The following is a 72,089-nucleotide window of genomic DNA, read 5'->3' as shown; positions in this document are numbered from 1 at the left end:
GTTTCTGGGTGTGAACTGACCGTTTTCAGGGAGTGTTTGCAAAAGCGCAGGCATGCCAGAAAAAATGCAGGCGTGGCTGGGCGTTCGCTGGGCGTGTGTATGACATCAAATCCGGACAGGAATAGGCTGAAGTGATCGCAAGCGCTGAGTAGGCTCAGAGCTACTCAAACTGCACAAACTGGTTTTGTAGAGCGCGGCTGCACATGCGTTCGCACTTCAGCTAAGCCACTCCCAAGTGGGGGCGGCGGCATAGCGTTTGCACAGCTGCTAAAAACTGCTAGCGAGCGATCAACTCGGAATGACCCCCATAGTCAAATTCGCAAGTAAATATAGTCAATATCGGTGGTTCTGGGCTCCGAGGAGTTCAAGGGAAATCACATAGTCACTGGTCCCCAGTGGTCTGGGTAGGCTGCACCCTGGTGAATGTTGGTGCTGCACACTGCCAGTGCTCATCGGAGGTGCCTGCCCGCTACCGAGGGACGCCTCAGCAATGTGCCCATTGGCTCAGCATAGATAGAGGCGCATGGTAAGCTGGCAAGAGCAGGGCCCTCCTTCCTCATGTGTCTTTTCTTACTTACACTATCTTATACTCCTTACTCCCTGTGATGACCCCTGACCCCGGGTTTTCTATACCTGTCCTATATTGTCTTGAACTTTAAGTGCTGTTTTCTTGTTTGCTCAATTGATTATGTACTGTGTAATGGGCGCTGCAGATCCCTTGTGGTGCCATATAAATAAAGAACAATAATAATGGTGCAAAAGTGACCCTCCTACCACTTTCAGTATCTTACACACCCCTACATTACTGCGTCTCCGCCCGTTGTCCACAGGAATAATTTTGGCCTATAAAATAGAGTATTGTTTTGCATCGCTCCGTGCTGCTCTAGGAACATCGCCCAACTCCTCTCCCAAACATCTGTTGCAAGTATTCTGGGGGTGATTCCGAGTTGTTCGCTCGCTAGCTGCTTTTAGCAGCATTGCACACGCTAAGCCGCCGCCTACTGGGAGTGTATTTTAGCTTAGCAGAATTGCGAACAAAGGATTTGCTAATTTTCTCGTAACGATTACCCCGCAGTTTCTGAGTAGCTCCAGACTTACTCAGCCATTGCGACCAGCTCAGTCCTTTTCGTTCCTGGTTTGACGTCACAAACACACCCAGCGTTCGCCCAGACACTCCCCCGTTTCTCCAGCCACTCCCGCGTTTTTCCCTGGCACGCCTGCATTTTTCCGCAAACGCCGTGAAAACGCTGAGTATCCGCCCAGAAACACCCACTTCCTGTCAATCACACGCCGATCACTTCAACGATAAAAATTCTTCGTTCTGCCATGAGTAAATCTACTAAGTTTTGAGCTAAAATACTTAGCGCATGCGCACTGCGCACTGCGTACCATGCGCATGCGCATTTTCGCATTAATCGCTCCATTGCGAAAATCGGCAACGAGTGAACTACTCGGAATGACCCCCTCTGTTCTACTTATCAAGGCACGTGGCGGGTCTTAAGGTGCCTACACACTAGGATCATATTGGCACATCGTTCACGATATCGTCCATTGTGGGTTATTCAGCAAGGATCGCACATTCTGCTTTTTATCAGGATTTGCAATCCTTTCAATGGCATGCTGGGGGCCTTCCATCGCAGGTCAAGGCGCCCAGCACGCAGCCCACCACCCACTCACTGCGATCACGCTGAAATTGCGATCGTGCTGCAATTACAGCGTGATCGCTGAAATTGTAGATGCCTCCTGCCGGCGCAGCCTGGCTGCGACGGCAGGAGATCTGCCACCATTTTTTAGTTTGAGGAGGCTGCGTGTGCGCCACCATGCCCCATTAGTTAAGTGCCGCCTCGAAAACGCCGGTGACACTCCCCCATGCGCGCCGCCATTAGTTAAGCGCCGCCCCCGCAATGCTCCGTTTCTGCCTAGAAAATTTAGCATTGCCGCCCGGTGAATTCCTCTGCCCTGTCAATCAGGCAGAGGCGTTCGTAATTACTGCGGGTCACCCGCATTAAATGCGGGCGCATGAGGATGGGACCTGCGTATGCGGGTCCTGTCGCTGTATTTGCGGTCGCATCGTGCTTGTGATGCGACCTTAATTAGCCCCATTGTGTATATACTATCCTGCGCGTCCTCAGCGACATCCTCCGTAAGACCTGCACGCAAGTCCGACGTGCGATATCACCAGCGAGGGCCAAACACGTCGTTTGTACAACTCCGAATTGCCCGTAATTGGTCATAGTCACATACACTCAGCTCAGATGTTACGGCAGTGCAAACATAGGGGGTCATTCCGAGTTGTTCGCTAGCAGATTTCGGTCGCAGCGCAGTGATCAGGCAAAAAAAGGCACTTCTGCGCATGCGTATGCGGCGCAATGCGCACGCGCGTCGTACTATTACAACGAACGATGTAGTATCACACAAGGTCTAGCGAAGCTTTTCAGCCGCACTGCTGGCCGCAGAGGAAGAGGGCGTTTCTGGGTGTCAACTGACCGCTTTCAGGGAGTGTGCGGAAAAACGCAGGCGTGCCATGGAAAACGCAGGCGTGGCTGGGCGAAACGCAGGGCGTGTTCGTGACGTCAAAACAGGAACTGAATAGTCTGAAGTGATCGCAAGCGCTGAGTAGGTCTGGAGCTACTCTGAAACTGCACAAAATTATTTTGTAGCCGCTCTGCGATCCTTTTTTCGTTCGCACTTCCCAGTGGGCGGCGGCTTAGCGTTTGCACGGCTGCTAAAAACTGCTAGCGAGCGAACAACTCGGAATAAAACCCATAATGCAATGTGCATCCACAAAAGTATTTTGTGGAACCCCTGAATCGTCTGCAGTCACATGAAGACTGGTCATTGAGAGTTAAAACTCTGCAGATCAAACCAGGAGAAATGAATTAGTGCTGAACTCTCTGCGTCTCTGTAGTAGTGCGGTGCTCACTGCCCCACAGATGTCCTTGTCTCCGTTCCCAGCTAATGAACACAGTGACTGACGTCTCAATAATGCAGGGACCCTGCTCCTGTCCACAAATTAAATCCCTCTTAGATGGGACATTTGCACAGATTTGGTTTTCCAGCAGAAATTGATAAATTGGATCTGCCCTGATAATGAGTGTTTTCCTCCGGTGCTGCGGCCGAGACAGCAAATCGCTTAGGCTGACAAACTTCAGGCGGTGATTCCATCTACGCATAAACACTTTATTTTCCTGCAGCCTCTGTTTTATTACGTTTTAAAGTTACGTGTTGAGAATGCCTAACGTAAGCTCATTAGAGTGGCAGAAAAGTTCTGTTATAAAAAAAAGGGCACCCCGCCAAATTTGTGTGTCCCCTAAATGCACAGACCTGGAAATGGAAACCTGTCTGCACCTGCATGTCATGGCTTTGCTAATATTACGTTACATGCACGTATTGGAAAGAGTAAAAAGTCACATCAAGTCCAACCTACTCCTACTATAGGACCAACTGACCTGCTATAGGACCAACCCACTTCTGCTATAGGACCAACTCACTTCTGCTATAGAACCAACCCACTTCTGCTATGGGACCAACCCACTTCTGCTATGGGACCAACCGTATAAAACCAACCCAGTTCTGCTATAGGACAACCTCTTCTGCTATGGGACCAACTCATTCCTGCAATAAGACCAACCCACTTCTGCTATGGGACCAACTGTATAATACCAACCCACTTCTGCTATAATACCAACCCACTTCTACTATAGGACCAACCCACTTCTGCTATAGGACCAATCCACTTCTACAATAATACCAACCCACTTCTGCTATAATACCAACCCAGTTCTGCTATAATACCAACCCACTTCTGCTATAGGACCAACCCACTTCTGCTATAGAACCAACCCACTTCTGCTATAATACCAACCCAGTTCTGCTATAAGACTATCCCAGTTCCACTATCGGACCAAGCCATTTCTATTATAGAATGAACCCCACTTCTACTATGGTAGAGGACCAACCTGCTTCTACTAAGAAAGCCAACCCACTTCTACTAAGGAGGCCAACCTACTCTACTGTGGGAGCAACCCACTTCTACTATGGGACCAACCTACTCAACTATGGGAGCAACCCACTTCTACTATGGGAGCAACCTACTGTACTATGGGACCAACCTATTCTACTATGGGAGCAACCCACTTCTACTATGGGAGCAACCCACTTCTACTATGGGTCCAACCTACTCTACTATGGGAGCAACCCACTTCTACTATGGGAGCAACCCACTTCTACTATGGGACTAACCTACTCTACTATGGGACCAACCTACTCTACTATGGGACCAACCTACTCTACTATGGGAGAAACCCACTTCTACTATGGGAGCAACCCACTTCTACTATGGGAGCAACTCACTTCTACTATGGGAGCAACCCACTTCTACTATGGGACCAACTTACTCTACTATGGGACCAACCTACTCTACTATGGGACCAACCCACTACTACTATGGGACCAACCTACTCTACTATGGGACCAACCTACTCTACTATGTGAGCAACCCACTTCTACTACTACTCTACTATGGGAGCAACCCACTTCTACTATGGGAGCAACCCACTTCTACTATGGGACTAACCTACTCTACTATGGGACCAACCTACTCTACTATGGGACCAACCTACTCTACTATGGGAGAAACCCACTTCTACTATGGGAGCAACCCACTTCTACTATGGGAGCAACTCACTTCTACTATGGGAGCAACCCACTTCTACTATGGGACCAACTTACTCTACTATGGGACCAACCTACTCTACTATGGGACCAACCCACTACTACTATGGGACCAACCTACTCTACTATGGGACCAACCTACTCTACTATGTGAGCAACCCACTTCTACTACTACTCTACTATGGGAGCAACCCACTTCTACTATGGGAGCAACCTACTCTACTATGGGACCAACCCACTTCTACTATGGGACCAACCTACTCTACTATGGGACCAACCTACTCTACTATGGGACCAACCCACTTCTACTACTACTCTACTATGGGAGCAACCCACTTCTACTATGGGAACAACCTACTCTACTATGGGTGCAACCTACTCTACTATGGGAGCAACCTACTCTACTATGGGTGCAACCTACTCTACTATGGGAACAACCTACTCTACTATGGGTGCAACCTACTCTACTATGGGAGCAACCCACTTCTACCATGGGAGCAACCCACTTCTACTATAGGCGCAACCTATTTCTACTATGGGATCAACCTACTCTACTATGAGAGCAACCCACTTCTACTTCTACTGTGGGAGCAACCTACTCTACTATGGGAGCAACCTACTCTAGAATAGGACCAACCCACTTCTATAAGACCAATCTCCTGCTTTTGGATGAGCCTACTTCTACTATAAGGCCAACTTCTGCTTTATAATGAACCTACTTCTACTATGGGACCCACCTACTACTGTTTTAGGACCATCCTACTTCTACTTCTACAATCCAACTTATTTCAGCTTTTCGGCCTAATTCAGACCTGATCGCTCGCTAGCTATATTTTGCAGCGCTGCGATCAGATAGTCGCCGCCTATAGGGGAGTGTATGTTCGCTTTGCAAGTGTGTGATCACATGTGCAGCCGAGCGGTACAAAAAAAGTTTTGTGCTGTTTCTGAGTTGCCCACAACTTACTCAGCCGCTGCGATCACTTCAGCCTGTCCGGGGCCGGAATTGACGTCAGACACTTGCTCTGCAAATGCCTGGACACGCCTGCGTTTTTCTAAACACTCCCAGAAAACGGTCACTTGCCACCCACAAACGCCTTCTTCCTGTCAATCTCCTTGCGATCGGCTGTGCAAATGGATTCTTCGTTAAATCCATCACTCCGCAATGATCCGCTTTGTACCCGTAAAACGCGCCTGCGCATTGCGGTGAATACGCATGCACAGTTCTGACCTGATCGCAGCGCAGTGAAAAAATCTAGCATGCGATCAGGTCTGAATTAGGCCCAGTGTCCATTATTGCGTGATAGGACTTTCCATTTGCCCATTACAGTAAAGGGTCACTATGATAACACAGCCATAACCCCACTTACGGCTTCCCTATTAGCTTTCAGTTCCACTGTTCAGGAGTGAACTCGCCCAGGCTTGTGCTCAGGGCCGTCTTAACAGCAGTGTAGGCCCCTGGGCACAGCAGTACACTGAGTTCCCTACCCATCCTCCAGCGGTAGGGGTGGGGGGTGCTGTCAGTGGCAGCTTTGATGTCCCACGGGTGGTAGGGGGTGTTTTATCTTCCGCTCAGCATGTAGGACCTGGAGCAGTAATTTCTGCTAATTACTCCTTTACTGCACAGATGGGGCTAAACTGTAGAAGGGGGCATTGGGATGAATGAAGGGGCCCCGCTACATGACTTCCAGGGTGGTAGGGGGTGTTTAATACATAGGGGAGGGGTGGATAGTGGAGTGGGCTTATTATTTATAATTTTCCGGTGGGAGGACAGCTTGCTTAACTGCAGATATATCAAGTTCCTGAAAATATATTTTTTAGCCTTGAATGGGATACAAAACTAGAGAGTCCGACCTTTCAGAAGGTTCTGAGGACTTGGAGATCAGAGTTCAGGAGCCAGAGCAATTCACCAACGAAAATCTAAAACTGCATATTAGGCGTGTGGAGCTGGAGCAGGGACCTGCTGCTGGAATGCTGATATCTCTGGTTCTGGGCATAGTAGAGACAAGCTGCCAGTGTCCATCGAAAGGGGAGAGTCCCAGCTTTTGGAGTATACCCTTAAAAAAACTCTTAAGACAGACAGAACCCGAGATATCTGGCTGTGAAGAGTAATTAACAGGCTTGGATGGGGACCACTGCTTTCAAGTCAGATATCTCCGGTTTCCCAGGGCCGATTTTAACAAATCTGGTACCCCTGGAAAGAGGGGACCCTCAGCTATCAGCCTTATACTCCTGGGGCCCTTGAGCAAGAGCCCATTGAGCCCATACGAAAAGACGGCTCTGCTTGTGCTCATCTGCAGATGCTGCTTCTTAACTAAAACAAAACACAGCCTTGTAGACAGAACTCCCTAGGTGTGACCAGTTTGTGCCACACGGGACCATTGGGGAAAGGACTTTCTCTTACGTCCTAGAGGATGCTGGGGACTCCGTAAGGACCATGGGGTATAGACGGGCTCCGCAGGAGACATGGGCACTTTAAGACCTTTAATGGGCGTGAACTGGCTCCTCCCTCTATGCCCCTCCTCCAGACTTCAGCTAGATTCTGTGCCCAGAGGAGACTGGTCACACACTAGGGGAGCTCTACCGAGTTTCTCTAGAAAATAGACTTTGTTAGGTTTTTTATGTTCAGGGAGAACTGCTGGCAGCAGACTCCCTGCTTCGTGGGACTGAGGGGAGAGAAGTAGACCCACTTTCCTGGACTGATAGGCTCTGCTTCTTAGGCTACTGGACACCATTAGCTCCAGAGGGTCTGAACACTGGTGTCGTCTAGCTGTTTGTTCCCGGAGCCGCGCCGCCGTCCTCCTCACAGAGCCGGAAGATAGAAGCCGGGTGAGTATAGGAAGAAAGAAGACTTCACAGGCGGCATAAGACATCAGAGCTTCGGAAGGTACCGCGCAGCGGTCGCGCTGCACGCCATTGCTCCCACACACACATGAGGCACTGCAAGGGTGCAGGGCGCAGGGGGGGCGCCCTGGCCAGCAAAGATTACCTTATAAAAACGACTGGCAAGCTATATACACTGCATTGCAGGGTATTTAAAACCCCCGCCAGTATAAATATTAGCAGGACCGAAGCCCGCCGTCGAGGGGGCAGGGCTTCGTCCCTCAGCTCTAACCAGCGCCATTTTCTCCACAGCTTGGCTGCAGAGACGCTCCTCCCGGACCCTGCCCTGATATCTATAAGTAACAGGGTGCAAAACGAGGGGGGCACAATATTTGGTGCCGATTTAATATATATATATTTTATATATAAAAACGCGCTATACAGGTCTGGGGTATTGTTATATTTCAGACTGTGGCGGCGTTGGGTGTGAGCTGGCAAACTTCCTCTCTGTCTCTCCAAAGGACCTCCTTGTGGGTCTGTCCCCTATAATTCAGTGTGTGTGGGGGTGTCAGTACGTGTATGTCGACATGTCTGAGGCGGAAGGCTATTCGAGGGAGGAAGAGGAGCAAAATGTGATAGTGACTGCGTCTGCACTGCTGATTGGGTAGACATGTGTTTTGAATGCAAGTGTGGCGTTATTGCATAAAAGATTGGACAAAGCTGAGTCTTAGAACCAAGCATGGAGTCAATCCATGGATATTGCTGTGTCTCAGAACCCATCATGGTCACAGAAACGTCCCTTTACCCAGATAGCAGACACTGATACCGACACGGATTCCGACTCCAGTGTCGACTATGATGAGGCGAGATTACACCCACGGGTGGCCAAGAGTATTCAGTACATGATTGTAGCAATAAGGGATGTATTACATATCACAGAGGACCCTTCTATCCCTGACACAAGGGTCTGTGTGTTTAAAGAGAAGAAACGTGAGGTAACGTTTCCCCCATCTCATGAACTGAACGCTCTATTTGAAAAGGCTTGGGAAACTCCAGACAAGAGGCTGCAGGTTCCCAAGAGAATTATTATGGCGTATCCTTTCCCCTCACAGGACAGGTTACGGTGGGAATCCTCTCCCTCGGTGGATAAAGCCTTGACGCGGTGTCACGGCGCCGCGGTCTTCATACTTACCTCTCCGGGCGCGCTGGGTCTCCGTGCGGCCGTCCTCGCTGGCGGGTCCCCGGCGTCCGGCGCTCCGTCTAGCAGGCCTCCACGTCCGACGTCCTCGGGAGCTGCGGGTGACGTTATCGGCCCATCCTCCAATCAGGCCCTGGCGGGAAGTTTAAATTCAGACGCCGGGCAGTGCTCCGGCGCCTGAGTATCATCGTTCAAACTGTACCTGTGATCTCTAGTGCTCCGTGCCTCCAGCACATCCGTGCCTCCAAGCACTTCCGTGCCTCCAAGCACCTCCGTGCCTCCAGCACATCCGTGCCTCCAGGCACCTCCGTGCCCCCAAGCACCTCCGTGCCTCCAAGCACTTCCGTGCCTCCAGCACCTCCGTGCCTCCAAGCACCTCCGTGCCTCCAACACCTCCGTGCCTCCAAGCACCTCCGTGCCTCCAGCACCTCCGTGCCTCCCAGCACCTTCGTGATTTACCAGCACCTGTCAAATTCTCTCTTTCAGGAGACCTTCAGCGTCCGCACGTGCCTCCTGTCCGCCGATCAGATCCTGCATGAGGAAGACTTACATCCGGCCATCTCTGCTGCGGCCCAGTTGCGGTTCCACTTCCCGGTCATCGGAAGAAACCCCGAGTCCACAACCTCCTCAAACCAGGTCAGTGATAGTATACTCAGGCCCCATGGACCCGGGGAATCGGAACACGGACTCAAGTGCCATCCAGGACCTGGCTTCCCGTGTACAAAGTCAGGAAGCGGCACAAGGTCAGGTGATGCAGTACCTCCAGGAGTTGTCCGGACGTCTGGATCAGATTCAGGCGTCTCTAGCCTCAGTAATTCCGGCACCAGTTCCGGTAGCTGCACCACTTGCCACCTCCAGCAATGTCCAACCATCGGCCGGTGCCACTCCGCGCCTTCAGCTGCCTACGCCATCCCGTTACAATGGGAATCCTAAGAATTGTCGTGGTTTCGTAAACCAATGCGAGGTACATTTCGAGCTACTAGCTCACAACTTTCCTACAGACCGGTCCAAGGTAGCATATATTATTTCTCTGCTGCAAGGATCTGCCTTGGACTGGGTGTCTCCATTATGGGAACGTTCTGATTCACTGGTTTCCAATTACTCCGAATTCATCACGTCTTTTCGACTAATTTTTGACGAGCCCGGCAGGATGACCTCGGCCTCTTCTGACTTACTCCGCATCTGTCAAGGCTCCCGATTCGTGGGTCAGTATGTGGTTCATTTCCAAACCATTGCCTCTGAACTTCGTTGGAATAATGAGGCTCTGAGAGCTGCTTTCTGGAACGGTCTTTCTGATCGCCTGAAGGACGAGTTGGTCACTCGAGAGCTTCCGGGTTCTTTAGAGGAATTGATCTCCCTCTGTGTCAAGGTAGATCTCCGGATGCAGGAACATGGAGGAGAACGTAGTCGATCGGATCGTTCTAGGTTCCGGCTTCCTCCTGCAAGGCAAGCGGTGGGTCCAAGTCCAGACGAACCCATGCAGATTAACCGATCCCGATTGTCCCCGGAGGAGCGGCAACGTCGTCATGAGGGTAAGCTCTGCCTGTACTGCGGAGCTGCGGGTCACTTCATCAAGTCCTGCAAATCCCGTCCGGGAAACGAGAAGGCCTAGCTTGTTCCGGAGGAGTCAAGTTGGGGGTTACGACCAAATCTTCTCCCACTTCGGACTGTTTGCTTCCTGTAACGTTAATCACCAAGGCCACTTCCAAGTCTTTTGAAGCCCTGTTGGACTCTGGAGCTGCGGGGAATTTCGTTTCTTCCCTCTGTGTTCAAAGCCTGAATTTGGAAGTACGGTCCATCGAACGGCCTATTTCCTTGACAGCCATCAATGGTACTAGGATATCCAAGGGTATCATAACAGAACGCACGGTTCCAGTTAAACTACAGGTCGGGGCTCTACATCAAGAATACTTGGAGTTCCTGGTGATCCCGGAAATGCATCACGATCTGGTTCTCGGAATACCTTGGCTCAAAAGTCACAATCCCCATATCGATTGGAAGACCGCACAGATTCGGTCTTGGGGTTCTTTTTGTCACGTTAACTGTCTCACCCCTGTTTGTCCGCTTCATGTTTCTTCTAAGGCGGAGGAGGAACCTATTCCAGAGGCATACCAAGAATTTAGAGATGTGTTTTCGGAAACAAGCAGCCGACCAGTTACCACCCCATAGAGCTTGGGACTGCCCCATTGACCTTATCCCTGGAAAAATGCCGCCTCGGGGTCGCATTTATCCTCTGTCTCTCCCAGAGACACAGGCTATGTCTGACTATATCAAAACCAATCTTCACAAGGGATTCATCCGCCCCTCTACTTCCCCGGCTGGAGCGGGCTTTTTCTTCGTGAAAAAAAAGGACGGAGGGTTAAGACCATGTATCGACTACCGCGGCTTAAATGATATTACCATCAAAAATAAATACCCCTTGCCTCTAATCACAGAGTTATTTGATAGAGTTCGTGGTGCCCATGTTTTTTCCAAGCTCGATTTGATGGGGGCCTATAACCTTATACACATCAGAGAGGGAGATGAATGGAAGACCGCCTTCAATACCCGGGATGGGCATTATGAGTACCTGGTGATGCCGTTCGGTCTTAGCAATGCTCCTGCTGTCTTCCAGGGATTCGTCAACGAAATATTCCGAGACATGTTATACCTAAGTGTCGTGGTGTATTTGGATGACATCCTGATTTTTTCAAAAGACCTTGCTGAACACAGATTACAAGTCAAAGAGGTACTCCGCCGTCTACGTGAGAATCATCTCTATGCCAAGATGTCCAAGTGTACATTTGAAGTAACATCAATACCGTTCCTCGGTTATATTATCTCGGGGAAGGAGCTTCGCATGGATCCGGAGAAACTCTCTGCCATTCGGGACTGGGCACAGCCACTCTCCTTGAAAGCAATACAAAGGTTCTGTTATGCACACCAGTGCCTGCAGGAAAGTACTGGTGTCAGAACTGTTATGCACTCCAGTGTCTGCAGGAATGTACTGGTGTTTGAACTGTTATGCAAAACAAATGGACTCACAGACAAACTGGGGAATATGACATAACGTACACAGAAGGTAATAGGGTAACAAAATACACACAAAGTGAACAGAGAAGCCCAGAGGCTAAGGAACTGGGTATCTCCCTTGTATTAGAACTGCACAGATGGAAAAAGCAAGATGTTGTGTTTTAATACGTAGAGAACCCGAAATGCTGTTGCTAAGGGCAACAGCAAAACCCTAAAGGGTTACCAACGGGTGTGGCAGTAAACTCCTTGGTCAGAGATGGAATGATAGACACAAGGAGAGTCTCCACAATCCTATTTCTCACTTGCAGTGCACAGGTTTTAGCTTACTGCCACTAAACTGACCCCTGACACCTAGCACAGTGAGACAGGATTAGACAGGCAAGTCTTAGAATACAGCCGCAAACTTGCTAAGTTCACAGAGTAGTAACAGAACCCCAGCAAGCTAAACGACTGACTCCAGTCTTACTGCTAGGTCTGGATTGGCAGAGTGTAATACCAAATCCCCAGGCCTATTTGCAGTAAGCAACAAACAAATACAAAGCTACACAGTACTGGCTAACTTTCATGAACTGACTAACCAACAAAGATTCAGCAGCATCTGCTTACCCTGAAAAGAGGCCTTATAAAGCAGGTGCTGTCCACGCCCCACTCAGACCTCACAGACTGTGAGCACAAAAACCAGCACCGGATCCCCTGCCGTGTACAGAGCCTATAACCACTGCACAGCAAAAGACCCGAACCGGAGTATCAGCTGCGCTCAGGTTACTCCACTAGCACTTGTCTCCCGGTTGCCATGACGACGTGGCAGCACAGGGCAGGAGACCCTAACAGTACCCCCCCTCTGACGAGGGGTCAAAGAACCCCTACCACCGGGTTTATCGGGGAACTGCGAGAAGAAAGAGCGTATCAGTCTGGGGGCATGAAGATCACAACTGCGCACCCACGACCGCTCCTCCGGGCCATACCCCTTCCAGTGCACCAAAAATGACAGCCGACCCCGAACCACCTTGGAGTCAAGAATCCTTTCAACAACAAACTCCCTCTGGCCACGTATCAGAAGAGGGGAAGGTCTTCCACTGGAAGAAGGATTACTAATCGCCCGTTTTAAAAGGGAACAATGAAATGTTTTATTGATACCCAAAGAACGGGGCAGATCTAACTGAAATGCCACCGGATTGATAACCCTGGTGATCTTATAAGGGCCGATGAACCGGGGCCCTAACTTATGAGATGGCTGTCTCAACTTCAAATTCTTGGTAGACAACCAGACGAAGTCTCCTAATTTGAAGCTGCAGGGTCTTTTCCGCTTATCAAAAACCCTTTTGGTCACTAATGACACAGACACAAGGGCTTTCTTCACTTTCCGCCAAATACCTCTAAGGACCGAAACCACAGAGGAACCACCAGGCGTGGAGTCCAGGGGGTCAAAAGAATTGGCCTTAGGATGATGCCCATACACACAAAGGAAGGGAGAGATCCCTGTAGCAGAGTGAGCCGCGTTGTTATAGGCAAACTCCGCCATGGACAGATGAGCAACCCAGTCAGTCTGACACTTGGAGACATAACACCTGAGGACCTGCTCCAAGGACTGGTTCACCCTTTCAGTCTGCCCATTAGACTGCGGATGGTAGCCTGACGACAAGCTGACAGAAATCTGGAGATCGGAACAAAATGCCCTCCAGAATTTGGCCACAAACTGGGATCCGCGGTCAGAGACCACATCAAGTGGCAACCCGTGGAGACGCACAACATGCAGCATAAATAATTCAGACAGGCGTCTGGCTGATGGCAGCCCAACCAGTGGAACGAAGTGCGCCATCTTCGAAAACCTGTCAACGACAACCCAGATGGCTGTCATCCCCGAGGATTTGGGCAAGTCTACCACAAAATCCATTGAAATGTGGGTCCATGGCTTAGAAGGGATAGAGAGTGGATGTAATGGGCCAACAGGAACCCCTCTAGGAGTCTTATTTCGGGCACAGATGTCACATGCCCGAACCCACTGATCCACATCCTTAGCCACCGAGGGCCACCACACCGCCCTAGATAGCAACTCCCGAGTTCTGGCAATACCCGGGTGACCTGCCGACTTCTTGGCATGGAATTCCAGGAACACTCGCTGTCTTAACCTAGGAGGCACAAACAAAAGACCTACCGGAAGGTCTGGAGGAGCCTGCTCCTGTGCTCTAAGGACTAATGATAAGAGGTCCTGGGTAATGCCCACTTTAATACATGATGGGGAAACAATGGGCAACGGCTCCTCGGTGGTCTCCTGGATTGGAGCAAAACTCCGCGAGAGCGCATCAGCCTTGATGTTTTTTGACCCAGGGCGATATGTTATCAAAAAATTAAAGCGAGCAAAAAACAAAGCCCATCGTGCCTGCCTGGCATTGAGACGCTTCGCTGACTCTAAATATGCCAGATTCTTATGGTCAGTGAGAATTGAGACCACAAACTTAGCCCCCTCAAGCCAGTGTCTCCACTCCTCGAGTGCATCCTTAATAGCCAACAATTCCCGGTTACCCACGTCATAATTCATCTCGGCAGGCGAAAATTTACGGGAAAAGTAAGCACACGGATGAAGGCGATTATCAGACACTCCCATCTGAGAAAGCACTGCCCCAATACCCATCTCAGAGGCATCCACCTCCACCACAAAAGGACGCTCTGGATCTGGGTGTCGCAGCACCTTGGCCGATACAAATGCCCTTTTGAGACGGGCAAAAGCCGCTTTAGCCTCACAAGACCAGTGAGCAACATCCGCCCCTTTCTTAGTGAGTGCCACCAAGGGCGCCACTATAGACGAAAATCCAGCGATAAATCGTCTATAAAAATTCGCAAAGCCCAGGAAACGCTGAAGCGCCTTCAAACTAGTGGGCTGCACCCAATCCAGGACTGCCTGTACCTTGGAACCCTCCATTTGGAAACCTTCTGGGGAGATAATATATCCTAGAAATGCGATTTGCTGAACTTCAAATTCGCACTTCTCCAGCTTCGCCCCAAGCCGGTGGTCTCTGAGTTTCTGGAGGACTAAGCGTACATGCTTCCGATGTTCCTCCAGGGAATGGGAGAAGATTAGGATGTCATCTAAGTATACAACTAAGAATCTATCCAAATATTCCCTGAGCACATCATTCATGAAATCCTGGAAGACTGCCGGGGCATTACAGAGCCCAAAAGGCATCACCAAATATTCATAATGCCCTGAGTGGGTATTAAAGGCAGTCTTCCATTCATCCCCCTCTCTTATTCGGATTAGATTGTACGCACCGCGTAGGTCAATCTTAGAAAAAATGGTGGCAGTACGAAGCTGGTCAAACAAGACCGAAATGAGAGGCAGTGGGTATGAGTTTTTAATCGTGATACGGTTCAATTCCCTGAAGTCGATGCAGGGTCGCAACGAACCGTCCTTTTTACCCACGAAGAAGAACCCCGACCCAACTGGAGACTGTGAAGGTCTGATAAATCCCTTAGCCAAGTTCTCCCAAAAGTACAGACAGTCACATAAAAGGACAATTTTTCAGAGTGTGTGGCTCCAATAAACAAAGAAATCTGGCTAGTGCAAGAGGTAATTTTACCTTGGGATAATGGTTCCCCGTTTAACCCACAAATCTCAATTTCCGATGCCAAGGGTACTAAGGGAACAGAGTGTTTCAGGGCGAATTGGCGGTCCATAAAAACCCCGTCGGCCCCACTGTCCACAAAGGCCTCAGTCTTGACAGTTTGACCGAGGATCTTCAAGGTCACCGGAATGATAAAAGTCTTCTTGGGAAATTCTGACTTCTGGCCTGACAGGATATTTCCCATCACCCTCAGGCCCTGAAGTTTTCCGGCTTTTCTGGGCATGATACTACCACATGACCTTTATTCCCACAGTACAAACACAACCCCTGCTGTCTCCTCCGCGTCTTCTCACGCGAGGAGAGGCGGGTAGCCCCAATCTGCATAGGCTCCTCAGAAAATTCCTCAGAGTCTGAGGTTCCCTTGGGAAGGAAGGAAATCTCAGTCTCCCTTTCAAGCCTACGCTCTCTCAGCCGTCTATCCACCCGGATGGATAACTGCATGAGCTGATCCAAGCTATCAGGCAAGGGATATTGTACCAGTTGGTCCTTTATCTGGTTAGAAAGACCTCTTCGGTACTGGTGTCTCAGGGCTGGGTCATTCCACTGGGTATCATGGGCCAACCTCCGAAACTCCGTACAGTAAACCTCAACTGGCCTTCGCCCTTGCTTAAGGATCGAAATCTGAGCCTCGGCTGAGGCCGTCTTGTCAGGGTCATCATACAACATGCCCAGTGCCGTAAAAAAAGCATCAACACTTTTAAGCGACGGACAGTCAGGCTGCAACCCATATGCCCAGACCTGTGGGTCTCCTTGTAGCAAGGAAATCACTATGCCCACCCGCTGAATCTCCGACCCAGAAGACTGAGGCCTAAGCCGGAAGTATAGCTTGCAGCTCTCCTTGAAACAAAAGAACTGCGAGCGATCTCCAGAAAAACGATCCGGGAGATTTACTTTCGGCTCCTTAACCCCTGCAGGTGCTGCTGCTGCGGGAGCTCCGCCAGCAGCCTGGGAGGTGTGCATTTTAATGGACAAATCATTAAATTGTCGAGTCAGGACCTGCACCTGATCGACCACCTGTTGCAACGTATTTTGAGGGGTATGCTCCATATTCCCAAAAAATTTCAACAGGAGTATTAGGCTGCTGAATATGTTATGCACACCAGTGCCTGCAGGAAAGTACTGGTGTCAGAACTGTTATGCACTCCAGTGTCTGCAGGAATGTACTGGTGTTTGAACTGTTATGCAAAACAAATGGACTCACAGACAAACTGGGGAATATGACATAACGTACACAGAAGGTAATAGGGTAACAAAATACACACAAAGTGAACAGAGAAGCCCAGAGGCTAAGGAACTGGGTATCTCCCTTGTATTAGAACTGCACAGATGGAAAAAGCAAGATGTTGTGTTTTAATACGTAGAGAACCCGAAATGCTGTTGCTAAGGGCAACAGCAAAACCCTAAAGGGTTACCAACGGGTGTGGCAGTAAACTCCTTGGTCAGAGATGGAATGATAGACACAAGGAGAGTCTCCACAATCCTATTTCTCACTTGCAGTGCACAGGTTTTAGCTTACTGCCACTAAACTGACCCCTGACACCTAGCACAGTGAGACAGGATTAGACAGGCAAGTCTTAGAATACAGCCGCAAACTTGCTAAGTTCACAGAGTAGTAACAGAACCCCAGCAAGCTAAACGACTGACTCCAGTCTTACTGCTAGGTCTGGATTGGCAGAGTGTAATACCAAATCCCCAGGCCTATTTGCAGTAAGCAACAAACAAATACAAAGCTACACAGTACTGGCTAACTTTCATGAACTGACTAACCAACAAAGATTCAGCAGCATCTGCTTACCCTGAAAAGAGGCCTTATAAAGCAGGTGCTGTCCACGCCCCACTCAGACCTCACAGACTGTGAGCACAAAAACCAGCACCGGATCCCCTGCCGTGCACAGAGCCTATAACCACTGCACAGCAAAAGACCCGAACCGGAGTATCAGCTGCGCTCAGGTTACTCCACTAGCACTTGTCTCCCGGTTGCCATGACGACGTGGCAGCACAGGGCAGGAGACCCTAACAGGTTCCTGGGTTTTGCGAACTATTATAGAAAGTTCATTAGAGGTTTCGCCACCATTGTTGCACCCATTACCGCCCTAACAAGAAAGGGTTCCAACCCGGGGTTGTGGTCTCCCGAAGCCATAGAGGCCTTTTCCCACTTGAAATCAGCTTTTATGTCCGCTCCAGTACTCCAACAACCAAATTTCGAGGAACCTTTCTTCCTAGAAGTCGACGCATCCTCGGTCGGAGTTGGGCCGTTCTCTCTCAGTATGCCTCAGATAAGAAATTACATCCGTGCGGCTTTCACTCTCGTAAATTCTCTCCAGCTGAACGGAATTACACTATTGGAGACCAGGAACTCTTGGCGATTAAATCTGCCTTGGAAGAGTGGAGATATCTCTTAGAGGGGGCCAAACATGTGATTACCATTTACACTGATCACAAAAATTTGTTGTATATCAAAACCGCACAGTGTTTGAATCCTCGCCAAGCTAGATGGGCACTCTTCTTCACTCGATTTTCTTTCATTATCAAATACCGAGCCGGGACTTTCAATACCAAAGCGGATGCACTGTCCCGTTCACAAACTCCCACAGATGATGAGGATTCCTTTGAACGGAGTTTAATTTTAAATCCAATTTCTGTCTCTGCTGCCTCGACTACTCCAGGTCCTCTTCCTGGAAGAATGTCCGTACCGGTCAAATTCCGGTCGAGGATACTTCAGTGGGCCCATATCTCCAAATTCTCCGGTCATCCCGGCGCCCAGAAGATGTACAAGTTTCTGCAAAGATCTTACTGGTGGGACTCCATGAGGAAGGATGTACAGGATTACGTTAATTCCTGTCCCCAGTGTACACAGCATAAATCTCCCCGTTTACCTCCTGCTGGGTTGCTTCGTCCTCTGTCCATTCCTATGAAACCCTGGACTCATATTTCCATGGACTTCATCACTGACTTGCCCCATTCCAAGGGTTGCAACACCGTTTGGGTAATCGTCGACCGTTTTTCGAAGATGGCACACTTCGTTCCTTTGACTGGTCTACCAACAGCCCCGAAACTAGCTCTACTGTTCATCCAAGAACATTTTCGATTGCATGGGTTGCCACAGGAAATAGTCTCTGATCGTGGGGTACAGTTCACCGCAAGGTTTTGGAAAGCCCTCTGTTCGACTCTACAGATTAAACTTAAGTTTTCCTCCGCTTATCATCCCCAAACGAATGGACAAACGGAACGAGTCAATCAAGATCTAGAGACTTTCCTCCGTCTTTATCTCTCCCCTTCACAGGACAACTGGGTGGAGTTGTTACCTTGGGCAGAGTTTGCCCATAATCATTCGTTTCATTCTTCCACTGGTGAATCTCCATTTTTCATCAACTATGGGTTCCATCCAAGTGTTCCAGAATTACTAAGCCTTCCGATGGAAGAGGTTCCAGCCGTAACGTCCACTCTACTACACTACAGACAAATTTGGAGTAAGGTTCATGCTAATCTTAAGAAGGTTTCAGTCCGGTACAAGTTCTTTGCGGATAAGAAACGGCGAGCCGCTCCACAATACAAGGTTGGCGACAGGGTATGGCTGTCCACACGTAATCTCCGGTTGAAGGTGCCCACCATGAAGTTTGCTCCAAGATTCATCGGTCCTTACCCTGTGCTACAAGTCCTGAATCCTGTGGTCTGCAAGCTGGGTTTACCTTCACACCTACGTATACCGAACTCCTTCCATGTTTCTCTTCTTCGTCCTCTCGTCCTTAATCGTTTCCATTCAAAGACCTCTAGCCCCACCCCAGTGGAGACTGAAACAGGAACAGACTTCGAGATCAAAAATATTCTAGACTCGCATTACCTTCACAAGAATCTGCAATATCTGGTGGAATGGAAAGGATATGGTCCTGAGGAGAGAAGTTGGATAAAGGCTTCTGAGGTCTCGGCTCCTCGACTAGTCCGGATCTTCCATGCTAGACATCCTACGAAGCCGGGAAAGTGTCCAGGGGCCACTCCTAGAGGAGGGGGTACTGTCACGGCACCGCGGTCTTCATACTTACCTCTCCGGGCGCGCTGGGTCTCCGTGCGGCCGTCCTCGCTGGCGGGTCCCTGGCGTCTGGCGCTCCGTCTAGCAGGCCTCCACGTCCGACGTCCTCGGGAGCTGCGGGTGACGTCATCGGCCCGTCCTCCAATCAGGCCCTGGCGGGAAGTTTAAATTCAGACGCCGGGCAGTGCTCCGGCGCCTGAGTATCATCGTTCAAACTGTACCTGTGATCTCCAGTGCTCCGTGCCTCCAGCACATCCGTGCCTCCAAGCACTTCCGTGCCTCCAAGCACTTCCGTGCCTCCAAGCACTTCCGTGCCTCCAGCACCTCCGTGCCTCCAAGCACCTCCGTGCCTCCAGCACCTCCGTGCCTCCAAGCACCTCCGTGCCTCCAAGCACTTCCGTGCCTCCAGCACCTCCGTGCCTCCAAGCACCTCCGTGCCTCCAGCACTTCCGTGCCTCCAAGCACCTCCGTGCCTCCAGCACCTCCGTGCCTCCAAGCACCTCCGTGCCTCCAAACACTTCCGTGCCTCCAAGCACTTCCGTGCCTCCAGCACATCCGTGCCTCCAACACATCCGTGCCTCCAAGCACCTCCGTGCCCCCAAGCACCTCCGTGCCTCCGAGCACTTCCGTGCCTCCAAGCACCTCCGTGCCTCCAAGCACCTCCGTGCCTCCAACACCTCCGTGCCTCCAAGCACCTCCGTGCCTCCAGCACCTCCGTGCCTCCAGCACCTCCGTGCCTCCAAGCACCTCCGTGCCTCCAGCACCTTCGTACCTCCGTGCCTCCAAGCACCTCCGTGCCTCCCAGCACCTTCGTGATTTACCAGCACCTGTCAAGTTCTCTCTTTCAGGAGACCTTCAGCGTCCGCACGTGCCTCCTGTCCGCCGATCAGATCCTGCATGAGGAAGACTTACATCCGGCCATCTCTGCTGCGGCCCAGTTGCGGTTCCACTTCCCGGTCATCAGAAGAAACCCCGAGTCCACAACCTCCTCAAACCAGGTCAGTGATACGCGGTTATCCAAAAAAATGGCCCTACCCAGAGGCGTCACCAGGTGTGGGTACACCCGGTGCGCACTCTGCATTACAACACCCCCACCCCCCTCTTCCCACACTCACCCCGCAGGAGCCGCGGGTGGCCGAGAAGGGGGTGTGGCCTAATTTAAAGGGGCATGGCCTTGCGGGTCTCCTCTTCTTCACTCCGGGGGGTGTATCCAGCTTCCTCGGAAATGCTGGCTGCCCCCGGAGACTAGGCGGCGTGCAGTGGCGGCTCCTTTTCTGTGACAGGAAGCGAGTGCTGCAGAGGATTATCACACTGCAGCACTCGGCTCCTGTCATTGCAGAAGAGCCAGCACTTGGTGTCTCCCCTTCCGTGGGTGACACCTGGGTGCGGGCCGCACCCCCCGCACCCACCTTCTGACGCCACTGGCCCTACCGTCTCCGGACACGGCGACCCTAAAGGATCCTGTGGACCGTAAGCAGGAAACCACTTTAAAATCAATTTATGTGACTACGGGAGCCCTCCTCAGACCGGCAGTTGCGTCGGCATGGGTGGGTAGTGCAATTGCAAGTTGGGCAGATAACTTGTCATCTGACGTGGACACCCTCGACAGGGATACTGTTCTGTTAACTTTGGGTCACTTCAAGGACGGAGCGTTATACCTAAGGGAGGCTGCGAGGGATATTGGCTCTTGGGATCAAGGGCCAATGCAATGGCTATTTCAGCTAGGAGGTCGCTGTGGACCCGTCAATGGACTGGTGATGCTGACTCCAAGAGACTTATGGAGGCTCTGCCTTACAAAGGTGAAGTGTTGTTTGGAGAGGGCCTCGCGGACCTGGTTTCCACAGCTACCGCGGGTAAGTCTTCCTTTTTGCCTTTTGTTCCTCCACAGCAAAAGAAAACACGTCAGCACTAGATGCAGTCCTTTCGGTCTCATAAATTTAGAAAGGGGCGTAGATCATCTTTCCTCGCCAGAGGTAGAGGAAGAGGGAAAAGAACACCAGCTACGGCTAGTTCCCAGGAGCAAAAGTCCTCTCCGGCTTCTGCCAAATCCACCGCATGACGCTGGGGCTCCCCTGCGGGAGTCCGCGCCGGTGGGGGCACGTCTTCGCCTCTTCAGCCAGGTCTGGGTTCAGTTGGACCTGGATCCTTGGGTGCTAGGAATTGTGACCCAAGGGTACAAACTAGAGTTCGAGGACGTCCCGCCGCACCGATTTTTCAAATCGGCCTTACCAGCTTCTCTCCCAGAGAGAACAATAGTTTCAACGGCAATACAAAAGCTGTGTCAACAGCAAGTGATTATCATGGTTCCCCGGTTACAACAGGGGAAGGGGTTTTATTCAACTCTATTCGTGGCCCCGAAGCCGGACGGCTCGGTCAGACCGATTCTAAACCTAAAATCCCTAAACCTATATTTGAGGAGATTCAAATTCAAGATGGCATCTCCAGTCTGGACAGGAAGGGGGGATTTTATGGTCTCACTAGACATAAAGGATGCATACCTTCATGTCCCCATATACCCTCCTCATCAGGTGTTCCTGAGATTCGCTGTACAGGATTGTCATTATCAATTTCAGACGTTGCCGTTTGGGCTTTCCACGGCCCCGAGAATTTCACCAAGGTAATGGCAGAAATGATGGTGCTCCTGCGCAAGCAGGGGGTCACAATTATCCCGTACTTGGACGATCTCCTGATAAAAGCGAGATCAAGAGAACAATTACTGAAAAACGTGGAGCTCTCTCTGGGGGTGCTACAACAACACGGCTGGCTTCTAAATTTGCAAAAGTCGCAGTTGGTTCCGACAACTCGGCTGTCGTTCTTGGGCATGATTCTGGATACAGAAAAACAGAGGGTTTTTCTTCCACTGGAAAAAGCTCAGGAAATCGAGAACATGGTCAAGGATCTGCTAAAACCAAAAAGAGTATCGATTCATCAATGCACTCGAGTGTTGGGAAAGATGGTGGCGGCCTACGAGGCCATTCCGTTTGGCAGCTTTCATGCAAGAGCTTTTCAGTGGGACCTACTGAACAAGTGGTCAGGGTCCCATCTCCAAATGCATCGGTTGATATGCCTGTCCCCCAGGGCCAGGATCTCTCTCCTGTGGTGGCTCCAGGGGCCTCACCTTCTAGAGGGTCGCAGGTTCGGAATTCAGGATTGGGTTCTTCTGACCACGGACGCGAGCCTCCGAGGATGGGGAGCGGTCACATAGGGAATAAACTTTCAGGGAATATGGTCAAGCCAGGAGGCTTGTCTGCACATAAATGTGCTGGAATTAAGGGCCATATACAACGGCCTGAGACAGGCGGAGCATCTTCTTCGCAACCTACCGGTTCTGATCCAGTCAGACAACGTCACAGCCGTGGCGCATGTAAACCGACAAGGCGGAACAAGGAGCAGAGCAGCAATGGCAGAGGCCACCAGGATTCTTCGCTGGGCGGAAAATCACGTGAGCACCCTGTCAGCAGTATTCATTCCAGGAGTGGACAACTGGGAAGCAGACTTCGTCAGCAGACACGATCTCCATCCAGGAGAGTGGGGACTTCATCAAGAGGTCTTTGCAGAAGTGACAAGTTGCTGGGGACTCCCTCAAATAGACATGATGGCGTCACGCCTCAACAAGAAGCTTCGGACGTATTGTTCAAGGTCAAGGGACCCTCAGGCGATAGCGGTGGACGCGCTGGTAACACCATGGATGTATCAGGCGGTCTATGTGTTCCCTCCACTTCCACTCATCTCAAAAATATTGAGAATCATAAGAAGAACAAAGGTTCATACGATACTCATTGTTCCAGATTGGCCTCGAAGGGCCTGGTATCCAGATCTTCAGGAAATACACACGGAAGATCCTTGGCGTCTTCCTCTCAGAGAGAACCTGTTACAACAGGGGCCCTTTGTGTTCCAGGACTTACCGCGATTACGTTTGACGGCATGGCGGTTGAACACCAGATCCTAGCTAGGAAAGGTATTCCAGGGGAAGTCATCCCTACTCTACTTAAAGCTAGGAAGGAGGTAACGGCGAAGCATTATCACCGTATCTGGAGGAAGTATGTGTCTTGGTGTGAATCCAAGAATGCTCCTACAGAGGATTTCCAGCTGGGTCGTTTTCTCCATTTTCTACAGACAGGAGTGGATATGGGCCTGAAGTTAGGCTCCATTAAGGTGCAGATTTCGGCCTTATGAATATTCTTTCAGAAGGAATTGTCTTCTCTTCCAGAAGTGCAGACTTTTGTGAAGGGAGTGCTGCACATCCAACCTCCTGTTGTGCCCCCAGTGACACCGTGGGACCATAACGTGGTGTTACAGTTCCTTAAGTCACACTGGTTTGAACCACTTCAAACTGTTGACTTGAAATTTCTCACGTGGAAAGTGGTCATGTTATTGGCCTTGGCTTCGGCAAGGCAGGTGTCAGAATTGGCGGCTTTGTCTCACAAGAGCCCCTATCTGAGTTTTCATGTAGATAAAGCGGAATTGAGAACTCGTCCTCAATTTCTACCCGAGGTGGTTTTGTCGTTTCATATGAACCAACCTATTGTGGTGCCGGTGGCTACAGATGTCTTGGAGGATTACAAGTCCCTTGATGTGGTCAGGGCTTTAAAAATCTATGTAGCCAGAACGGCTCGTATTAGGAAAATAGAGGCACTGTTTGTCCTGTATGCGGCCAACAAGATTGGCGCGCCTGCTTCCAAGCAGACTATTGAACGCTGGATCTGTAACACGATTCAGCAGGCTCATTCTACGGCTGGATTGCCGTTACCAAAATCGGTAAAGGCCCATTCCACTAGGAAGGTGGGTTCTTCTTGGGCGGCTGCCCGAGGGGTCTCGGCATTGCAGCTTTGCCGAGCGGCTACTTGGTCGGGTTCAAACACTTTTGCAAAATTCTATAAGTTTGATACCCTGGCTGATGAGGACCTCATGTTTGCTCAATCGGTGCTGCAGAGTCATCCGCACTCTCCCGCCCGGTCTGGAGCATTGGTATAAACCCCATGGTCCTTACGGAGTCCCCAGCATCCTCTAGGACGTAAGAGAAAATAAGATTTTAAACCTACCGGTAAATCTTTTTCTCCTAGTCCGTAGAGGATGCTGGGCGCCCGTCCCAGTGCAGACTGAAATCTGCAATAATTGTACATAGTTATTGATAAGGTTACACACAGGTTGTGTTACTGTTGAAATCAGGCTTTTGCTGTTTTCTGTTGTTGTTCATACTGTTAACTGGTTTACTTATATACCATGTTGTACGGTGTGTTTGTGGTGTGAGCTGTTATGTGTCTCACCCTTGATTAACAAAATCCTTTTCCTCGAAATGTCCATCTCCTCTGGGCACAGTTCCTATAACTGGAGTCTGGAGGAGGGGCATAGAGGGAGGAGCCAGTTCACGCCCATTAAAGGTCTTAAAGTGACCATGTCTCCTGCGGAGCCCGTCTATACCCCATGGTCCTTACGGAGTCCCCAGCATCCTCTACAGACTAGGAGAAAAAGATTTACCGGTAGGTTTAAAATCTTATTCAATATTAAAGTAACGTGCACACAAATCACTTGTGGGTCGCTCAGTGACCTCACACAAAGGCCAGGTTTTCACTGGATTGTGGCACTTTAGGATTGATTAGAACGCTGGATTCTAAGTATGCAGTCAAAATGAGCTGTCACGTGCAGGTCCCTCACTCTTCCCTCATGTGCTCTTCCTTCCCTCGTAGCATCATCTCCGCCCCACAATTGCACCTAACCCCTGGGTGCTGCTTATTAGGGTATTATGACTGCTGCAGAAATGTTTATATACCACGTCCATGCCCTGCAATGTCCTGTACTATGAGGCAATTCTTTCTTCATTCTGTTTATGGACTGCGTAAGCAGCTGCAAAGCCCTTGTGGTGCCATATAAATAAAGGATAATAATAAAATCTGGAAAATGTTGACATAGTGAAAATGCCAACATTAGTGTTAGGGATACCTAAAAAATGGATGGTCTGCATTATCACCAAAGTTCACCATCTACTGTAAATAAAATCTGCTGTTCCCTATCACAGCACAGGTACAGTATGTCTGAGTAATGTATTACATTATACACAGTCAGCGGCAACAAAGTGGGTGTGGTTCGTTTTATCGACAGTATCTAGGTCGACCACTATAGGTCGACAGTCAATAGGTCGACATGGATGGAAGGTCGACAGGGTTTCTAGGTCGACATGTGCTAGGTCGACAGGTCTAAAGGTCGACATGAGGGGAAAAATATTTTGGTGTCGTTTTCTTCGTAGAGTGACCGGGATCCCAAATTAGTGCACCGCGTCCCCTCGCATGGCTCGCTTCGCTCGCCATGCTTCGGGCATGGTGCCTTCGCTCCGCTGCCGCTCGGCACACTTTACCGTTCCAATCGTAGTCCACGTGGATCGTTAAGTATGAAAAAAATCCAAAAAAAAAAATTTTTGAAAAACTCATGTCGACCTTTAGACCTGTCGACCTAGCACATGTCGACCTAGAAACCCTGTCGACCTTCCATCCATGTCGACCTAGTGACTGTCGACCTATAGTGGTCGACCTAAACATTGTCGACCTAGACACTGTCGATCTTCAGACCGGATCCCCAACAAAGTATAGAGAGAAGAAATAACTGTAGGTGAAACAACAGCGCCATCAAGTGGCAGGCCAAGAGTATATCACCCTTATTATAATATCAAGAGTATTTTTTTATTATTATTATTCTTTATATGGCGCCACAAGGGTTCCGCAGCGCCCAATTAGAGTACATATGCACATAATCAAAACAGGAAAACAGTGACTTACAGTTGAAGACAATATAGGACAAGTACAGGGTAACTAAGCATAACTACACCAGTAGACGACATTGAGATAAGTATCAAGGTGGCAGAGAACTGCAGGATTTGGGCGGTTGAGGATTATTAAAGTAAGAAAAGGATAAGCACATGAGGGAAGAGGGCCCTACTCGTGAGAGCTTACATTCTAAAGGGGAGGGGTGGACAGACAGGGGTGACACAGATGGGGTACATAGCGTGGAACAGAGGGTTAGGATGAGAGACGGCTGGGTTTGGTGAAGAAGTGGGTCTTGAGAGCCCGTTTGAAGTTCTGTAGAGAGGTGGAGAGTCTGAGGGGGAGAGGTAGGGAATTCCAGAGTAAGGGAGCAGCACATGAAAAATCTTGGAGGTAGGAGTGGGAGGAAGTAATCAGAGGACAGGAGAGACAGCGTGCATTAGTAGAGCGAAGAGGACGGGTGGGAGTGTAGAGGGAGATAAGGTCAGAGATGTAGATGGGAGAGGAGTGGGTGAGGGCTTTGTAAGTGAGTGTGAGAAGTTTGAATTGGATTCTGAAAGGGAAGGGAAGCCAGTGAAGGGCTTGTAGGAGAGGAGAGGTGGATGTAGTGCGTTTGGTGAGGAAGATGAGCCGTGCAGCAGCATTGAGGATAGATTGGAGTGGAGACAGGTAATTGTCAGGGAGGCCAGTTAGGAGGACATTACAGTAATCCAGTCTGGAAATAATCAGTGAGTGAATAATGATCTTAGTGGCATCCTGGGTGAGAAAGGGTCTGATCCTGGAAATATTTTTGAGATGAAAACGGCAGGTTTGTGAGAGGTGCTGAATGTGTGGTTTGAAGGAGAGGGAGGAGTCAAGGATCACACCAAGACAGCGTACTTGGGGGCTAGAGGAGATAGTAGTGCCATCAATAGATGAGATTGGACATGTTGAGTTTAAGAAAGCGCTGGGACATCCAGGAGGAGAAAGTAGAGACAGTTGGAGGTATGAGTGAGGAGAGCCATGGAGAGATCAGGGGAGGAGAGGTAGATTTGATTGTCATCAACATAGAGATGATATTGGAAGTTAAAAGAACTAATGAGTTCACCTAAAGAGGACGTATAGATAAAAGGAGAGGACCAAGAACAGAACCTTGGGAGATACCCAACAGTTAGTAGAAGTGGGGGGGAGGTGGAGTCATGAGAGGAGACAGAGAAGGAACGATCAGAGAGATAGGACAGCCAGGAGAGGGCAGTATCGCGTAGACCAAGAGAGTGAAGGATTTGCAGGAGAGGGTGGTCCACAGTGTCAAAAGCAGCAGAGAGGTCAAGAAGAATAAGCAGAGAGTAGTGGCCCTTAGCTTTGGCTGCATGGAGGTGATTGCAGACTTTTGTGAGGGCAGTTTCAGTGGAGTGGAGAGGACGGAAACCAGACTGGAATGGGTCATGCAGTGAGTGAGAGGAAAGAAAGGCAGTGAGGCGATTATAGACAATGCGCTCAAGGAGTTTGGAGGCAAAAGGGAGGAGAGAGATGGGTCGGTAGTAGGAGAGGGTGTTAGGATCAAGGGTAGACTTTTTAAGAATAGGGGAGACAAGAGCATGCTTGAAGGCAGCGGGGACAGTGCCTGATGAGAGGAAGAGATTGAGAAGGTGGGCAAGATGGGAACAGGCAGAAGGAGAGAGGTAGCGGAGGAGGTGGGAGGGCATAGGGTCAAGTGAGGAGGTGGTGTGGCGGGAGGAACGGATGAGGGCCATGATTTCCTCTCCAGATGCATGGGAGAAAGATGTCAGAGTTGGTAAGAGGGAAGGGGAGGGGTGGCAAAGGATGGGTGGTGGCTGGTTGCTGGTCTGGTGGGATGTGATGTCCTGACGTATAGAGTCAATCTTGGATGTGAAATAAGTGGCAAAGTCAAGAGCAGACAATGAGGAAGGGAGAGGAGGTGGTGGTGGGCAGAGGAGGAAGTTAACAGTGGCAAAGAGGCGCTGGGGGTTGGAAGACTGGGTAGATATGAGGATTTTGAAGTATGATTGTTTAGCGAGGGAAAGGGCAGCACTGAAGGATGAGAGCATAAGTGTGAAATGGAGGAGGTCTGCCTTAGAGCGTAATTTCCTCCAGTGTCGCTCAGCAGTACGTGAGCATTTTTGCAGATACAGTATCTGGTGCATTTGGTGTGCCAGGGTTGAGGTGTTGATCTGCGAGGGTGAATAGTGGTTGGTGGAGGGACAGAATCAAGAGCAGAAGTAAGGGATGCATTGTATAGGGATGTGGCTTGTTCAGGGCATGTTAGAGAGAGAAGAGGAGAGAGAAGTGAATCACAGAGAGGAAAGGAATGTGGTGTCAATAGCCTCAATGTTACGCTTAGTGATGGTAGCCTTAGGAGGTAGAGATGGGGAAGCAGATAGATAAGTTGAAAGAGATCAGGTGGTCATAGAGGGGAAAAGGGGAGTTGGAGAAATCAGAAATATCACAGCAGTGAGTGAAGACCAGAGGCCTCCAGCAGAGAGAGCAGCAGGAGAAGTGTCGGAGGGGGTAATCCAGGTGTCAGTAATGGCTAGGAGATACAGGGAGTTGGAAATGAAAAGGTTATCAGTAGGGGCCAGATTGTTACAAACAGAACTGGCATTCCAGAGGGCACAGGATAGGGGGTAGAAGTTTGTGGGAGATGTGAATGAGATTATCAGGGTTGCTGTAGTGTTGAGGTAAGACTAATTTGGAAGGAGGGGGTATAGAGGGTGTAATGATGGTGTTGGGTACTTGGCTAGGAAGGGAGACTGCAAGAGTGAGGCAGGGAGGGAGTGTAGTAGGATAGTGGTGGAGGAGAGGTGACGGGCAGAGCAGGGAGACTGTAGGAGTGAGTGGTGGGGTAGAGACCCTGTGAGGGGGCAGAAGTAGATTGCAGGGGGGAAACAGAAGAGGAGGGGAAGAGAGGGAGAGGGGAGGAGAGAGGATGAGATGTAGGAGACTGGGAGAGAAGGATAGAGGTGGTACCAGGGGATTAGGAAGACAAGGATTAATGGGGGATGTTGCCAGCCTGGCTATAGTGTGGATGGGGTAAATAGTGGTAGTAAAATGAGAATAGGAGGAGTGGTGGCTGAATGAGAGAGCAGAGGAACTGCAGAAATAAAGACGATTTGCAAGTATTTAAAATGTGGTTAATGTCTACAGGTTAACAGTAAGGCAAATGTTCTGCTGATGTAACATGGGAAATTACACAGTGTTAGCAAACAGCAAGTCGGTGTTCCTTCATTATCTATGCTTCTTGGTGCAAAATTGGTGTTTCAGGAATTTGTAGGGTCCGATTAAAAATTGCATTACAGGTGTTTTTTTTTTTTTGCAGAAAGTGATTGTATAGTTTCCTGAGTCAGCGAGGATTGGAGAATATTAGAAGTGAACATACATTTGTAGTTGGGATGCAGTCCAAGTAGTGGTGGCTTTTGAAGGATGATTTGCATTTGTTTGTTGTTACATTTCAGTTTCCATCCAGTTTAAGTCCAGGATAAGTCACAGACATTTTAATTATTTATATAGCGCAGACATATTCCCACCGAGCATTATAGAGTATTTTTGTCAGTCACATCAGTCTGCTCCATGGGGATCTTACACTCTATATTCCCTACCACATGTAAATACACACACACTAGGATTAATGTTTGTTGTCAGAAGCCAACTAACCTGGGCAGCGTGGATGGTGTAATTTATTCATTACCAGTTATTTATAGAGCGCACACATATTCCGCAGCGCTGTACAGAGAGTATTTGGTCATTCACATCAGTCCCTGCCCCAGTTGAGCTTACACTCTATATCCCCTACCACATGTACACACACTCACATTCACACTAGGGTTAATTTTGTTGGGATCCAATTAACCCACCAGTATATTATTGGAGTATGGGAGGAAACCGGAGTACCCGGAGGACATCCACGCAAGTACAGGGAGAATATACAAACTCCACACAGTTTGAGTCATGGTGGGAATTGAACCCATGACCTCAGTGCTGTGAGGCAGTAAACTAAAGTCACATGCTGGGGGTACACCCAGCACAGGGCAAAGGCCGCCCACCATGTCTGGCGCTGCCCCACGATGCGTTCGCATCAAACAGAGGTAGACCCTTTCCTATGCGGCATGGCTGTGTATGCAGGCGGTCCGGCGCCATGTTTCTACTCGCAGGAAACACGGGCGACGTCATCAAGCCGTCCCAAAAACGTCCATTTCATGCTTTCCTCCCCAACGCAGCGTCACCGCCCCCTGACGCTCGTTGCCTGTCAGTCATGACGCGATTGCATCTTTCCTGGATGTGATCGCATCATGACACCTCGCGCACTGTGGCGGCTGTGTGCGCGCAGAGCATCTGTTTTTGTAGACACAACTTAGACTGGGTCTAAATAAGGCCCATAGAATGTGACGGCAGGTAAGAACCACTTGGCCCATCTAGTCTGCCCCTTTTTAACCTTATGGTAACCTCAAAACCTATGAGAAAGAATTTTTTTATCATATGAGCATCTTCTCATAGTTGTGTACACCAGGGCAGAGCGGGGAAGTGTAGGTAGGGAACCGGTGACTCTCCAGGTGTTGAGGACCATTATGTCCGTGCGTGAACGGAGGCAGAACCACAAGGAGTAAACCACAGCCAGTCCCGCCCATTACTCCAGACAATAGTCAATACCCCTGCTGGAGCCCTAGGCAGTCGCCTACATGGCCTATGCCCAGGGTTGTCACTGGTGCTAACGGCCTGGTCTCTTCTCACCCTTAGTCGGTGATGGTCAGATTATTTATTTTGTAATAAATTAGGCTTTTTTTTAAGGCGGCGTATGTAAATCATTTATGTAAGAAATAATCAATTCTAACTGTATAATAGACAGGAGCCTTAAGGTGATTATGCAGCAACCACCAAAGTTGTATCTGGGGGGAGGGGGCATTGATTTAAAACCCAGATGTCCAATGTGCAGTTGTGTATGATAGGTCGACGGTTATAATGATGACATTCTTCATTTAGATAGTGATGAACCGTTGATATGTTAGAATGACAAAATATCATCTGTGCTGACCCGGCGGTTACTTACCTGCTCCCAACACCTACAGCGGCGTCTTCCGGGTACCGGTGGCCGTGTCACTTCTGGGTCAAACCTCCCATGTTCTAGTATTTCTCCCCGATCCCTAACCATACCTCTCCCTCTAGTGCCTAACCGTAATGTCAACATTCTGACAATGGTGATATTTCATCTGTTGACAGTCTGAGAATGCCGACATGTTGCCTGGCATCAGTTTAACAATGCTGACATAACAACTGTCAATACTGTAACTGTTCACTACATCCCGTTGTGGGAGGCTCTGACCTTTTCAGTGCAGGTCATCGCTACCTGGGACCCCCTCTGTACATACAGCCACAATTATGAGGGTCTTTCCGAGCTGATCGCTCGCTAGCTAGCTACTTCTTGCAGCGCTGCGATCAGATATTAGCTGTGCAAGTGTGCGAACGCCAGGACTTACTCAGCCGCTGCGATCACTTCAGCCTGTCCGGTCCCGGAATTGACGTCAGACACCCGCCCTGCAAACACTTGGACACGCCTGCGTTTTTCCAACCACTCCCTGAAAACGGTCAGATGACACCCACAAACGCCTTCTTCCTGTCACTCTCCTTGTGATCGGCTGTGCAAATGGATTCTTCGTTAAAACCATCGCTGAGCGACGATCCGCTTTGTACCCATACGACGCGCCTGCGCATTGCGGTGCATACGCATGTGCAGTTTTGACCCGTTCACAGCGTAGCAAAAAAACCTAGCGTGCGATCTGGTCGGAATGACCCCCTATATTCCGTGTACTTTCTAGTCCAGTTTGTTCCCCCTGCTCTTTCCCACAGTGCGCAGTCCTGCTCGCACATTCCATTTTACCGCTTTTGTACCATCTACACATTTTCACCAGTACAGCGGGACTACAGCCCAGACCCACTACGTCCGCCATGTGGCAGAATGTACGTAGACACTGCCCACTAATATAAAATGTGTACTGTATAAATCTATACAACCACTATACGGTACCAAGGCTGTATCCGACCATGGCGGGGCTTGGAGGACCTCGCTGATCATGCAATCGGTAGTTGCGACGACCAGTGATATAAATATTATTGTGACACCAAGAAGAGCTCTGTGTCCGGGTCCTTGATGGAACACTCGACGACGGGCAAAGGGATATAAAAATAAAAATGCACAATGTGTAGTAATGTTGTGTACACTAGAACAAATTAAAACTTCACCAATCTCATCTCACTTACAATGTGAGTCGTCAGATGGTGTATATAAAGGTATCTTTTATCGTTATTTGAAAAAGAGTTCTTCTCGTGAACACACCTCACTTACATAAAGACAGGTGTCTGAACTCATATCAAGGTATCTTTTTAACCATAGCCGAATTTTTCACAAAAAGATGATGACCGTTTCTTTCAATAAGCGTACCTAACACTCACTCTGACAGCTGCGTGTCTCCTCACATAACGGTTTCTTTACAAAGGTTCCATCCAGGGATAGTAAAAGAATGTACATTTTTTCAAAGATAAAAAAACAACAAAATAAAATATAAAAGGCTTGACTCAGCGTAAAAGTCAGACTCCGAGGGAGGCGAGTACCATCTTGAAACAAAAAGTGGCCAACTTGTAGAAGTCCCAATAAAACAAAGTCTTACCTTCCCTCAGATTCAATTGACAAGTCCACTGATGCAATGCCCCCTCCTAGCCAACGCGTTTCGAGTCAAGGGACTCTTTTTCAAGGCATGAGGGTCCATGACAATAGGTTTCCCTATTTATAGTAGGTGGAATTGAGTCACTTCCGGTCATGTGACTGGAACCGGAAGTATAAAATAATTAAACAAATACATAAAAGATGGATAGACTTACTACCATAATACAGAGGTAGCTGATATAAAAACTAGACTCTTTCAGACAAAAGCTACTAGCATTGTTATTTGGGAGTCCTGATCGTGATAGTTCTCATAACGAGGACAAATACCGGAAAAAACGGAAGTTGAGTCCCGCTCGGAATTATGGGTAATGTAGTCCTCAATAAGGCAAATGGCGACGAAGGCGGAAGTTAAATCCCGCTCGGGATTATGGGAGGTGTAGTCTCTGGCTGTAGTCTTTTAGGAGCTGAACACGGCGGAGACGGAAGTTAGGTCCCGCCGGGGTTTTTGGGTGATGTAGTTTGCTGGAATACTCACGAGCCGCGTCGCTGGGGATTGTGGTCTATGAAGTCCGTGGAGAGGCCATCTTGGTAGTTCTAAACGGACATTCATAGCTTGCAGTGGGTGAAATTAACAGCCGTAGTCCCGTTCTTGATATCTAATTAGATTATCCCCCATTTTTCCAAGCTCAAAGCTGCTGAAAGAAAACAGGGGTATGAGATTACTATTCTAACATATTCTAACGAAGATATAAGATTTAATAAAGATGCACATTTGCAATGAATCTATTTGTGAATGGCAGAAATAATAAAAAATAATGAAATAATGTTGTGACGTGATCCCATAGGATTTCATGTAAATAGGTGATTAACACCATCTATCAGCGAATGCCCATAAAGAAGGATAGAAGATGTAGTAACTATCTTGACGATAAATCATGATATCTATTGTGCTTCTCTGACAATAGTTAGAGAAACCATTTGAGTTCAAAGTCATGGTTTAGTCCACCAGGGGTAAGAGTATTGAGTGAAAATATGGTTTTCATCTCGGAAATTGCAAGATTCTTATCAATGTTCTTATCTCTCCAAGTGGATCTGATATGTTTAATTCCAATAAATTTCTTTATGTGCTGAATAGAACAATCGTGTTTCATTTTAAAGTGATTGGAGAGATGGTGGGTCTCTATTCCTTTTTTAACGTTTCGCAGATGCTCTCCTATTCTTATCTTGAGCGGTCTTGTAGTTCTGCCAATGTAGTTGAGGCCACAGGAACATTCAGTTAGGTAAATCACATTAGCTGTGTGACAGGTGATAAAATCCCTAATTTTGAAGGTGACATCATTAACGGTTACTTCGCAGTGTTTGCTGGTAGGGTCTTTGATATTTTTGCATCCGATGCACAACCCGCACCTGTGGAAGCCTTTAGTTCTAATCAAGTTGCGAGTGGGCATAGGCAAAGCACTCCTTACTAGATGGTTCTTTAAATTTCTGGATTTCCTATACACAAAAGTTTTTTTTTTTTGGTATTATATTGGTAAGGATGGGGTCTTTAGTTAGAAGATACCAGTTCTTCCTGATGATTTTCTCAATTTGTTTATGCTGAGCGTCATATTGAGATATGAAAGCCCACTTGAGCTTGGCTGGCTTGATTTCCTGTCTTCTTAGCTGGATTGGATGATAGTAGAGATGTACGATCCATTGTCTCCACTTCACTGATGACTTGATTCAGGTCCTCTTCATTATATCCTTTCCCGAGGAAGTTCTTCTTCATTTGGAGTGACTGTTGTTTAAAGACCTGATGATTAATGCAGTTCCTGCGTACTCTTAGAAATTGGCTCTTTGGAACCCCTTTTAGCCATAAAGCGTGATGTTGACTATCTATGGGAATGTATGTATTTACGTCACTTGGTTTCTGATAGATCTTGGTATTTAAAATATTATTTTCCTGATATATAGTCAAATCCAGGAAGTTGACCTCTGTATTATGGTAGTAAGTCTATCCATCTTTTATGTATTTGTTTAATTATTTTATACTTCCGGTATCGGTCACATGACCGGAAGTGACTCAATTCCACCTACTATAAATAGGGAAACCTATTGTCATGGACCCTCATGCCTTGAAAAAGAGTCCCTTGACTCGAAACGCGTTGGCCAGGAGGGGGCATTGCATCAGCGGACTTGTCAATTGAATCTGAGGGAAGGTAAGACCTTGTCTTATTTGTTTTATTGGGACTTCTACAAGTTGGCCACTTTTTGTTCCAAGACGGTACTCACCTTCCTCGGAGTCTGACTTTTACGCTGAGTCAAGCCTTTTATATTTTATTTTGTTGTTGTTTTTTATCTTTGAATAAATGTTCATTCTTTTACTATCCCTGGATGGAACCTTTTTAAAGAAACCGTTATGTGAGGAGACACGCAGCTGTCATAGTGAGTGTTAGGTACGCTTATTGAAAGAAACTGTCATCTTTTTGTGAAAAATTCGGCTATGGTTAAAAAGATACCTTGATATGAGTTCAGACACCTGTCTTTATGTAAGTCAGGTGTATTCACGAGAAGAACTCTTTTTCAAATAACGATAAAAGATACCTTTATATACACCATCTGACAACTCACATTGTAAGTGAGGTACGCCAGATGAGATTGGTGAAGTTTTAATTCGTTCTAGTGTACACAACATTACTACACATTGTGCATTTTTATATCCCTTTGCCCATCGTCGAGTGTTCCATCAAGGACCCGGACACAGAGCTCTTCCGGTCACCCATTGGGATACACAGAGCACAGCTACGTACTCCCACTCCCTCACATTTTCCACCTTTGCATGAACGATAGCGCCATCTAGTCCACAAAATCACTTTCTTCTGTCTAAATTTTTGGATCCTTTTGGGATAGGTCCAATATTGGATTTAGAAGGCAGCAATCGGTAGACAAAAAGCGCCCCGAAGGATTTCATTTTTTCTGCAGCATTATTGTGACACCATCTACCGAAGAAGCAAAAACATGATGTTCTTTGTCCCAGTGAGCTGGCTCCGCGCTGTGTGTGTATTGCTGACATGGGCCCAGTCATACATACTGCAGGGGTATTTATATATCAGGGGGCAGGAGACATTTCCCTCCGCTCTCCTGGAAAAGCCGCCTCTCCAGTAATGCAGTGAATGCTGGATTTATCTGGACTTTGCTCCATCATGCCTCATCAGGATGTAAATCATTTATCTGTGTCAGCTGGAACTGGAACCGGCTTCTCAGCATTCCTGAGCAGTCGTGCTTTGTCCTATAATGCAAAGCAAACAACAGGAGACTCTCGCCCTGAAGGCACAGGCCCTGCACACAGGCCGCAAACAACAGGAGACTCTCGCCCTGAAATCACAGGGCCTGCACACAGGCCGCAAACAGGAGACTCTCGCCCTGAAGGCACAGGCCCTGCGCACAGGCCGCAAACAACAGGAGACTCTCGCCCTGAAATCACAGGGCCCTGCGCACAGGCCGCAAACAACAGGAGACTCTCGCCCTGAAATCACAGGGCCTGCGCACAGGCCGCAAACAACAGGAGACTCTCGCCCTGAAATCACAGGGCCTGCGCACAGGCCGCAAACAACAGGAGACTCTCGCCCTGAAATCACAGGGCCTGCGCACAGGCCGCAAACAACAGGAGACTCTCGCCCTGAAATCACAGGGCCTGCGCACAGGCCGCAAACAGGAGACTCTCGCCCTGAAGGCACAGGCCCTGCGCACAGACCGCAAACAACAGGAGACTCTCGCCCTGAAATCACAGGGCCTGCGCACAGGCCGCAAACAGGAGACTCTCGCCCTGAAGGCACAGGCCCTGCGCACAGGCCGCAAACAACAGGAGACTCTCGCCCTGAAGGCACAGGCCCTGCGCACAGGCCGCAAACAACAGGAGACTCTCGCCCTGAAATCACAGGGCCTGCGCACAGGCCGAAAACAGGAGACTCTCGCCCTGAAGGCACAGGCCCTGCGCACAGACCGCAAACAACAGGAGACTCTCGCCCTGAAATCACAGGGCCTGCGCACAGGCCGCAAACAGGAGACTCTCGCCCTGAAGGCACAGGCCCTGCGCACAGGCCGCAAACAACAGGAGACTCTCGCCCTGAAGGCACAGGCCCTGCGCACAGGCCGCAAACAACAGGAGACTCTCGCCCTGAAATCACAGGGCCTGCGCACAGGCCGAAAACAACAGGAGACTCTCGCCCTGAAGGCACAGGGCCTGCGCACAGGCCGCAAAGAACAGGAGACTCTCGCCCTGAAGGCACAGGGTCTGCACACAGGCCGCAAACAGGAGACTCTCGCCCTGAAATCACAGGGCCTGCGCACAGGCCGCAAACAACAGGAGACTCTCGCCCTGAAGGCACAGGCCCTGCGCACAGGCCGCAAACAGGAGACTCTCGCCCTGAAGGCACAGGCCCTGCGCACAGGCCGCAAACAACAGGAGACTCTCGCCCTGAAGGCACAGGCCCTGCGCACAGGCCGCAAACGACAGGAGACTCTCGCCCTGAAGGCACAGGCCCTGCGCACAGGCCGCAAACAACAGGAGACTCTCGCCCTGAAGGCACAGGCCCTGCGCACAGGCCGCAAACAACAGGAGACTCTCGCCCTGAAATCACAGGGCCTGCGCACAGGCCGAAAACAACAGGAGACTCTCGCCCTGAAGGCACAGGCCCTGCGCACAGGCCGCAAACAACAGGAGACTCTCGCCCTGAAATCACAGGGCCTGCGCACAGGCCGAAAACAACAGGAGACTCTCGCCCTGAAGGCACAGGGCCTGCGCACAGGCCGCAAAGAACAGGAGACTCTCGCCCTGAAGGCACAGGGTCTGCACACAGGCCGCAAACAGGAGACTCTCGCCCTGAAATCACAGGGCCTGCGCACAGGCCGCAAACAACAGGAGACTCTCGCCCTGAAGGCACAGGCACTGCGCACAGGCCGCAGACAACAGGAGACTCTCGCCCTGAAGGCACACAGGCAGATTCTGCCGCTTCAGCCGCCTATATGGTTTACAAATAATGATGTCCAAAACCCCTGGGCAATTTTCTTACGAGTTTTTGTTTCTGAACTGTCCTACGATGATGGCTCTAAAAATACAGAAATTGCTTTTTCAATCTACGTTAATCTAGGTTAAATAAAACAAAATGTGAAAAAAAAAAAAAAAAGGCAATACGGTAAAAAACTGCTTTTCCCCCCCACTACATTTCTGACAAAAATATATATTTTTTAAAAACACACTTACAGCTCACACGGCCGTCAGCCTGCCCCAGAAGCGCCAGCTTATACGCATCAGCCGCCCTATGCGTGGAAAGCTCAATATCAGTAGATAGGTCAATAAAATAAATGACACCAGACTGATGGGACAAAAACCCAAAACAGCTCAAGCTGAAGATACATTAATAAACACACATTAGATGGTGGTGTAAACAGTGATCTCAGCAACCAATCAGCTTGCCGCTTTCATTACACTGTGGATAACCAATTGGTTACTATGGGTTACAGAACACTGTGACACTTGAAGACATTAGAGAAGTGCGTAAGCAGCTCTCTCAGGGGCAATTGGTATTTCGCCCCTGAAATAGAAACAGAAAAACCAAAAAAATGAGAAAGCGCTATTCACATTTGATGTGGATTTTATTTTTCCTTAATTAACAATTTCCGCTAAAAGCACATTATATATATTCAAATGCCGGCCGGCTATGCACAGACAATAAAAATAAAAATATTACAATAAACTTAGTATTAATGTTCTGGATATATCCTTTCACCTGTGTATTATGAATACAATGACTCTGATTTATGGTCTGTCTATATTATGACAGAAATTTACATGCATACAATGTATCCACCTTGTAATCTTCTCATATTAGTATATTGTTACTATTATAGCCAGGCAAGTGTAGGACGTGTGCCTTTGTAACAATATTAAACCATGCTGATATCCATGGATCCCGGGTTAATGGAGTACATTTGTTCACAGTGAATTTTGCCAATCTTGTGGTGGGTTTGTTTAAAGATGTTAATTGCAGTTCATGAATAAAGTTAATACATATATGGTGATTATACCACTGTGTACATATTGAATGAAAGTACCGTGCAGATGCCTCTGTTCAACCGCAATGATTATAATGCTCCTCCTGGCTGGTGTTCCGCAAATGCCTTTGGTTGGAGTTGAACGGCTTTTATCCACGGTATACTCTCTTTTTCCTCCCGGCCGGTAAGCCCTGTCCTCGGCCTTATCCGGAGTCCGTGAGCGGGTATGTTGAGAGTTTCTCCTCTCCACAAGGACTATGCTCAGTTTTTCCTCCCGGCCGGTAAGCACTCCCCTCGGCCTTATCCGGAGTCTGTGAGCGGGTGATGGTGAAAGTTTCTCCTCTCCACAAGGACTGTGCTCAGCTGGCTAGCTGGTGAACTCGGTCTACAGTGCAGTGTGACCGGAGATGCTGACAGACGCGTTTCTCCGCCTATCCTAATAACATGCACACTATGTTGTTTTTATATATATTATATATGTATATTTAAACTATTTCCTAGGCAATTTATAAAGTAATAATGAATGTTATTAGGATAGAGACTTATGCCTGTGGAGAGAGGGAATGATTAGTAAATTGAATGCACATGGATTGATTAATTGAATGGCTATTTAAAAAGGAGTAGTTAGAGGAGAAAGTTCATGACACTGAGGAAGCCGCCGATACCTGCAAGTAGGCGGAGAAACGCGTCTGTCAGCATCTCCGGTCACACTGCACTGTAGACCGAGTTCACCAGCTAGCCAGCTGAGCACAGTCCTTGTGGAGAGGAGAAACTTTCACCATCACCCGCTCACAGACTCCGGATAAGGCCGAGGGGAGTGCTTACCGGCCGGGAGGAAAAACTGAGCATAGTCCTTGTGGAGAGGAGAAACTCTCAACATACCCGCTCACGGACTCCGGATAAGGCCGAGGACAGGGCTTACCGGCCGGGAGGAAAAAGAGAGTATACCGTGGATAAAAGCCGTTCAACTCCAACCAAAGGCATTTGCGGAACACCAGCCAGGAGGAGCATTATAATCATTGCGGTTGAACAGAGGCATCTGCACGGTACTTTCATTCAATATGTACACAGTGGTATAATCACCATATATGTATTAACTTTATTCATGAACTGCAATTAACATCTTTAAACAAACCCACCACAAGATTGGCAAAATTCACTGTGAACACATGTACTCCATTAACCCGGGATCCATGGATATCAGCATGGTTTAATATTGTTACAAAGGCACACGTCCTACACTTGCCTGGCTATAATAGTAACAATATACTAATATGAGAAGATTACAAGGTGGATACATTGTATGCATGTCAATTTCTGTCATAATATAGACAGACCATAAATCAGAGTCTATAATACACAGGTGAAAGGATATATCCAGAACATTAATACTAAGTTTATTGTAATATTTTTATTGTCTGTGCATAGCCGGCCGGCATTTGAATATATATAATGTGCTTTTAGCGGAAATTGTTAATTAAGGAAAAATAAAATCCACATCAAATGTGAATAGCGCTTTCTCATTTTTTTGGTTTTTCCACTTGAAGACATTGGTAGAATTTCCAGTGTGGCATTCACTTCAGCGACCGTAATATCCATGCACCGGCCTCCACAGGTAACATTTCCATCTCTGACACGTGGCACCCCCACGATTTATACAAAGAAACCAAGTACAGGTTTGATAAGCGCCCCGCTTTTGGTCAGCTGAACGCGATCAAGGGTCCCATATTGAAGACCTAGGCAAAGATTCGGAAGGAATTCTGTCCGAGGGCTTTGAATTTTCAGAGTACGTTAATTTTCGGGTGGAACTAGGTTTCTGAGAAAGTGTCGCAGACTCCGAGTGGATACGCCATTTGTCCGAGTGAACGTAGCAAACAACCTCCAACACGGAGATGATTTAACAAACAACGTTCAGGAGGTTTGATAGCGAAATATCAGGAGGTATCACCTCCATGAAAACGCTGATATAGCCGATTGTAGGTTCTTTACGCAGTATTCACAGAAGGCAGAGGTCGGTGGGTCACCGGAAAGGATTTAGGGGGTCATTCCGAGGTGGTCAATCGCTAGCTATTTTTTGCAGCGCTGCGATCAGATAGCCGCCGCCTATCGGGGAGTGTATTTTCGCTTTGCAAGTGTGCGATCGCATGTGCAGCCGAGCGATACAAATAAAGTTTTACGCAGTTTCTGAGTAGAATTAAACTTACTCAGCCGCTGCAATCGCTTCAGCCTGTTCTTGCCTGGAATTGACGTCAGACACCCGCCCTGCAAACGCTTGGACACGCCTGCGTTTATCCAACCACTCCCAGAAAATGGTCACTTGACACCCACAAACGGCTTCTTCCTGTCAATCTCCTTGCGATCCGCTGTGCGAATGGATTCTTCGTAAAAGCCTTCGCTCAACAACGATCCGCTTTGTACCCATACGACGCGCCTGCGCATTGCGGTGCACACATGCGCAGTTCTGACCTTATCGCAGCAAAAAATCCTAGCGTGCGATCAGGGCGGGATGACCCCCTTAGATCAGAGCGGTAGAGAGAATGTGCCCCATTTCTGCCAACAAAGCTCTCAGCGTAGCTCGCAGTAATCCCAAAAGCAGCGGCACAACTCAAACCAGGTACTAGACCCTGGATATGAAGGAAATCCAGGATCAGAAACCAGCATTATATTGTAAGGTATCAAAAACACAACTCTCTGGCACCTTACACATGATTTGTGTTTTACTTCATTCACAAATATTTTTTAAAACTCCTTTCATAACTCTAATAAAAGCGGAAATAAAGGGGGTAATTCCAAGTTGATCGCAGCAGGATTTTTGATAGCAATTGGGCAAAACCATGTGCACTGCAGGGGAGGCAGATGTAACATGTGCAGAGAGAATTAGATTTGGGTGGGTTATTTTATTTCTGTGCAGGGTAAATACTGGCTGCTTTACTTTTACACTGCAATTTAGATTGCAGATTGAACTCACCACACCCAAATCTATTTCTCTCTGCACATGTTACATCTGCCTCCCTGCAGTGCACATGGTTTTGTCCAACTGCTAAAAAAATTTCCTGCGGCGATCAACTTGGAATTACCCCCAAAATATGGATCTCAAAAAATAAAGTATATTGTCACATTCATGTGTCAAACTGACAAAACTATATACTTATAGATCTTGAACAAATACAACCTTCAGCCCTAATTCCAAATGTAGATGTCTTTTATGTTAAGGATGTGCCGCAGCTTCGGACAGCAGCGACCGGACTTCCAGCGCCAGATTATATCCTCCACCATTATTCCATAGATGTCCCAAAAAAGACACGATCAGAGATATCGGGGCTTAGTTTTGAAGCACATCTTAAAAATAAAAGAAATTACCCCCAACACCCCTCCCCAAGCAAACAACATAGCGGTCATCATGTTTCTTACATGTCATATGTTATGTTAAACCAACAGCACTGGTCCCAGGAAAGTAATACTCAGTATTATTGTTTAATGTAATAAATGCCACCCAAAGCCGCAGAGTTACCCTTTAATGACGATGTAAATAGAACCCACAGTGGGCACTAAACCAGCCTGTACACATCTATAGGCCTTTCAGCTGTTTTACACCTGGCATGCGGAGACTTGTAGTTCCGTAGCTGGAGGAAAGACGGTAAAACAGGCTGATCCCATCCCTTGCGCAAAGATCACACAGGCGTATCTGTGCGCAGCAGAAACCGGAGACCTGTAACTCAACCGTCAGCTCAGTGTTTAATCAGCATTCACTTAAGAAGTTCAAAGGGAAATAATAAAATAAAACCATTTCGTAGCACATACTTGCAATCTGGTATTTGTATATATTTGTATATTTACATATATTTTAAAAGTTCAGTTTTAATAAGGCATCACAGGTGCTTAAAATACTATAACTTAAAGTCTTCTACAAATGTACAAGAGGTCCGGGGGTCTCTGCCGAAATAGGATCCAGCTGCAGCGCCGCCCCAGTTTATAAAAACTTGAAATTAAATTAAAAATTGCTCGGGTAAGGATTTCCAGTTACCTAAAATAGCAAAAATAAGGAAAAAATAAAATAAAAAAACCTCCCGCCATGAAAATAAAACGGTCCACGGAGCAGCCGGCCTAATGGCGGACTGTTCTTAATCCGAAGTCGCTGGGGGCGGAGCATTCAGTTGCCATTGCTGACTGTGGCCTCGTTGCAGCTCTGTTCGTACGACGGAGGAGCGTCTGCGGAGAAAACACATGCGTCAGTCATTTTGTGAAGTACGGTACATTTTTTTAGTGTGTTTTGTACCATATAGCAAGGGCCATAATAGAAAAGAATAAATCAGAATGAATAAAGCCCAAAAAAGGAGTTAAAAACTAAAAACAGTGTTCCCATGTGGGTTAATGGCGCACAGAATGTTATATATAGAGTTCATCTTTTAAAAGGGACCACAGGGGGCGCTATTTCTGTAATTTCCTGTGAAGCGCTTTGATGATTACCCAAAGATCACATAAATGTTTAATAAGGCCTCTGGCACATAAACTCTGCTTTATTTTGTCTATTTAAGGTAAAAAAAAAAAAAAAAATATCTACTTATTAAAGAGTTCTGTTTTCCCATTAATTTCCTGGCAGTATAGGGGACAGGATTTTGGGACATGTAAAAGTATTTAGGAACGCCTCACCCCCCAAACTGGGTACACAGGTCCCTCCTGGCCAGGAATATAAACAAGTTAGCAACTGCAGATTCTCTTTCCCAACATGGTCTGACTGCAGAACAATAGGAATTTATTCCAGAATGATCGATGGGCTCTGGCTACATGGTAATGTCACTGTACTGTAAAGCTTCTTCTTTCAGACATTGTATGTGTCATAATACTCTTATTGCCTGACGTGAGTAAACAAGCATGTAAGAGCTCTGAGCACCAGAGGGCGCTGCTGCTCCAGTCTACAGTGGACAGCGCTACGCTAAGTGGTGCTTGTACTTGAATGAAATACACCTATACAGTAACCGGGTTCTCTGTGCAGAATAAATGTCTGTATTCAGTGAAGGAAGGAAATGAGCAGATACTGTAATAGATAAGGAAAGCTGCATTTATCTCTGTCATCCCTGAACTGACAGACTGCTGCCGAGTTGCACTTACCATAAGGATACCCCCACGTGCTGTATTCTGGGGGTAAGATTAGCGTGCTGGCCGTGGGTACTGGAACAACTGCTCCGTCGGCATAGTAAGGGACGGTGGCCCCCGTAGACAGGCAGAGAGCAGGGCGGGAGGGAGAGCCCAGCGTTTCTGCGTCCTGTGAGTCCAGGAAATTGAGCTCGGGGGCGTAGCAGAACGGGGCGTTTGACTGCTGCTGCGAGTGGCACTTGGTGGGTATAGAGACATTGTCCATAGACTGGCTGCTGCTACACTGTTCATTGTCAGCAGGGGGCGCGGTGGGAACAACAGGGGCTGGGGCATGTGATATAGAATGTCTTAGGCTCAGGCGTGCCTGGCTCACTGGTATATTTCCAACGTAGATTGGTAATGTGACGGACAGCTCCGGGTTTTTAACGGTAACCTGCATGAGAAAAATAAAACAACAAAAGCACAGCTTAGTTACATAGTATAAACGCAACAATTCTGTTGGCCGAAGTAGTATCAATGACTGTGCAGCCTATCCCATAACTAGGAGCCAGTGACATCACTGAGAGTGTAGCCTATCCAGTCACTAGGAGCCAGTAACATCACTGAGAGTGCAGCCTATCCCGTCACTAGGAGCCAGTGACATCACTGAGAGTGCAGCCTATCCCGTCACTAGGAGCCAGTGACATCACTGAGAGTGCAGCCTATCCAGTCACTAGGAGCCAGTGACATCACTGAGAGTGCAGCCTATCCCGTCACTAGGAGCCAGCGACATCACTGAGAGTGCAGCCTATCCAGTCACTAGGAGCCAGTGACATCACAGAGAGCGCAGCCTATCCAGTCACTAGGAACCAGTGACATCATCAAGAGTGCAGCCTATCCAGTCAATAGGAGCCAGTGAGAGCACAGCCTATCCCGTCACTAGGAGCCAGTGACATCACTGAGAGCGCAGCCTATCCAGTCACTAGGAGCCAGTGGTATCACTGAGATCTAGAAGTTAGCGATAAAATGTCTATAAATAAATTTATATACCCTCAGATCTATGCATTAACAAATACATCCTACAATCATTGTGGTGTGCATAAACAGATAAGAGTGGACACGTGTTACAGAGAGATAATGAGCCGTACAAAGGCCGCTCTGTTTGGGGTGTGTGTGGAAAAGGTGCTTGATCGCATTCTGCATAACGGGGGAGGAAAAAGTCAATAGTACAGCGGCATCTCCACTCGTTAGAACAGCGCGGTAACTCGCCTTAGGTCAGACTGTGCTCAGAGTATCCGGCAGAATTATATTACTACAATCTTTACAAGACAAGACCCTAAATAATGAGAATGGGACCACTGCAATCTGATCTTCCTTTGGGGATTAGGAGGAATTAACAGTCTCTGCGTTATTCATAAATTCCACATAAAGAGCATTATATGGGAGTATAATACCTGAGCAAGCTAAAGCTTTGCACACACCTGTAACACTCAGGGAACTTTGCCCGTATAACGTCTGTCTGGACCCAGTCTCACCCTGAGGACATCATAACATGAGGCCGAATGTCAGACGCTCACAAGTCTCTAAGTGGCTGCATTTAAAACAAACACCCGAGTAAGACTGACTGGAGGAATCAGATGTAGGGGATTACGGGAGGCTGGATAGAAGAGAAAGGCCTGGGACGTTCCTCTTATCCTGGGCATAACGTAACTGCACCTCAGAGCGGCACAAAAGTCTGCAGACACTGGACACGCTCAGGAGGTTTCATCCTGCGCAGCAGCAATAATTCAGTTAGCGGAGATACAGCAGCCGCTCAGGACAGTCTCAGGGTGTGTTACTGCCGCTGTATTAGGTTACGGTTATTCCTGGAGGAACAGGTCTGACGTCCTCAGTGTTTGCACAGATTGAATCAGAGGACCTGTAAATTCCACAAATGCAATGAGCTGACTGTACAAGCTGTACAAGAAAGACCAGCTCTGGCGGGACGGAGATAACACTCCGGATCCAGGCAATGAACCCTTCCCTGCTAACAAGAGGATACTGTTACTCCACCCCAGGGCAGCTGCGCTGTGTGTATCCTGGCCAACCACCACCACAGGGTACGGATGTAAGCAGCGCAGCGTGACGCGTACAGGCGACTAACACCGAAGTCACCACAGTGCGCGGCTTATACCCACGCTTCTCCCAACAATACACATAGCCTACCAATATAGCAAAATATAGCTACAAAAAAAAAAAAAGACAAAAATTTCACCAACGCATTTTACCAACTCAAGACGAAAATCTTCTTCCAGTGCTGTTGGTCGCAAAGTCCCAGAGAAAGGGCCGCTATGCTTTTACCTAGCGGGCGTCCCCACTAAATTAACTGCCCTCTTTGTGTCATCAGTCAGCCTGTCAGCAACCAGCCGCAGTTCTCACCTGGAGGTAATAGTCTATTTGGATGAGGTTGCAGCCTTGCAGAATGGACTGGGGGAGGGCAGGCACTAGGATCTGCTCGTCCCAGACCGCGTGTTTCCAGGCCTTAACCGGGGCCCCTTCCACCTCCGCGATGGTCCGCAGGTCATAGATGCAACGTTTTGACCGGTACGCGACTTTCTGAGACAGAAAAAATAAGAATTTACTTACCGATAATTCTATTTCTCGGAGTCCGTAGTGGATGCTGGGGTTCCTGAAAGGACCATGGGGAATAGCGGCTCCGCAGGAGACAGGGCACAAAAAGTAAAGCTTTCCGATCAGGTGGTGTGCACTGGCTCCTCCCCCTATGACCCTCCTCCAAGCCTCAGTTAGGTACTGTGCCCCGACGAGCGTACACAATAAGGGAGGAATTTTGAATCCCGGGTAAGACTCATACCAGCCACACCAATCACACCGTACAACTTGTGATCAAACCCAGTTAACAGTATGATAACAGAGGAGCCTCTGAAAGATGGCTTCCTAAACAATAACCCGAATTAGTTAACAATAACTATGTACAATTATTGCAGATAATCCGCACTTGGGATGGGCGCCCAGCATCCACTACGGACTCCGAGAAATAGAATTATCGGTAAGTAAATTCTTATTTTCTCTATCGTCCTAGTGGATGCTGGGGTTCCTGAAAGGACCATGGGGATTATACCAAAGCTCCCAAACGGGCGGGAGAGTGCGGATGACTCTGTAGCACCGAATGAGAGAACTCCAGGTCCTCCTTAGCCAGAGTATCAAATTTGTAAAATTTTACAAACGTGTTCTCCCCTGACCACGTAGCTGCTCGGCAAAGTTGTAATGCCGAGACCCCTCGGGCAGCCGCCCAAGATGAGCCCACCTTCCTTGTGGAGTGGGCCTTTACAGATTTAGGCTGTGGCAGGCCTGCCACAGAATGTGCAAGTTGGATTGTGCTACAGATCCAACGAGCAATCGTCTGCTTAGACGCAGGAGCACCCATCTTGTTGGGTGCATACAATATAAACAACGAGTCAGATTTTCTGACTCCAGCTGTCCTTGCAATATATATTTTTAATGCTCTGACAACGTCCAGTAACTTGGAGTCCTCCAAGTCACTTGTAGCCGCAGGCACTACAATAGGCTGGTTCAGATGAAATGCTGACACCACCTTAGGGAGAAAATGCGGACGAGTCCGCAGTTCTGCCCTGTCCGAATGGAAAATCAGATATGGGCTTTTGTAAGATAAAGCTGCCAGTTCTGACACTCTCCTGGCCGAAGCCAGGGCTAGTAACATGGTCACTTTCCATGTGAGATATTTTAAATCCACCTTTTTTAGTGGTTCAAACCAATGAGATTTTAGAAATTCCAAAACCACATTGAGATCCCACGGTGCCACTGGAGGCACCACAGGAGGCTGTATATGCAGCACTCCCTTAACAAAAGTCTGGACTTCAGGAACTGAAGCCAATTCTTTTTGAAAGAAAATCGACAGGGCCGAAATTTGAACCTTAATAGATCCCAATTTGAGACCCATAGACAATCCTGATTGCAGGAAATGTAGGAATCGACCCAGTTGAAATTCCTCCGTCGGAGCACTCCGATCCTCGCACCACGCAACATATCTTCGCCAAATGCGGTGATAGTGTTGCACGGTTACTTCCTTCCTTGCTTTAATCAAAGTAGGAATGACTTCTTCCGGCATGCCTTTTTCCTTTAGGATCCGGCGTTCAACCGCCATGCCGTCAAACGCAGCCGCGGTAAGTCTTGAAACAGACAGGGACCCTGCTGAAGCAAGTCCCTCCTTAGAGGTAGAGGCCACGGATCTTCCGTGATCATCTCTTGAAGTTCCGGGTACCAAGTCCTTCTTGGCCAATCCGGAACCACTAGTATCGTTCTTACGCCTCTTTGCCGTATAATTCTCAATACTTTTGGTATGAGAGGCAGAGGAGGAAACACATACACCGACTGGTACACCCAAGGCGTTACCAGCGCGTCCACAGCTATTGCCTGCGGATCTCTTGACCTGGCGCAATACCTGTCCAGTTTTTTGTTGAGGCGAGACGCCATCATGTCCACCATTGGTCTTTCCCAACGGGTTACCAGCATGTGGAAGACTTCCGGATGAAGTCCCCACTCTCCCGGGTGAAGGTCGTGTCTGCTGAGGAAGTCTGCTTCCCAGTTGTCCACTCCCGGGATGAACACTGCTGACAGTGCTATCACATGATTCTCTGCCCAGCGAAGAATCCTTGCAGCTTCTGCCATTGCACTCCTGCTTCTTGTGCCGCCCTGTCTGTTTACATGGGCGACTGCCGTGATGTTGTCCGACTGGATCAACACCGGTTTTCCTTGAAGCAGAGGTTCTGCCTGGCTTAGAGCATTGTAGATTGCTCTTAGTTCCAGAATGTTTATGTGAAGAGACGTTTCCAGGCTCGTCCACACTCCCTGGAAGTTTCTTCCTTGTGTGACTGCTCCCCAGCCTCTCAGGCTGGCGTCCGTGGTCACCAGGATCCAATCCTGTATGCCGAATCTGCGGCCCTCCAATAGATGAGCACTCTGCAACCACCACAGAAGAGATACCCTTGTCCTTGGAGACAGGGTTATCCGCTGGTGCATCTGAAGATGCGACCCTGACCATTTGTCCAACAGATCCCTCTGGAAAATTCGTGCATGGAATCTGCCGAATGGAATTGCTTCGTAAGAAGCCACCATTTTTCCCAGGACTCTTGTGCATTGATGTACAGACACCTTTCCTGGTTTTAGGAGGTTCCTGACAAGCTCGGATAACTCCTTGGCTTTTTCCTCCGGGAGAAAAACCTTTTTCTGAACCGTGTCCAGAATCATCCCTAGGAACAGCAGACGAGTTGTCGGCATTAACTGGGATTTTGGAATATTCAGAATCCAGCCGTGCTGTTTTAGCCCTTCTTGAGACAGTGCTAATCCCCTCTCTAGCTGTTCTCTGGACCTTGCCCTTATTAGGAGATCGTCCAAGTATGGGATAATTAATACGCCTTTTCTTCGAAGAAGAATCATCATCTCGGCCATTACCTTTGTAAAGACCCGAGGTGCCGTGGACAATCCGAACGGCAGCGTCTGAAACTGATAGTGACAGTTTTGTACAACGAACCTGAGGTACCCCTGGTGTGAGGGGTAAATTGGAACGTGGAGGTACGCATCCTTGATGTCCAAGGACACCATAAAGTCCCCTTCTTCCAGGTTCGCTATCACTGCTCTGAGTGACTCCATTTTGAACTTCAACTTCTTTATGTACAGGTTCAAGGACTTCAGATTTAGAATAGGTCTTACCGAGCCGTCCGGCTTCGGTACCACAAATAGAGTGGAATAATACCCCTTTCCCTGTTGTAGAAGAGGTACCTTGACTATCACCTGCTGAGAGTACAGCTTGTGAATGGCTTCCAAAACCGTCTCCCTTTCTGAGGGGGACGTTGGTAAAGCAGACTTCAGGAAACGGCGAGGCGGATCTGTCTCTAGTTCCAACCTGTACCCCTGAGATATTATCTGCAGGATCCAGGGATCTACCTGCGAGTGAGCCCACTGCGCGCTGAAATTCTTGAGACGACCGCCCACCGCCCCCGAGTCCGCTTGAGAAGCCCCAGCGTCATGCTGAGGCTTTTGTAGAAGCGGGGGAGGGCTTCTGTTCCTGGGAAGGAGCTGCCTGTTGGTGTCTCTTCCCCCTTCCTCTGCCTCGTGGCAGATATGAATATCCCTTTGCTCTCTTGTTTTTAAAGGAACGAAAGGGCTGCGGTTGAAAAGTCGGTGTCTTTTTCTGTTGGGGAGTGACTTGAGGTAAAAAGGTGGATTTCCCGGCTGTAGCCGTGGCCACCAAATCTGATAGACCGACTCCAAATAACTCCTCCCCTTTATACGGCAAAACTTCCATATGCCGTTTTGAGTCCGCATCGCCTGACCACTGTCGCGTCCATAAACTTCTTCTGGCCGAAATGGACATAGCACTTACCCGTGATGCCAGTGTGCAGATATCCCTCTGTGCATCACGCATATAAAGAAATGCATCCTTTATTTGCTCTAAAGACAGTAAAACATTGTCCCTATCCAGGGTATCAATATTTTCAATCAGGGACTCTGACCAAGCTACCCCAGCACTGCACATCCAGGCTGTCGCTATAGCTGGTCGTAGTATAACACCTGTATGTGTGTATATACTTTTTTGGATATTTTCCATCCTCCTATCTGCTGGATCTTTAAGTGCGGCCGTCTCAGGAGAGGGTAACGCCACTTGTTTAGATAAGCGTGTGAGCGCCTTGTCCACCCTAGGAGGTGTTTCCCAGCGCGCCCTAACCTCTGACGGGAAAGGGTATAAAGCTAATAACTTCTTTGAAATTAGCATCTTTTTATCGGGGGCAACCCACGCTTCACCACATACATCATTTAGTTCTTCTGATTCGGGAAAAACTACGGGTAGTTTTTTCACACCCCACATAATACCCTGTTTAGTGGTACCTGTAGTATCAGCTAAATGTAACGCCTCCTTCATTGCCAAAATCATATAACGTGTGGCCCTACTGGAAAATACGGTTGATTCGTCACCGTCGCCACTGGAATCAGTGCCTGTGTCTGGGTCTGTGTCGATTGACTGAGGCAAAGGGCGTTTTACAGCCCCTGACGGTGTTTGAGGCGCCTGGACAGGCACTAACTGATTGTCCGGCCGTCTCATGTCGTCAAACGACTGCTTTAGCGTGTTGACACTATCCCGTAATTCCATAAATAAAGGCATCCATTCTGGTGTCGACCCCCTAGGAGGTGACATCCCCATATTTGGCAATTGCTCCGCCTCCACACCAATATCGTCCTCATACATGTCGACACACACGTACCGACACACAGCAGACACACAGGGAATGCTCTTAACGAAGACAGGACCCCACTAGCCCTTTGGGGAGACAGAGGGAGAGTTTGCCAGCACACACCAAAAGCGCTATATATGACAGGGATAGCCTTATAATAAGTGCTCCCTGTATAGCTGCTTTTATAATATAATTTTTGCCACTATTTTGCCCCCCCTCTCTTGTTTTACCCTGTTTCTGTAGTGCAGTGCAGGGGAGAGACCTGGGAGCCGTCCTGACCAGCGGAGCTGTGTAAGGAAAATGGCGCTGTGTGCTGAGGAGATAGGCCCCGCCCCTTTTCCGGCGGGCTCGTCTCCCGCTCTTTAGTGTATTCTGGCAGGGGTTAAATATCTCCATATAGCCCCCGGAGGCTATATGTGAGGTATTTTTAGCCAAAAAAGGTTTTCATTTGCCTCCCAGGGCGCCCCCCTCCCAGCGCCCTGCACCCTCAGTGACTGCCGTGTGAAGTGTGCTGAGAGGAAAATGGCGCACAGCTGCAGTGCTGTGCGCTACCTTTAGAAGACTGAGGAGTCTTCTGCCGCCGATTCTGGACCTCTTCATGTTTCAGCATCTGCAAGGGGGCCGGCGGCGAGGCTCCGGTGACCATCCAGGCTGTACCTGTGATCGTCCCTCTGGAGCTGATGTCCAGTAGCCAAGAAGCCAATCCATCCTGCACGCAGGTGAGTTCACTTCTTCTCCCCTAAGTCCCTCGTTGCAGTGATCCTGTTGCCAGCAGGACTCACTGTAAAATAAAAAACCTAAGCTAAACTTTCTCTAAGCAGCTCTTTAGGAGAGCCACCTAGATTGCACCCTTCTCGGCCGGGCACAAAAATCTAACTGAGGCTTGGAGGAGGGTCATAGGGGGAGGAGCCAGTGCACACCACCTGATCGGAAAGCTTTACTTTTTGTGCCCTGTCTCCTGCGGAGCCGCTATTCCCCATGGTCCTTTCAGGAACCCCAGCATCCACTAGGACGATAGAGAAAGAAAAGCGTAAGGCCGGAGATGAGTTAGCAGAACATTTCCAGTTGACTCCAATCTCCAGCAGTTACCGGTCCTCTCACCTGGATAAGACACGCCATGATCGTTCCCGTATCCCGGCCTGACTTGTTCTCTACCTCGGTGTGGATTTTGATTGCCTGTCCCACCACGTAACCCCTCAGGTCAGAGGTCACACTTAGCAGCAGCTGACCAGATTTCACCAGCTTGTAGTTGAACTTCTTCGTGGCGGACGCACAGCTGAGTTGCTGAAGAAACAGGAATGGACGTTAAGTCACCCTGAAATTTCACTGTCTTGCCTTTGTGACAGTCACTTTCAGACAAAATGTTATTGGCTTCTACACGCCCTCCTGCAACTTTTATTAAGCATTTCTTGATCACTTAATTTCATGCCTTTCAGCCATGTCCTGTATGAACAGTTATTTTTGGTGGCCTCAACTTTGCATGGGTCAGCAATATAACTGTACAGTACCTTAAGCTGTATTCCCATAGGAAAGTGAAATAGTAAATTCTGTCTGATGACACGTTTGGCTGAAAAGCACAGAACACAGACGAATACAAGAATGTTTTTAGTAAAAGTTACAAGAGGGCTTGTACAAGTCAGCAGAAGTCATCTGAACAGAACAACCCCCCCTTCCCTTCCTCCAATGCAGATTTGACCAGCAGCAAGAAACCCACCTCTATGTCGGGTATTTCATTCAGGTCCAGGGGTCTCAAGATGTAGAAGGGTTTACTGCTTTTGTAGTCCTTGGAGAGTTTCCGTGTTTCTATGACCGCCTTAACTTGATGCATCACCTTGCCAAACGGCCCCTCGAAAGAGGTTGGTGAGGACGCTGAACAGAAAGTACAGTTGGCATCGTCAGCGAGCACTTAAATCATACTATTCCCATATATTCCAGGCCGCTAAATTACAGGATTACCCAACATAAAAAATAAATCTATATATAGGACATCCCCCAAACCCGAGTGTTTCTGAGATAAAAGGCCCGGGAATTATCTAGACAGACAAAAGCCATAACCCAGGGGACAAGGTGGGACCCCAAGCTCTGCTACTTACAGGAGATAATAAAGTAATACAAAATAATATAATATAATAAAGACTATAAAGTTAAAAAAATAAACATTTCAAAGAGGAATTTTAACTATTAGTTCAATGACAATGTAAATGGAGAACAAGACGCGGCGGTATTTACATCCTACTAAATGGTTAATGTCTGGAATCTGAGAGCCGCCCTCCCATTACATTACCTGGCAGCAGAAACTGGAAGGGGAAGGTGTGTTCTCCGGGCTGGAGCGTTCCTGAAAGACAGCGTTTCAAAGTTTATTTACACTGCAGCCAGAGAGCGAAACTCATCACGCAGGTCCACAATAACACGTACTCAACACAAAGCTGGGGGGTTTATGGTTTGGGGCTGGATAATCTAGTCTCCTATCTAGGGCGCAGAGAACCCCCCCTCCTTCCCGGGAATACGGTCACCCATTTTTGTGTTTTTGAAAAAACTGATGGGTTGGGGGCGGAAAGCGAATCCAAATTTCCTGATGATGCCTCTACAGGGTTATACGTCAGTTCTGATAACATTATTATTTCTGGACAAAGCTTTAATGTTAACACAGAAAGGAGATTTTATGAAGTCTGGGCATACACCGTAATACGTATCACGGGGGCATCTGGGAAAACAGGAGAGAAAACAGTAACCCACGGCAACAGAATTTTCTACAAGAAAGCGGAGGCTTGATTGACGGCTGGTCACCGCTTAGGGTTATTAGAAATTTGTGCAGGAACAGAAAAACATCACATCTAATACGGATCCCGTATGGCGAGGTGTTTTTTTTTGTTTGTTTTTTCCAAGAAAAGAAGCGCAGTGGGCGGGGGAATGTATTGATTCAATCTCCGCTTCAAATGAAATAAAAAAAAAAGAAACCAAACAAATCTATAGCAAAGCTGCAGAGCGTCTCCCCCCGGGAATGTGTAACGTTCAGGTGTTTAGGTGGCTGCAGGATGGACAGCGCTGCGTCAATGGCGAAACAGATGGGACTCGGGCCACTCCAAACCTCTTGTGTGGAGGACGTGACCTTTACAGTTCCACACCACTCTCCGGGAAAAGGCCCAGCTGCGGATAATCTCATTACACACAATGTGCGTACTATAAAGTACTAGCCTGTAAACAGAATGACTGTAACGGTCAGGACAGGCCGCTGCTCTCTGAAGGATAGACCCAGAGTGTGGCGTATAGGGGCAAATTAAGCCTACCAGGGTCAGCAGGAACCAGGTTCCCTTACTGTCCTGTATGCCAGTTTCCTGTGTGCCCGCTGAGACATAATTCAGCAGCGTAAAGTCACTGGAACCAGCAGCTATGGCATAGGGTCTGTGGTTACAGCCAAAGTCTGTGCCATGGGGCACCCGCAATGTAACTAATCCAGCAGTCTGTGCCATGGGGCACCCGAAATGTATCTAATCCAACAGTCTGTGCCACGGGGCACCCACAAGGCGGCTAATCCCACAGTCTGTGCCATGGGGCACTCGCAATGTAGCTAATCCCGCAATCTGTGCGACGGGGCACCCGCAATGTGGCTAAACCCAAAGTCTGCGCCATGGGGCACCCGCAATGTGGATGATCCCACAGTCTGTACCACGGGGCACCCGCAATGTGGCTAATCCCACAGTCTGTGCCATGGGGCACCCGCAATGTATCTAATCCCACAGTCTGCACCATGGGGCACCCACAATGTGGCTAATCCCAGAGTCTGTGCCATGAGGCACCTGCAATGTAACTAATCCAACAGTATGTGCCATGGGGCACCCGCAATGTGGCTAATCCCATAGTCTGCGCCATGGGGCACCCGCAATGTGGCTAATCCCATAGTCTGTGCCATGGGGCACCCGCAATGTGGCTAATCCCATAGTCTGCACCATGGGGCACCCACAATGTGGCTAATCCCAGAGTCTGTGCCATGAGGCACCTGCAATGTAACTAATCCAACAGTATGTGCCATGGGGCACCCGCAATGTGGCTAATCCCATAGTCTGCACCATGGGGCACCCGCAATGTGGATGATCCCACAATCTGTACCATGGGGCACCTGCAATGTATCTAATCCCACAGTCTTCACCATGGGGCACCCGCAACGTGGCTAATCCCAGAGTCTGTGCCATGGGTCACCCGCAATGTAACTAATCCCACAGTCTGCGCCATGGGGCACCCGCAATGTAACTAATCCCACAGTCTGCGCCATGGGGCACCCGCAATGTAACTAATCCCACAGTCTGTGCCATGGGGCACCCGCAATGTAACTAATCCCACAGTCTGTGCCATGGGGCACCCGCAATGTGGCTAATCCCATAGTCTGTGCCATGGGGCACCCGCAATGTGGCTAATCCCATAGTCTGTGCCATGGGGCACCGGCAATGTAACTAATCCCATAGTCTGTACCATGGGGCACCCGCAACGTGGCTAATCCCAGAGTCTGTGCCATGGGGCACCCGCAATGTAACTAATCCCACAGTCTGCGCCATGGGGCACCCGCAATGTGGCTAATCCCATAGTCTGTGCCATGGGGCACCCGCAATGTGGCTAATCCCATAGTCTGTGCCATGGGGCACCCGCAACGTGGCTAATCCCAGAGTCTGTGCCATGGGGCACCCGCAATGTAACTAATCCCACAGTCTGCGCCATGGGGCACCCGCAATGTAACTAATCCCACAGTCTGCGCCATGGGGCACCCGCAATGTGGCTAATCCCATAGTCTGTGCCATGGGGCACCCGCAATGTGGCTAATCCCACAGTCTGCGCCACGGGGCACTCGCAATACGGCTAATCCCACAGTCTGTGCCACGGGGCACCCGCAATGTAACTAATCCCACAGTCTGCGCCATGGGGCACCCGCAATGTGGCTAATCCCACAGTCTGCGCCATGGGGCACCGGCAATGTAACTAATCCCACAGTCTGCGCCATGGGGCACCCGCAATGTATCTAATCCCACAGTCTGCGCCACGGGGCACCCGCAATGCGGCTAATCCCACAGTATGCGCCATGGGGCACCCGCAATGTATCTAATCCCACAGTCTGTGCCATGGGGTGAGGGGACATTACTCCATATGTTCACCCACAGCAGCCTAATCTATGGACTCCCTTTACTCAGAAATAAACACAACATACAGATTTATTTCTATGTGATTTTATGCTATTTCAGCATTTTATCATTATACGCTGTTTTTCGGACTAAACCGCATTTTGCTTAGACATGTTCTTACTACACCCGTAGCGTCAGATAAATCCACAGCGCTGTCCTCTCGCGTTTCTTTGCTCCACATTTGGCGATCGCCGCCTGTGCTCGGAGCGAGCCAGGTTACTTGCTCACACAATGAAGTCATACTGCCCTGATCTTATATGTAGCATAACTGCATTAGGTGGGGCACACAAATATGACCCGGCAGCGACCATTAGCCCCGGCCTCTGTAATGCGTTGGGAGCGGCCACACGCTCAGATCTCCTCTTCATCCGGCTCTTGCTAAATTTAGATTGTTTCTTCTTTAATACAACAAGAAAAGGAGAAGCTGCTTTGCATTGGCCATTTGCATATTCTCCTGGATGGTAATCTGTACCCCCTGCAGGATTAGGACAGGATTGCTATGGTAAACACGCCAATTTTAAACAGTCCCAATTTGCATTTTCAGTGCAGCTGACGTACGGTAACTACAGACACACTGCTGTGGACAGGGAATGACGTCCAAGCCCCCTACACATACCGATACTATGGCGTGTGAAGCTGCTCTGTGACTAGAAGGATTCTGGCCCTCATTCCGAGTTGATCGCTCGCTAGCTGCTTTTAGCAGCCGTGCAAACGCTATGCCGCCGCCCTCTGGGAGTGTATCTCAGTTTAGCAGAAGTGCAAACGAAAGGATCGCAGAGTGGCTACAAAAAAAGATTGTGTCGTTTCAGAGTAGCTCCAGACCTACTCCTAGCTAGCGATCACTTCACACTGTTTAGTTCCTGTTTTGACGTCACGAACACGCCCTGCGTTCGGCCAGCCACGCCTGCGTTTCCCCAGGCACGCCCGCGTTTTTACACACACTCCCCGAAAACGGTCAGTTACCACCCAGAAACACCCACTTCCTGTCAATCACTCTGCGGCCAGCAGTGCGATTGAAAAGCGGCGCTAGACTGTGTGAAACTGCATCGGCTGTTGTGAAAGTACGTCGCGTGCGCATTGCGCCGCATGCACAGAAGTGCCGCTTTTTTACCTAATCGCTGCGAACGAAAACAGCTAGCGAACAACTCGGAATGACCACCTCTGTACGGGGAGAGAGAAGTCGTCGCAGTGACAGCGGGATGCAAACCGGTGTCGCTCAGTAAACATTATCTTTAGATGGAATGGGTTTGTTGAGTCGCCCCTATTTCGGTCGACCACTATTGGTCGACAAATTAAAAATGATGACATGGTCGGCAGATCGACATGGAACAAGGTAGACATGATTTTATTTTATTTTTTGGTGCCGTTTTTTTTCGTAAAGTGACCGGGAACCCCAATTAGTGCACCGTGTCCCCTCACATGGCTTCTTTGCTCACCATGCATAGGGCAAGATCCGCTGCGCTCGGCAGAGTTTACTATTCCCAATCGCTGTCCACGTGGATCGTAAAGTATGAAAAAGTTTTTTTTAAAAAGTGAAAAACTCACGTCGACCTTTTCATGTGTCAACCTTTGCCATGTCCACCTAATGCATGTCAACCAATAGGTCGACACTCAATAGGTCGACCACTACGTAAGGTCGACCTATGGGCCATGTCCCCTTTAGACTGTAAGCTGTCACGAGCAGGGCCCTCTGCCCTCATGTGTTTTTCCTTCCCTCACTCCTCCTCCTCAATGCCAACAATAGCACCTAACCCTTGGGTCCAGCCACCCCGCCGCTTATTTAAGTATTGTGATGGCTGCTGCAGCCATGTTTATACCATGTTCTGCAATCTTCTGTTCTGCAAGTCACTTTTATTTTATTTGTTCAAACTGTTTCCTGGTTATTGGCTCTGTGAGGCGCTGCAGACCCCTTATGGCGCCATATAAATAAAGGATAATAATAATATTAAATAAACTAAAAAGAACTTTCAGTCAGCGTTAATCATCAACTGGTTCTAGTTCCGAAAAGAAAAACCACCTGGATCCCGTGGATTTACCTTTGTCGGCCAGTGAGAACGTTCCGTTGAAGTACTGCTCTTCCACGTTCCATGACGTCTCGTTGACCTTGTTGGACACCCCACACGACCCCACGCAGTTCACCTTGATGGCTGGTGAGAAGGAAGGAGAACAGGGCTGACATATGACTCACTGCTTATCTCACACACACATAATCCAGTTCCTTGTAGACGTGCGGGAAATGAAGCTAAGGGTGAGCAGGACTGACAGAGAACATCATTGTGTGGATCAGCTCGTTACCGACGTCGTGTGAGAGAATGAACGGCCAAGTCACCTGTTCCACTCGTGGTGGAGGAGATGGTAATACTGCAGAACGCCATCTACTATAGGTTACACGTCTTACGCTCCTCATCCAGTATACGGGCTGCACTCCTTCCCTCAGGTATACTGGTGTTATTGGGGCCCCATGTAGATATCTCTATTGCCATCTGAAACCCAATAAGAGTATCGATAAAGCCTCAAACTCCTTTTTCGGACCCCACAAAGCAAAAGCAGTTCTAGGGGCCTACTGCCGTGTATCCTGTAACCGGGACTGGCTAGGAAAATAGGGACGTATGAGCGCCCTGGTTTCTGGATTTGCAGGGTTCACCTTTCTTGTACTATTACTTTTCTGTAAAGCACCGGCTACGTTACTGCGTTCTGCTTACAGGCATCGTACAGATGCGTCCTGGAACATTTAGCCTCAATACGCCATGCAGCGCGAGATGCTCCCTAACGACGGGTCCCGTGCAACTCTGTACGGTCGGGCGTCTTTTTCTGCACGAGGAGACTGCGCTGATTAATGCGATATATGACATCTGTATACCGTGTGTGACTGAGGCTGTACACGGAGCAGAACAGGACGTGTATTGGAGAACAGCTGCGGCTGCTGCATTGTAGCACTTCGTATACAGATTCAGTCTCAGTCGCACAGAATATACAAGTTACGCAGCACAGTCTCCTGGTGCGTGCTAGTTGTATTGCGTTGCGACTATGACGCATTTTCAGCAAAAAAAGATGCTAAAAGAGTCACACGCAATCTGGCGCGCCAAGAGGGGCTGTTTGGCGTGACTGCAGCAAAGATGTATGAGGACATATCGGTAACGGCCTAACCAGGTTGTCCGGCTAGACCTAGCAGCTGTCACCCATGCAGGCGGCCAGCTGAGCAAACCTCAGCTTACTCAGCTAGCCGTCGCAGGGCGCCTTGCGAGGACAGGAAGATTGCGACCAGAGACGCAGACCCTGGCCTTGCCACTCCTGAAAAAAAAGGGGCAACATCACCCCATTTCTGCAAACACCCCCCTCCCCCCCCCCAAAAAAAAAAACCCCCTGTAAATCAGGCAATTCAGAAACTGGGTCATTAGCTAGGAAAGCCTATTAGTTCAGTGTGACCCCACCCCTGCAGTCTATGTCCCACCACCTGCAGTGTATGCCCCGCCCCTATGTCCCACCCCTGCAGTGCATGCCCCGCCCCCGCAGTCTATGATCCACCCCTGCAGATGCACACCCAGAAATCTCATTACCATACATCATTATTGCAGCTGTTTGCGCAGTATAGCGTGCGAGTTATTCTAATCCAATGTAATGTACTGAATAACACCTTGGATATAATGGGCGGAAGGGGATGTGCATCATGGGAGGTATCTAGCACCCCCGCCATTACCAATATACAGTCCCCAAATGCTGCGTAGTCCTAGACACCCACACAAGACTGCGTCATAAGATTGAACAACCCAGAAGCCATCCAGTCTCATTCACAATAGGGGTCACAGAACTGCTGTACCCATTGCCTTCCTGCAGGGTATAAGAAATACCTGGCAGGAAGGCAATGGGTAAATGCCACCACCGCATCCCCCTTTTTCCCGTGCCATCGTCCCTACATCGGAAGTGGTGCAGGTCACCCCTGGTGACACAGACAGGTGGAGAAAGCTGGATAATAAATAGCTTTGTGTACCTCGGCCTAGCGTCCCAGCTATGGGGGACGTGGTGAGGCCCCTCTGCCCTGTGATACAGCCGACCCCTCTCTTGCCCCCAGTTCCCTCACAACCCTCTTTTTCGTCACTTGCGTGTTTAAACTCAGGGAATAGTTTGTGACCTCACAAAAAATGTGCTGTTGTGTAACTGGTGACCAGACGCAAGAGGCCCAACTGCCGCCATCCCCACACGTTGGTGGCAGCGCAGCATCTATAGAGCAGCGAGCGACACTTTTACGGGGCAGTGGAATAACCTAGGGGGCGTTTCTCACGGGGGCAGAAAGACCCACAGCGCTGTACTCTTATCCCAGATTATATACATGAACCATCTGTACGTGGGCCGACATCAGGGCTAATTTGGAGTCATTAAAGTCCCTTATTCCATTTAATAGCATTTATTGCACAATCCACACCAGTCTGTATACGTACTGTTAATTAATCACAATAAATGTATATGTTTGTTATATCTAATCCCTGATGTCACCACCGAGGGGTGTAACAAATGCGTTACTAGGCGGAATTTAATACTGTCCTTTTCAAACTCCGCGCAGCGTCTTTTAAATAAGAATTTACTTACCGATAATTCTATTTCTCATATTCCGTAGTGGATGCTGGGAACTCCGAAAGGACCATGGGGAATAGCAGCTCCGCAGGAGACTGGGCACAAAAGTAAAAGCTTTAGGACTAGCTGGTGTGCACTGGCTCCTCCCCCTATGACCCTCCTCCAAGCCTCAGTTAGGATACTGTGCCCGGACGAGCGTACACAATAAGGAAGGATTTTGAATCCCGGGTAAGACTCATACCAGCCACACCAATCACACCGTACAACCTGTGATCTGAACCCAGTTAACAGCATGATAACAGAGGAGCCTCTGAAAAGATGGCTCACAACAATAATAACCCGATTTTTGTAACTATGTACAAGTATTGCAGACAATCCGCACTTGGGATGGGCGCCCAGCATCCACTACGGACTATGAGAAATAGAATTATCGGTAAGTAAATTCTTATTTTCTCTGACGTCCTAGTGGATGCTGGGAACTCCGAAAGGACCATGGGGATTATACCAAAGCTCCCAAACGGGCGGGAGAGTGCGGATGACTCTGCAGCACCGAATGAGAGAACTCCAGGTCCTCCTCAGCCAGGGTATCAAATTTGTAGAATTTAGCAAACGTGTTTGCCCCTGACCAAGTAGCTGCTCGGCAAAGTTGTAAAGCCGAGACCCCTCGGGCAGCCGCCCAAGATGAGCCCCTTTCCTTGTGGAATGGGCTTTTACAGATTTTGGCTGTGGCAGGCCTGCCACAGAATGTGCAAGCTGAATTGTATTACAAATCCAACGAGCAATAGTCTGCTTAGAAGCAGGAGCACCCAGCTTGTTGGGTGCATACAGGATAAACAGCGAGTCAGATTTTCTGACTCCAGCCGTCCTGGAAACATATATTTTCAGGGCCCTGACTACGTCCAGCAACTTGGAATCCTCCAAGTCCCTAGTAGCCGCAGGTACCACAATAGGCTGGTTTAAGTGAAACGCTGAAACCACCTTAGGGAGAAATTGAGGACGAGTCCTCAATTCTGCCCTGTCCGTATGAAAAATTAGGTAAGGGCTTTTATAGGATAAAGCCGCCAATTCTGAGACACGCCTGGCTGAAGCCAGGGCTAACAGCATTACCACTTTCCATGTGAGATATTTTAAGTCCACAGTGGTGAGTGGTTCAAACCAATGTGATTTTAGGAACCCCAAAACTACATTGAGATCCCAAGGTGCCACTGGAGGCACAAAAGGAGGCTGTATATGCAGTACCCCCTTGACAAACGTCTGAACTTCAGGGACTGAAGCTAGTTCTTTCTGGAAGAAAATCGACAGGGCCGAAATTTGAACCTTAATGGACCCTAATTTTAGGCCCATAGACAGTCCTGTTTGCAGGAAATGCAGGAAAACGACCCAGTTGAAATTCCTCTGTAGGGGCCTTCCTGGCCTCACACCACGCAACATATTTACGCCAAATACGGTGATAATGTTGCACAGTTACATCCTTCCTGGCTTTGATCAGGGTAGGGATGACTTCATCCGGAATGCCTTTTTCCTTCAGGATCCGGCGTTCAACCGCCATGCCGTCAAACGCAGCCGCGGTAAGTCTTGGAACAGACAGGGTCCCTGCTGGAGCAGGTCCTTTCTTAGAGGTAGAGGCCACGGGTCCTCCGTGAGCATCTCTTGAAGTTCCGGGTACCAAGTCCTTCTTGGCCAATCCGGAGCCACGAGTATAGATCTTACTCCTCTCCTTCTTATGATTCTCAGTACCTTGGGTATGAGAGGCAGAGGAGGGAACACATACACTGACTGGTACACCCACGGTGTTACCAGAGCGTCCACAGCTATTGCCTGAGGGTCCCTTGACCTGGCGCAATATCGGTCTAGTTTTTTGTTGAGGCGGGACGCCATCATGTCCACCTTTGGTTTTTCCCAACGGTTCACAATCATGTGGAAGACTTCTGGGTGAAGTCCCCACTCCCCCGGGTGGAGGTCGTGTCTGCTGAGGAAGTCTGCTTCCCAGTTGTCCACTCCCGGAATGAACACTGCTGACAGTGCTATCACATGATTTTCCGCCCAGTGAAGAATCCTTGCAACTTCCGTCATTGCCCTCCTGCTTCTTGTGCCGCCCTGTCTGTTTACGTGGGCGACTGCCGTGATGTTGTCCGACTGGATCAACACCGGCTGACCCTGAAGCAGAGGCCTTGCTTGACTTAGGGCATTGTAAATGGCCCTTAGTTCCAGGATATTTATGTGAAATGACGTTTCCATGCTTGACCACAAGCCCTGGAAATTTCTTCCCTGTGTGACTGCTCCCCAGCCTCTCAGGCTGGCATCCGTGGTCACCAGGACCCAGTCCTGAATGCCGAATCTGCGGCCCTCTAGAAGATGAGCACTCTGCAACCACCACAGGAGAGACACCCTTGTCATTGGAGACAGGGTTATCCGCTGATGCATCTGAAGATGCGATCCGGACCATTTGTCCAGCAGATCCCACTGAAAAGTTCTTGCGTGGAATCTGCCGAATGGAATCGCTTCGTAAGAAGCCACCATTTTTCCCAGGACCCTTGTGCATTGATGCACTGACACTTGGCCTGGTTTTAGGAGGTTCCTGACTAGCTCGGATAACTCCCTGGCTTTCTCCTCCGGGAGAAACACCTTTTTCTGGACTGTGTCCAGAATCATCCCTAGGAACAGCAGACGTGTCGTCGGAATCAGCTGCGATTTTGGAATATTTAGAATCCACCCGTGCTGTCGTAGTACTACTTGAGATAGTGCTACTCCGACCTCTAACTGTTCCCTGGACCTTGCCCTTATCAGGAGATCGTCCAAGTAAGGGATAATTAAGACGCCTTTTCTTCGAAGAAGAATCATCATTTCGGCCATTACCTTGGTAAAGACCCGGGGTGCCGTGGACAATCCAAACGGCAGCGTCTGAAACTGATAATGACAGTTCTGTACCACAAACCTGAGGTACCCTTGGTGAGAAGGGCAAATTGGGACATGGAGGTAAGCATCCTTGATGTCCAGAGACACCATATAGTCCCCTTCTTCCAGGTTCGCTATCACTGCTCTGAGTGACTCCATCTTGAATTTGAACCTTTGTATGTAAGTGTTCAAGGATTTCAGATTTAAAATAGGTCTCACCGAGCCGTCCGGCTTCGGTACCACAAACAGCGTGGAATAATACCCTTTTCCCTGTTGTAGGAGGGGTACCTTGATTATCACCTGCTGGGAATACAGCTTGTGAATGGCTTCCAATACCGCCTCCCTGTCGGAGGGAGACGTTGGTAAAGCAGACTTCAGGAACCGGCGAGGGGGAGATGTCTCGAATTCCAATTTGTACCCCTGAGATACTACCTGCAGGATCCAGGGGTCCACTTGCGAGTGAGCCCACTGCGCGCTGAAATTCTTGAGACGGGCCCCCACCGTGCCTGAGTCCGCTTGTAAGGTCCCAGCGTCATGCTGAGGACTTGGCAGAAGCGGGGGAGGGCTTCTGTTCCTGGGAAGAGGCTGCCTGCTGCAGTCTTTTTCCCCTTCCTCTGCCCCGGGGCAGATATGAGTGGCCTTTTGCCCGCTTGCCCTTATGGGGACGAAAGGACTGAGCCTGAAAAGACGGTGTCTTTTACTGCTGAGAGGTGACCTGGGATAAAAAGGTGGATTTCCCAGCCGTTGCCGTGGCCACCAGGTCCGATAGACCGACCCCAAATAACTCCTCCCCTTTATACGGCAATACTTCCATATGCCGTTTGGAATCCGCATCACCTGACCACTGTCGCGTCCATAACCCTCTTCTGGCAGAAATGGACAGCGCACTTACTCTTGATGCCAGAGTGCAAATATTCCTCTGTGCATCTCGCATATATAGAAATGCATCCTTTAAATGCTCTATAGTCAATAATATACTGTCCCTGTCCAGGGTATCAATATTTTCAGTCAGGGAATCCGACCAAGCCACCCCAGCACTGCACATCCAGGCTGAGGCGATTGCTGGTCGCAGTATAATACCAGTATGTGTGTATATACTTTTAAGGATATTTTCCAGCTTCCTATCAGCTGGTTCCTTGAGGGCGGCCGTATCAGGAGACGGTAACGCCACTTGTTTTGATAAGCGTGTGAGCGCCTTATCTACCCTAGGGGGTGTTTCCCAACGCGCCCTAACCTCTGGCGGGAAAGGGTATAATGCCAATAATTTTTTAGAAATTAGCAGTTTTTTATCGGGGGAAACCCACGCTTCATCACACACCTCATTTAATTCATCTGATTTAGGAAAAACTACGGGTAGTTTTTTCACACCCCACATAATACCCTTTTTTGTGGTACTTGTAGTATCAGAAATGTTCAAAACCTCCTTCATTGCCGTGATCATGTAACGTGTGGCCCTACTGGAAAATACGTTTGTTTCCTCACCGTCGACACTGGAGTCAGTGTCCGTGTCGACCATCTGAGGTAACGGGCGCTTTAGAGCCCCCGACGGTGTTTGAGACGCCTGTACAGGTAATAACTGATTTGCCGGCTGTCTCATGTCGTCAACAGTCTTTTGTAAAGTGCTGACGCTATCACGTAATTCCTTCCATAAGACCATCCAGTCAGGTGTCGACTCCCTAGGGGGTGACATCACTATTACAGGCAATTGCTCCGCCTCCATACCATTTTCCTCCTCATACATGTCGACACAACGTACCGACACACAGCACACACACAGGGAATGCTCTGATAGAGGACAGGACCCCACTAGCCCTTTGGGGACAGAGGGAGAGTTTGCCAGCACACACCAGAGCGCTATATATATATATATATATATATATATATATACACACATACATATACATACAGGGATAACCTTATGTAAGTGTTTTTCCCTTATATAGCTGCTGTATTGATTTATCTGCCAAATTAGTGCCCCCCCTCTCTTGTTTTACCCTGTTTCTGTAGTGCAGGACTGCAGGGGAGAGTCAGGGAGCTTCCCTCCAACGGAGCTGTGAGGGAAAATGGCGCCAGTGTGCTGAGGAGATAGGCCGCCGAGAAGGGGGCGGAGCCTTTCTCCCGCTTTTTTAAGGAAAAACTGGCAGGGGTTAAATGCATCCATATAGCCCAGGAGCTATATGTGATGTATTTTTTGCCATCTAAGGTACTTTTATTGCGTCTCAGGGCGCCCCCCCCCAGCGCCCTGCACCCTCAGTGACCGGAGTGTGAAGTGTGCTGAGAGCAATGGCGCACAGCTGCGGTGCTGTGCGCTACCTTATTGAAGACAGGACGTCTTCTGCCGCCGATTTTCCGGACCTATTCTGCTCTTCTGGCTCTGTAAGGGGGGACGGCGGCGCAGCTCTGGGACCCATCCATGGCTGGGCCTGTGATCGTCCCTCTGGAGCTAATGTCCAGTAGCCTAAGAAGCCCAATCCACTCTGCACGCAGGTGAGTTCGCTTCTTCTCCCCTTAGTCCCTCGATGCAGTGAGCCTGTTGCCAGCAGGACTCACTGAAAATAAAAAAACTAATTTAAACTTTTACTCTAAGCAGCTCAGGAGAGCCACCTAGATTGCACCCTTCTCGTTCGGGCACAAAAATCTAACTGAGGCTTGGAGGAGGGTCATAGGGGGAGGAGCCAGTGCACACCAGCTAGTCCTAAAGCTTTTACTTTTGTGCCCAGTCTCCTGCGGAGCCGCTATTCCCCATGGTCCTTTCGGAGTTCCCAGCATCCACTAGGACGTCAGAGAAATAAGGTTACCACCATTACCGCGGCCCGCTGTGCGCCTAGTGGCTCTGTTAATAAACCAATTTGCAGCCGAGCGGTTTCCCTCACTGCGACCTCTAGGCCACACTGCGCTGTGTAACGCGACAGAAGGGAGATACACAGGCAGGCACGCAAGGACGACACTCGATGACAATTAGTCACCGGCAGCAGTCACATATACATCGCGGATAAAACGACGGTATCTGACCTGCAGGTTTCCCTTGCTGTATTCCGGTATGGAGCGCAGTGAGGCGTAACGCTCACCCGCAGAGGCCCAGGCAGGATTATTCCTTACATTTAAAAACAAAAAAAGAAGGCATGAAGAAAGCTAAAATACAGATGTGGCCGGAGGGACCCCAGCCACGAGGAGAATGGCCGCCTGCGGCACTGAAGGGGTTAACCCCTAGTGCCCGGCGCCATTTCAAAGACAATGGGCGCTTGGCGCCATATTTGAACATGCTGTGGGCGCTAGGCGCCGTGTTTGTAAAATGTATCTATAACGTTTAAAATACATGTATGTTTCAATGTGCCGTGGACCCGGACCCCTCCGGAGACCACGGCAGGGAGGACAGCCCCCGGCGCGCTCAGCAGTGTGTGCGCGCCGGGGAGAAGGGTGAGCGCTGCGGATGGGAGCTCGGCTCCCGCTGCAGTGCTCTCTGTGAGAGCCGCCGCTGGGGGCCGGGAGCTCTGCTCCCGGCGCCTCAGCCCAGCACGGGTGGCCAGCCGCAGCAGCCGGGACGGACGTCCCGGGCTGCTAGCCGGCGAGGGGGGTGCGCTGCAGCCCGGCTCCCCGCCGGACGCTGCAGCGAGGCCACAAGACAGGCGCCGCTCGTGGGGGACCGGGCTAGCCGGCTCCCTAGCGGCGTGGGCAAATTAGGCTGCCGAGCAGGATGGTGAAGCACTGGGGTCCGGGAGCTACGCTCCCGGCGCCTCAGCGCTGAAACAAGCCAGGGTCCCGGCGGCCGGGACAAGTGTCCCGGGCCGCCGGACTTCGGTACAGGGGGGTGCGCCGCTGCGTGCGGCGAGGCCACTGGTTAGTGCCACACTGGGGGGACAGGGAGAGCCAGCTCCCTGGAACCCCAGAGGCAGGAAGGCAGGCTGGAGGATGGGGGAAGCCAGCCCCATACCTCCAGCACTGAGAGGGAGAGCCCTAGCAGCCAGGCTGCAGGGCTAGGGAAGGCACTGCAGTGCCTGAGTATGTAGAGTCTGTGCAAGGCACAGGCTCAGCAATGTACAGTGTGATTTTAAATGTAATATATTTAAAGAGAAAGTGCACTTACTTGATTGTGTGTCCCAGGAGGGGGGAATCCATAGCTGTGCAGGCTGATGGATTCTCCCAGACCCTTTCCCCAAAAACTGAATGTTTTCCCATCCAGCCTCACAGTTCCAAAGGGTACAGGGAGAAAGAGAAGCAGCTTAGCTATAAAACAAGCTGAGTGGTTTCTTGGAGCTCCATGGAGATCAGCCGTAGTGCCAAGAAACCTGGACCAGGGAGCCAGGCTGCCCAGCTCTGGAGCCCAAATCCAGGCTGCAGGCAGTGAGCTGGGTCCCGGGCAGGTTTCTGGAAGTCAGTTTAGGAGGGAAAACCTCCCCCCAGCCAGACTGAACGGCACCGTGGGAGTACCCTGCTCTCCCAGATGGGAGAGACAAAGGAGACTGACCACTCCCCACTGTCCATAGGGAACAATGTTAGGTGTGCATGAGACCAGAGCATGCACAGCTCATGGGTAAACATTGATTGGTTGTGCACCACAGGGCGGGCTTACCCCCTGTGGTAAGGGGTCTTGGAGAGGGATAAAAGAAGGGCAGTTGGCCCATAGGAGTGTGTATTGTAACATCTTCTTCTGCTGAAAAGATCTTGATTGTATGCTGTTGCCCCTAGCAATAGGGAAGGGTTCTCTTTAGAACTATTGAGCAAATAAACACCTTTGCCTCAAGAAGACTGCTTCATCTTGTGACCAACAGGGTTAGGCCAAACCTAGCCCCGTTCTCCGGCTGTCCAGGGAAGCACCTGACATCTCCAAGCTCCGCCTTCCGCCAGCTACCGGTAGAGGCCTAGCAAGTGGCTAGTGGGGATTCGTCGACACCACACAGGTGTGGTAAAGCAGTGCGTCGGCACATACAGAGCAGAACCGTGGTTCCAAACGCCACGGCAGGTTAGGAGTTTGGTGGTGGCAGCGAGAACCCGCCCACAGCGCAGTGGGTGGAGTCAGTAACAGGCGGTTACTGACGGTAAGCGGGAATCCCCTATGTGGTCAGGCCTCGTGCGGCTTGACCTTCCATTCTGTGCGCAGTCAACGGGACGCGGAAGCTGCGAGTGCTTCCGTACGGTATCGTCCTGTCACAGAAATTGGTGGCATAGTGGTGGGATAATCCCAGGCGGCTTTTCATCACCCGATTGGAGAAGCCGAGTTACTCAGGAGAGGAGTAACTGCAGCGCAGGAGAACGCACAAGATGGCGGAATTCAGCGGAATGTCCAAGGAGGATCTGGAGATCGTATGCCAGGGGAAGGGTGTGGATATCCCTTCCAACGCGTCCAGAAGCGTCATGAAGGCGGCGCTCAGGAGCGTGGAGGAGTCTCATCGGGCGGAGGTGGAAAGCACTGACGGCGTCAGCATCGCAGAGGACGGCCCACCAGTGGACCTTCGTGAGGAACCGGTGAGAACCACAAGCCCCGCCCCCTTTCGCAGCAGCCATGTTTCCCAGCAATCCCTAGCAGGGCCAGGATCCCAACGTCCCAGGGGGGGCGACCCGGATACCCTAGCAGATCGGCTAGCGGAATTGGGGGAAAGGGCAACGGAGCAAGAGCGCTTGATCATCATCCAGATGTGGCGTGATGAGCGGGCACCACAGGCCGTGGTACCCCGGGAGCTGTTGTCAGCTGTTGTACACAGATCAGGACGTATACAGTTTGCCAAGTTTGCAGACAGTGATGGGGACATTGATGGACATTTGCAAGTTTTTGAAAGGACTTGTAAACTACACGATCTACCCAAGTCAGAGTGGGTGAGACACCTTGTGCCCACTCTGCATGGAGAGGCCTTGGAGGCCTATCGAGGAGTGGCGACGGAGGACTGTGGGAACTACGACGAAGTTGCGAAGGCCCTCCTCCAGCGATTCTTCATCACTCCCGAGTCTTACAGGAAGAAATTCAGAGACTTGCCTAAGAATCCTAGCAGCACCCATGAGCAGTTCGCCACCCAGCTGCGGCAGTACGTGGTGAAGTGGGTGAAGGATTCGGAAGCCACTACATGGGACGCACTGATCGACCTGATCTGCAGGGAGCAGTTCTACCGCCGGTGCGCCCAAGAAGTGAAGGAGTGGGTGCTAGATCGGGAGCCACCCAGCTTAAAAATGGCTGCCCAATTAGCCGACAAATATGTGGCAATTCGGCCACGGGGGCAGAAGCGCCCCGCCAGCAGCCAGCTCCAACAGACTGTACCACCAAGGGGACCACCCTCTTCAGCTCATCAACCCCAAAGACAAGCATCTTCCAACCCGGGTGCTCTTGGCCAGTAACCGCACCGCAGCGTCCCTGCAACTGATCAGAGATCATCGGTGCCACGACTGGAGAAGAAGTGCTACGGCTGTGGGAAAATCGGACATCTGAGGATGAACTGTCCTGCATCCCAAGCACCCCAGACTCGTGCCCCAAATCCGAGTGCTGGAGCCCGGCTCGCTTGTTTGACGAGAGGAGATGAGCCTACAGAGACTGTTCCCCCTCCAGTCAGTCCGATGGAGTGTGGCGAGAGACAGGTGCACTCTGCGGAGAGAGTCACCTGCATGGCCAAACAGCCCCTACACAACATGTGGAGGCACCTGCAGCCAGTCCACGTGGGACCCCTGCAGGGAGAAGGCCTAAGAGACTCTGGGGCCTCAATCACTGTGGTGAGCCCCCACCTTATAGATCCTGCTGCAGTATTGCAGGGTCGCACTGCCACGATCACCCTGGCAGAAGGAACAGAAAAAGCAGTTCCCATGGCAAGAGTCTACCTGGACTGGGGAGCTGGACCAGAGTTGCGAGAAGTTGCCGTCATGGATGGTCTCCCAACTGATGTGGTCCTAGGAAATGACCTGGGTGGTGGGATCGTCACTACGTTTGTTGGCGCCATTCCCCGGAGTCAAGTTCCAAACCCACCGTTGACATCAGCTACTCCAGCACCGCCCAGCCCAGAGGAAAAGACTACAGCTGCTAGACAACTGCCAGCACAGCCAACCACAGCATCAACCAGCCCAGAGGAAAAGATTACAGCGGCTAGATCAGTACATCGACCCCGCATGCCTTTTGCCTCTGGTATGCCTACGTCCCCTAGCAACGCAGAGGATGTCGGTTCCAGCTCGTTTGATCCTGTGGGGGTGCCCAATGATGCTCCTGACCCAAGTGGTTTGCCAACTCCGGCGGTGAGTATGAGAAACCACACTGATTTTTCCATGACTGACCCCTACCAGACTGACCCTAGTAGTCCCCACCTAGATCCCCCTGTAGAGTGTCCCAATTTAGGAGAGATTGAGGGCCACAGGCAGGAGTTACGGGAGGCTCAACTCTCTGACCCATTCCCGAAAGGCATGAGGCGCCTCTCTGGCAGCGGCCTTGACAGGGTTGGGGCGGGAAGTTTGACCTGGCGGGAAGGGTTAAGGTACAGGTTAGCCAGGAAAGTGGGAGGGGATAGACCAGATAGGGAATGTGTCCAACTGGTCCCCTCAGGGAACGTTCCTGCGCAACCGGTGTCGGTTGCCAGTGAAACCCCTTTGGACAGTAACCCGGGGACAGACCGTACCCTGAAGTGCCTGACACAGAGCTTACCCTGGTCTGGAATGTCGGATGACGCCCAGACCAACTGTAAGGCTGGTGCCATGCGTTGGCAGCCGGGGCACTCCAGCGGTTGTGTTGTCTCTGGGCCTCTGCCCATAGGAGAACCTTTACAGCCAGTTGCTGTGGACATAGCAGGTCCCCTGCCTGTGCTCAGTAGATCGGGGAAGACACGCAGCCTCCCTGTAGTGGATGCCACACAGGATACAGAGGCTGGTGGTCTTGCCGCCATCACTGTGGCACAGGTAGCGGACGAGGAGGAAGGAGTAGGCCTAGGTGACAGGGTAGGTTTCCCGAGTCATAGGTCGACGGATGAGGATTGGAGGGCAGGTCTGACAGTTAGGGCAGACAGTTGCCAGTTAGGTATGACGGAGGTGCAGTGCCTGGGGCACCATGTGGGAGGAGACAGGGGTAGGCCCAACCCAGAGGGGGTGGAGGCAACCAGAGGCTGTCCCCGACCCACATCACCCAGACCGGTACTGACCTTAGAACCTGTAAGGCCCTACGGACATGTTGTCATTGACTTTAGTCCTGTAGTGAACCCCTTGACAGAGATGGCTAGGAAGGGCATTCCCAAGTCAGTGGACTTTGCACCCGCTTGCGAGTTGGCATTCCAGTCATTGAAGGAGGCTCGGGTACCCGCTCCAGTGCTGATGGCGCACATTCTTGACCAGGACTGTGTGTTACGAACTATTGCGCCACTGCACGGACTGGGAGCAGTACCGAGC

The 72,089-nt window shown here is 49.6% G+C and overlaps 1 protein-coding gene across 1 annotated transcript; it reads right to left on the bottom strand.

The window, feature by feature from the left end:
• Window positions 1-42,516: 42,516 nt before the first annotated feature.
• ARRDC1 (arrestin domain containing 1) lies at window positions 42,517-58,695 on the bottom strand. The gene is made up of 8 exons (XM_063935866.1): window positions 58,612-58,695; window positions 58,319-58,429; window positions 53,399-53,449; window positions 52,829-52,983; window positions 52,216-52,398; window positions 46,286-46,462; window positions 43,904-44,321; window positions 42,517-43,003 (listed from the first exon to the last, which is right to left on the bottom strand). The coding sequence occupies exons 1-8, from the start codon at window positions 58,655-58,657 to the stop codon at window positions 42,945-42,947; spliced, it is 1,200 nt and encodes a 399-aa protein (XP_063791936.1). The 5' UTR covers window positions 58,658-58,695; the 3' UTR covers window positions 42,517-42,944.
• Between the last annotated feature and the right edge of the window lie 13,394 nt (window positions 58,696-72,089).

The sequence above is a fragment of the Pseudophryne corroboree genome, chromosome 8, assembly GCF_028390025.1.
Source record: "Pseudophryne corroboree isolate aPseCor3 chromosome 8, aPseCor3.hap2, whole genome shotgun sequence".
NCBI classification, from domain to species: Eukaryota; Metazoa; Chordata; class Amphibia; order Anura; family Myobatrachidae; genus Pseudophryne; species Pseudophryne corroboree.
This window is presented reverse-complemented; position numbering and strand designations above follow the sequence as displayed.

What these genes read in the sequence shown, in the direction of transcription:
- ARRDC1 (XM_063935866.1), bottom strand. Translation starts at nt 58,657, where the DNA reads ATGGCGTTCTGCAGTATTACCATCTCCTCCACCACGAGTGGAACAG. An exon ending in ATGAAATACCCGACATAGAG is followed by an intron (nt 52,399 to 52,828) that starts GTGGGTTTCTTG and finishes CTGTTTCTTCAG; the next exon opens with CAACTCAGCTGTGCGTCCGC. An exon ending in CACGTGGGGGTATCCTTATG is followed by an intron (nt 43,004 to 43,903) that starts GTAAGTGCAACT and finishes TTTTCTCCGCAG; the next exon opens with ACGCTCCTCCGTCGTACGAA.